At 51.3% G+C, this 70,611-nt stretch overlaps 2 protein-coding genes across 8 annotated transcripts; both read right to left on the bottom strand.

Annotated features, from left to right (window-relative positions):
* Nucleotides 1-16,312: 16,312 nt before the first annotated feature.
* LOC100281916 (uncharacterized) lies at nucleotides 16,313-19,312 on the bottom strand. Of its 2 annotated transcripts, NM_001154835.2 has the most exon segments (6): nucleotides 16,313-16,870; nucleotides 17,236-17,283; nucleotides 17,370-17,474; nucleotides 17,804-18,074; nucleotides 18,076-18,163; nucleotides 19,168-19,312. In NM_001154835.2, coding segments are annotated over 5 exon segments (678 nt in total). In that variant the 5' UTR covers nucleotides 18,087-18,163; nucleotides 19,168-19,312; the 3' UTR covers nucleotides 16,313-16,627.
* A 425-nt stretch (nucleotides 19,313-19,737) lies between these two features.
* Nucleotides 19,738-57,850, bottom strand: LOC103635345 (uncharacterized). 6 transcript variants are annotated; one of them, XM_035963923.1, is made up of 20 exons: nucleotides 57,444-57,850; nucleotides 57,207-57,291; nucleotides 56,310-56,379; nucleotides 55,777-55,874; nucleotides 55,509-55,585; nucleotides 54,027-54,059; nucleotides 53,459-53,517; nucleotides 46,190-46,271; nucleotides 45,411-45,573; nucleotides 32,088-32,145; nucleotides 29,978-30,126; nucleotides 29,698-29,795; nucleotides 29,555-29,624; nucleotides 29,040-29,099; nucleotides 28,295-28,351; nucleotides 21,154-21,222; nucleotides 20,935-21,012; nucleotides 20,458-20,559; nucleotides 20,294-20,365; nucleotides 19,738-20,216 (listed from the first exon to the last, which is right to left on the bottom strand). In XM_035963923.1, the coding sequence occupies exons 8-20, from the start codon at nucleotides 46,249-46,251 to the stop codon at nucleotides 19,932-19,934; spliced, it is 1,323 nt and encodes a 440-aa protein (XP_035819816.1). In that variant the 5' UTR covers nucleotides 46,252-46,271; nucleotides 53,459-53,517; nucleotides 54,027-54,059; nucleotides 55,509-55,585; nucleotides 55,777-55,874; nucleotides 56,310-56,379; nucleotides 57,207-57,291; nucleotides 57,444-57,850; the 3' UTR covers nucleotides 19,738-19,931. The 6 variants fall into 6 exon arrangements, with proteins under 6 accessions (XP_035819816.1, XP_035819797.1, XP_035819807.1 ...); XM_035963904.1 differs by having other exon boundaries at nucleotides 45,411-45,569; XM_035963914.1 differs by having other exon boundaries at nucleotides 45,411-45,569; nucleotides 53,936-54,059; nucleotides 57,444-57,843.
* Nucleotides 57,851-70,611: the final 12,761 nt, after the last annotated feature.

Below are 70,611 nucleotides of genomic sequence, written 5' to 3'. Positions count from 1 at the left end.
ATTTCTTCTAGGCATAGCATTTTTCCTAGCCAAATTTCTATCATGCATAATAGAAGAACTAGAAGCAATCATGGCATGAGAATTAAAAGCATCACAACTTCTATAAACATTCCTAGAATGTCTCCTATCATGATACATGAAAGCATGGTTCTTTTGAGCACTACTAGCCATAGGGGCCTTCCCTTTCTCCTTGGCGGGGATGGAAGCCTTATGGCTTGTTAAGTTCTTGACTCCCCTCTTGAAGCCAAGACCATCCTTAATTGAGGGGTGTCTACCAATCGTATAGGCATCCCTTGCAAATTTTAGTTTGTCAAATTCACTCTTGCTAGTCTTAAGTTGGGCATTAAGACTAGCCACTTCATCATTCAAATTAGAAATTGAAACTAGATGTTCACTACAAGCATCAACATTAAAATCTTTACACCTATTGCAAATTGCAACTTGTTCTACACAAGATGTTGATTTATTAGCTATTTCTAACTTAGCATTCAAATCATCATTTATGCTCCTTAAGCTAGAAATAGAGTCATGGCATGAAGACAATTCACAAGACAACATTTCATTCCTTTTAATTTCTAAAGCCAGGGATTTTTGTGCCTCTACAAACTTATCATGTTCTTCATACAAAAGATCCTCTTGCTTTTCTAATAACCTATTCTTATCATTCAATACATCAATTAATTCATTAATCTTATCAACCTTAGTTCTATCTAGGCCCTTGAATAAACATGAATAGTCTATTTCATCATCGCTAGATTCTTCATCACTTGAGGAAGAGTAAGTACTAGTATTACGAGTGCTTACCTTCTTTTCCCTTGCCATGAGGCAGGTGTGATGCTCGTTGGGGAAGAGGGCCGACTTGTTGAAGGCGGTGGCGGCGAGTCCTTCGTTGTCGGAGTCGGACGACGAACAATCTGAGTCCCACTCCTTTCCAAGGTGTGCCTCGCCTTTAGCCTTCTTGTAAGCCTTTTTCTTTTCCCTCTTGTTCCCTTGTTCCTGGTCACTATCATTATCGGGACAATTAGCGATAAAATGACCAATCTTACCACATTTGAAGCATGAGCGCTTCCCCTTCGTCTTGGTCTTGTTGGGATGCTCCTTGCGACCCCTTAGCGTCGTCTTGAAACGCTTAATGATGAGGGCCATCTCTTCCTCATTGAGTCCCGCCGCCTCAACTTGTGCCACCTTGCTAGGTAGCCCTTCCTTGCTCCTTGTTGCTTTGAGAGCAATGGTTTGAGGCTCGTGGATTGGGCCGTTCAACGCATCGTCAACGTATCTTGCCTCCTTGATCATCATCCGCCCGCTTACAAACTTTCAAAGTATCTCCTCGGGCGTCATCTTGGTGTACCTAGGATTCTCACGAATATTGTTCACAAGATGTGGATCAAGGACTGTAAAAGACCTTAGCATTTGGCGGACGACGTCGTGGTCCGTCCATCGCGTGCTTCCATAGCTCCTTATTTTGTTGACGAGGGTCTTGAGCCGGTTATACGTTTGGGTTGGCTCCTCGCCCCTGATCATTGCGAATCTCCCAAGTTCGCCCTCCACCAACTCCATCTTGGTGAGCATGGTGACGTCGTTCCCCTCATGTGAGATTTTGAGGGTGTCCCAAATCTGCTTGGCGTTATCCAAGCCGCTCACCTTATGGTATTCATCCCTGCACAATGAAGCTAGAAGAACAGTAGTAGCTTGTGCATTTTTGTGAATTTGCTCATTAATGAACATGGGACTATCCGTACTATCAAAGTGCATTCCATTTTCTACTATCTCCCATATACTTGGATGGAGAGAGAACAAGTGGCTACGCATTTTGTGACTCCAAAATCCGTAGTCTTCTCCATCAAAGTGGGGGGTTTACCAAGGGGAATGGAAAGCAAATGAGCATTAGAACTTTGAGGAATACGAGAATAATCAAAGGAAAAGTTTGAATTAACCGTCTTCTTTTTCTCGTAGTCGTTGTCGTCGTCCTTTTGGGAAGATGAAGATTCGTTGCTGTCGTAGTAGACTATCTCCTTGATGCGCCTTGTTTTCTTCTTCCTCCCGTCTTTTCTTCTGTGGCCCGAGCCTGAGTCAGTAGGCTTGTCATCCTTTGGATCATTGACGAAGGACTCCTTCTCCTTATCATTGACCACCATCCCCTTGCCCTTAGGATCCATCTCTTTGGGCGATTAGTCCCTTTCTTGAAGAGAGCGGCTCTGATACCAATTGAGAGCACCTAGAGGGGGGGGTGAATAGGTGATCCTGTAAAAACTTAAAACTCAATCCCACAAAACTTGATTAGGAGTTAACACAGTAAAGCCAAGTGGCTCAAGAAGAGTTCTTGCACAACACGATAACCACAAGAATATCAACACAGAGATGGCACAGTGGTTTATCCCGTGGTTCGGCCAAGTCCAACACTTGCCTACTCCATGTTGTGGCGTCCCAACGAACGAGGGTTGCACTCAACCCTTTTCAAGCGGTACAAAGACCCACTTGAATACCACGGTGTTTTGCTTTCACTTTACTATATCCCGCTTGCGAGGAATCTCCACAACTTGGAGCCTCTCGCCTTACAAAGATGTTCACAAAGAAGAACAGAAGTAAGGATGGGATGAGCAACGCACACAAGACACAAAATCAGAGCATAAACACGCACACAAGTCACAACGCGAGCTCACAACACAACCCAAAGAGTTCTCTACTCAAATAGAGCTCTAGTTGCTATCACAAAGAATCGAATGCGCAGAATTGGAGTCTTGGTGCTTAGGAATGCTTAGAGAATGCTTGGTGTGCTCCTCCATGCGCCTAGGGGTCCCTTTTATAGCCCCAAGGCAGCTAGGAGCCGTTGAGAGCATTCCAGGAAGGCAATTCCTGCCTTCTGTCGCCTGGCGCACCGGACAGTCCGGTGCGGATTTCTTTCCTTCTTTGGCAAAGCCGACCGTTGGAGTTTCAGAGCCGTTGGCGCACCGAACACTGTCCGGTGCACACCGGACAGTCCGGTGCCCCCTTCTGACCGTTGGCTCTGCCACGCGTCGCGCGTAGATTACACGGCCGACCGTTGGCCGGGCCGACTGTTGGCTCACCGGACAGTCCGGTGCACCACCGGACAGTCCGGTGATTTTTAGCCGTACGCCGCCGACGAAACCCGAGAGCAGCCAGTTGACAGACGCCAGCCTGGCGCACCGGACAGTCCGGTGCACCCAGACCGAGCAGCATTTTGGCTGTACACAGCCGACTTCTCCAAAATTGTTTCTCCTGTTTCTAGCACTTAGACACAGTACATTAGTCTCCAAAACAATATACTAAGTCTTAGAAACATACCTTTACTCTTGATTTGCACTTTGTCCATCAATTGGCATAGATTAACACTTAAGCACTTGTGTTGGCACTCAATCACCAAAATACTTAGAATTGGCCCTAGGGCACATTTCCCTTTCAATATTCGACGACATCACGAAGCTGGGGAGCGGGACCCGGTGCAGCCTGTATATCGAGATGAAGTCTCGGAGGTAGGAGAAACTCCTGACGAGTGAGTCTTCAGAGAAAGGAGGAACTCTCGCCGACGTGATCGCCGGTAAGCTCAAGAGCGAGATCGAGAGCAAGCTAAGTAGGATGCGAGGCTACACCGAGAGAACCCTCTCTTCGCTCGAAACCTGAACCCTGACTTCGCTCGCGCAATGAACACACCTTGTGAAGTCGGAGGAGTGTTGGCTCGGATAGCTGATGGCCTCCCCCGGACCCCAAGATGCTAAAGGCTATCGGCGGCTGCTCACTCGGGCGGCTAATCATCTTCTACCCCTCGCTCATCCCCCAAGCGATCTACAGCACACCATCAACAATCGGCGGGACGCGCGGAGCTCCATCAATGCTTCACGTGAACGACGACATGAGAATGAGATACAGCGTCGAGAGGAGTACGATCGGGACCATGGCGTTCCGGCATGAAGTCAACTGGTGGCACAACTCGGGGACGGTCGAGACAGCACATCAGTAACTCCCCTCCCCGGGACCGACACCACAGTCGTCGATAGGAGGACACATGTGGAGTATCTGCGCTTACTCCACGTCTCAGGGCCATTCAATGGCCCCCGAACTTCAAGGTCTCCAACGTCGACAAATATGAGCCTAAGCAGGACCTGGGAGGCTGGTTGGCCGTCTATATGACCACTGCCCAGGCCACTGGGGCAACTGAAGATGTAATGACTGCGTACTTGCCCATCATCCTCGGGCAAGATGCATTGCAATGGCTACGACACCTACCGCAACACTGCATCGATGATTGGAGCGACTTCAGTCGATGCTTTATCGCCAACTTCCAATCCCTCTTCGAAAAGCCAGTGCAGCCGTGGGACCTCAAATCCATCAGGCGCCAGGGGGGATGAAACGCTTCGGTCGTACCTCAAGAGGTTTCATACCATGAGAAATCGTATCCCCGAGGTCACTGAAGCAGCAGTGATTGAGGACTTCTACAGGGGATCTAATGACTCGGCCTTCGTCCGAGCCATACTGCAAAAAGCGTCGACCACCTCCGAGCAGCTGTTCCAGGAAGCGGACCTCTACATCACCGCCGACGAACGGGCTCAGGACCTCATCGGGGGAGCGAAGCCTGCCCCGTCTGCACCGTGGCATGACGTGAACCAGCAACCCGATAAGCGTTGGGAGAAGAGGCCTCGTGAAGAGGTTCACGCTGCTTGACCACTCGTCTCTCGTGCCTGAGGTGCACCCCGTGGAGGCGAGCGGACACTGGACGACATCCTCGATGCCTAGTGCCTATATCACAAGGATATGCGCCACACCTTGCGTAACTGTAGAGACTTCAAACATTCCGTCAGGAATGGCCGACCATTCCAACCTCTACCACCTCCCCCACCGCGAGGGGGGGCCCGACGAGCCTCGACGACCTCAGCAACAGGAAGGGGGAGGAGGTGGAGCATTCCCGCGCGTCGACGGGGAGGTCAACATCATCTTCAGAGGACACAGGTCGCAGGAGAACAAAAGGCAACAGAAGCTCAACGACCGGCAGATACTGGTGGCAACCACCATTGCCCCTACTCCCTATCGATGGTCAGAATACCCGATCACCTTTACCCAGGCGGATCAATGGCTCAACTTCGATCATCCAGGCAAGTACTCGCTCCTCGTTGATCCGATGATCCGAGAGAGCAGGGTAAAGAAAGTATTAGTGGATAGGGGAAGCAGCATCAACATCACTTTCTCCCGGACACTCCTAGGCTTGGGAGTTGCACTCAAAGAGCTCCACGAGTCAGACACCCTTTCTTCAGCATTATGCCGACCGAAGGAGAATACCCGCTCGGACACATCTACATGCCTGTTACCTTTAGAACTCTAGAAAACTACAGAACCGAGTTCCTGAGGTTCGAGGTGGCGAGCTTCGACTGCGGATACAATGCCATCATTGACAGGCCAGGATTGGCAAAATTCATGGCCATTCCACATTATTCTTACATGATATTGAAGATGCCAGGGCCACAAGGGATCATCATCGTGCACGCTGACTTCCAAGGCGCCGCGGAATGTTTCCGAGTAGCTATCCATGCGGCCATCACTACTAAACCACCGACGACTTCCTCCGTGCAGGCAAACACAAAGCCTGAGGGAGACCTCACAGTGCCTGCGAACGATGCTCAAGCTGTGACCTCTATGCGGCCGACTAAGGAGACGAAAAGGATCAACCTTGGGTTCACTGATGAACGCAAGACTGTCATCATCAGCTCCAGCCTGGACGACAAATAGGAAAGCGCTCTCATCCGGTTCCTGCAAGATAACCGAGACGTATTCGCATGGCAGCCTGCGGATAAGCCGGGAGTCCCAAGAGAACTGGCCGAGCACAAACTAAAGGTCTATCCCCAAGCAAGGCCGATTCGACAAAAACTGCATCGTTTCACGCCTGACAAAAGAGAGGCTATTCGCGCCGAGCTAGCTCGCTTAGTCGCAACAGGGTTCATTAGAGAAGTACTGCACCCTGAGTGGCTAGCTAATCCTGTTCTTGTACTCAAAAAGAATAAAGTGGATTGGCGCATGTGCGTCGACTATACAGATCTCAACAAACACTGTCCGAAGGATCCCTTCGGACTCCCTAGAATAGATCAGGTGGTTGATTCGACGGCCGTATGTTCTATGTCGTCCTTCCTGGACTGCTATTCTGGATACCATCAGATCAGCTTAGCAAAAGAAGTTGAGGAAAAGACTGCATTCGTTACCCCATTTGGAGCTTTCTGCTATACCTCCATGTCGTTCGGCCTCAAGAACACAGGAGTGACTTACCAGAGAACTATTCAAACATGCTTAGCCGATCACTAGGGCAAGCGAGTATAAGCTTATGTCGATGACGTGGTAATCAAAACAGAAAACTCACAAAACTTCATCGAAGATTTGCAACTGGTCTTCAACAGCCTGAGGCGATACTGGTGGAAGCTCAACCTAGAGAAATGTGTTTTCGGAGTACCAGCAGGGAAGTTACTCGGATTCATTGTCAGCCACCGTGGAATCGAAGCCAACCCAGAAAAAATCGAGGCCATCATGAGAATGGAAGCGCCGCAGCAATCACAAAAGAAAGTGAAGAGGCTTACTGGATGCATGACAGCCTTGAGCAGGTTCATATCAAGGCTAGGAGAAAAGGACCTACCATTCTACAAATTGCTCAAGAAGGTGAACAAGTTTCAGTGGACCGCAGAAGCACAGGAAGCTCTTGAAGCATTGAAAAAGCTCCTGACCGCGCCACCAGTACTCAAGCCACCACACCGAGCCACACCAAATCAGCCGCAGAAGATCTGTTGTTATACATTTCCTACACGACTCACGTGGTCAGCACCGGGTTAGTAGTCGAGCAGGCAGAGGAAGGGCACACATATCCAGTACAACATCCGATCTACTTCATCAGCGAAGTTCTGGGACCCTCTAAAAAGAAGTATCCCCAAGTTCAAAAACTACTTTACGTTGTACTTCTAATCGCTCGCAAGCTCCGTCACTACTTTGACGACCACAAAGTCATAGTAGTCACCGAGTTTCCAATAGGGGATATCCTTCACAACAAAGAAGCCATCAGAAGAATAGCCAAGTGGGCCTGCGAGCTGGGAGCTCATGACATAGAGTTTTGGCCTCGCACAACAGTAAAGACTCAAGCACTAGTTGACTTCGTATCAGAGTGGACTGAGCAACAAGTTCCTAACAACCCGGAGGCTACTGAAGTATGGCGAATGTATTTCGATGGCTCGCTGAAGCTGCAGGGAGCAGGCGCAGGGATCCTCTTCATTGCCCCTGGAGGTGAACAACTCAAGTACGCGCTTCAGCTATTATTCCTAGCATCAAATAATGCAGCAGAATACGAGGCGATGATCCATGGGTTGAACATCGCCATATCACTGGGTGTTAAGAGGTTGATGGTATACAGATATTCACTAGTGGCCATAAGCCAGATAAATAAAGATTGGGATTGCTCGGCTGATTCTATGGGAAAGTACTGTACATCCGTCCAAAAATTAGAAGACAAGTTTGAAGGGTTGGAATTCCATCATGTGGAAAGAGACCGCAACGCAGCAGCAGACGCGTTGTTGAAGCTAGGATCCAGTCGGGCCCAGGTCCCACCCGGAATCTTCGTCCAGGAAGTATCACACCCAAGTATTCCCTCAGATCAGGCGGAAGAATGCAACACCTTGAGCCAACTAGAATCGGACCCTAATGACTAGAGAGAGCCTATCATCAGGTACATAAAGAATGAACAAGAACCGGATGATAAGGCTGCAGCAGAACGCATTGCGAGACAGTCGGCCCACTACACCCTCATAGGGGCGCACTGTACAGAAGGGGTGCGACAGGAGTCCTCATGAAGTGCATTCCTCAACTACAGGGAAGCAGCTATTGGATGAAATCCACGCCGGACAATGTGGAATACATACAGCATCCAGAACTCTGGTTGGGAAAGTTTTCAGGTCTGGTTTCTATTGGCCAACAACAAAGAGTGATGCCGCCGAGTTAGTCCAAACTTGTGAAGCTTGCCAGTTCTTATCAAAGCAACAACATTTACTGGCACAGCAGCTGCAGACCATACCTGTAACATGGCCATTTATGTGCTGGGGGCTGGACATGCTTGGACTCTTCAAGAAAGCTCAGGGAGGCCATACCCACGTGCTGGTTGCCATTGACAAGTTCACCAAATAGATAGAATACAAGCCTATTGCTTCTTTAACCTCAGCCAAGGCAGTGGAGTTCATACAAGACATAATATTCAGATTTGAGATACCGAATAGCATCATAACCGACCTGGGATCTAACTTCACTAGCTCTGAATTCTTTGATTTCTGTGAACAACAGAGTATCCAGATCAAGTACGCATCAGTAACACACCCAAGAGCCAATGGTCAGGTGGAAAGGGCCAATGGAATGATACAGGAAGCACTCAGGAAGAAAGTGTTCGACAAAAATGAAAAGTTTGTAGGAAAGTGGATCAGAGAGCTGTCGTATGTGGTTTGGAGCTTGAGAACTCAACCCAGTCAAGCTCTGCATGGAAATACCCCGTTCTTCATGGTCTATGGTTCGGAGGCAGTGCTACCCGCCGACCTCAGGTTCGAGGCACCAAGGCTAGTATTCGAAAGCATAGCTGAAGCAGAAGCCACCAGGCTAGAGGATATTGATGTGCTAGAGAAAGAGCGATTCAACACAGTAATTCAGTCAGCCAGATACCAGCAGGCCTTGAGGCGCTATCATGATAAAGCCATACGACACCGATCCTTTGTAGTGGGAGATTTGGTCCTTTGCCGAATTCTAACGGGGGAAGGACGACACAAGTTGTCACCACTTTGGGAAGGGCCATTCATTATGTCAGAGGTCACTCGGCCGGGATCATACCGGCTTACTCAAATGGATGGTACAAAAGTGGGGAATTCATGGAACATAGAGCATCTTAGAAAATTTTACCCTTAGCAAGGCCTCAAAAGCTATAAGAGCAACATTGTATTCTGTAATTGGAGGATCCGTCATCAATAAAGTTTTCATTTTCAAAGGCATTCAAACTACTTACTATCAACTGGCTTTGATTTGATTGGACTTGGAATCAACACGCTTACTCGACTTAGGGTGACCACTATACCCTACTAACGAAGCAATCGACTTAAGTTGGCGACGACTTAAGACGGTGCAACATGCTCGCGCTTACTCGACTTAGGGTGACCACTATAACCTACCAATGGAGCAATCGGCTTAAGTTGGCGACGACTTAAGACGGTGCAACATGCTCGCGCTTACTCGACTTAGGGTGACCACTATACCCTACTAATGGAGCAATCGGCTTAACTTGGCGACGACTTAAGACGGTGCAACATGCTCGTGCTTACTCGACTTAGGGTGACCACTATACCCTACTAACGAAGCAATCGGCTTAAGTCAGCGACGACTTAAGACGGTGCGACATGCTCACGCTTACCCAACTTAGGGTGATCACTACACCCTACCAATGGAGCAATCGGCTTAAGTTGGCGACGACTTAAGATGGTGCAACATGCTCGCGCTTACTCTACTTAGGGTGACCACTATACCCTACTAACAGAGCAATCGGCTTAGGTCGGCGACGACCTAAGACGGTGCTACATGCTCACGCTGACTCGGCTTAGGGGAACCACTATACCCTACTAACGGAGCAATCAACTCAAGTCAGCAATGACTTAAGTCAGCACGATACGATCACATCTACCTATCTTAAGGCGACCACTATGCCTTACCAGCCAAGCGATTGGCCTAAGTTAGAAAAAGTTCCAAAACCAGCATGCCACAATTACTTTCACAATTGTTCAGGATGACTGTTATACCCTAACAACAAAAACAATCAGTACTCCAGGAAAATAGAATGTTATACTTATCAACACCAAGGACACGTTCTAGTGCCCTATCCACAAAATATTCAAACACAACCATCACAAGCACATAGAATTCATAGTACATTCGGTGTTTCGCAGGATGTCACTGCATCGAAACGTCTCTACTGGCAATGTTTTTCACAGGAGCAATCGAGGAAGAAGGTCGACTCGAGGCATCAGGTGTAGCCTTGACGTCGGCGACAATGTCATCAGGAACCACTACGCTGGCCTCCTCATCAAGATCCGCCCCACGCGAATGGCTTTATCCATAGCCTTATCGCACTGAGCCCTCAGAACGGTGCAGCTGTCCTCTGAAGCCTTGATAGCCAGTCGAGCAGTTTCTAGCTCCTGTGCGATGAGTTTCTTCGAAGCACAAAGATCTTTAATGGTCAAATCCTTGGCCGATAACTGCTGTCCAAGCCACTGAACTTCATCCTGAGATACTTGCAGCTCGTGACGATGATGGTCTAGATCCGACATAGTGATGTGGTGGCTCCTTTCCAAAATAGTCAAGGAATTGCTAGCGTCGCGATATAACCTGTCCAGATTATCATGAGAGGCCACAAGTGCTCGTCTTTCCTCCTACGAACAAGAATCAACATTCAGCACCCATTCAACAATAAGCACGGCAGAGTCAACTAAGGGAGTTTACCTCATATGCCATCCTTTTTAGTCAAGATGAGCATTGAGAGAAGATTTCAAAGAGTGTGCATCATCCAGAGAAGCAGAAACTCGGGCCAGGTCGATTTGACCTTGAGAATACTTCTCCTCAAGATCAGAGTACTGCCGGGTTAAGTCGGCTTGACTTCGAAGATATTTTTCCTCAAGCTCAGAGCACCGTCGGGCCATATCTGATAATGCAGCTAAAAGGGGATACATGATTAAAAACATGTTGATCAATAAAAACAATGAAGGAAGAAATGAGGTCACTAACCAGCATTCGACGCCTTCAAGTCAACAATCTGTTTCTGAAGCAGCAATGGGTTCCACTGCATTAGAGACAGAGCTCCTTCCGGGACAGTGGCACCATGTGACCTCAGCTGAGCAGACATTCCGTCAACCAAAGCCTGTGGTCGAAGACAAATGAGTATAGGAAAGATAATTTACCAAGAAGAACAATAAAAGGCAAGTAGTTGACTCACCTGAAGATTGGAGAGGAATGATGGTAAACCCAAGCTAGGGGGAGCGATGTCATGGCTTGACGGAGGAATATCAGCAGGAACAATTTGAAGAACGTTGCCAGGGGTGAGCTCAGCCTCGCCAGCATGTACTAGACTTCTTGCATCTAGCTCACCGACCTCCAAGGCGACTTGTTTGTTCAAAGCGTGGAAGCATGCATCATCGTCGCCCCATCGGATCGAGGTGGAGACGACCCAACATAGACGTCCATGGAGGTGTGGGAAGGAGAGCTCACCTGAACACCCTCGGGGGCTGGGTGGCAGCTTGCGCTACCCACCAAAGCCGGATCACTACCGGCAACACCCTCGGGGCTGGGTTGTAGCTTGTGCTACCCACCAGAGCCGGATCACTACTAGCAACACCCTCGGGGGCTGGGTTTTCTGCAGCAGCCGCCTCTAAGGCTGTAGGCTCCCCTGTCACCTCCATGGGAGTCGGGCAACTCGGACCAACGTCTTGCCATTGAAGACTGCCTTCCAAAGTCGACGATGCACGAGACACTGCTCGGGATACCTCCAATCCTGCGTCTGGAATTTCTAAACAAACAGCCATCACGTCATCAGCAGTTGGCTCCGATAGCATATCCTCAGGGACGACCTCCTCAAGGGCCTGATCAAAATCTGATATTGACAGTCCCTGAAGGCTAACAAGAGATGACAGAGCTGGAGAAGGAATATCACTCCCCCCTCACTACCTCTGTAATGCCGGTTGTTCTTACGGATCAACGGGACTTCTTCTTCTTCTTCTTCGTCATCTTCATCAAATATATAGACAGCAGCCGGTGCATGGTCACACCCATTTGGATCAACCTCAGGAAGGACACACCCATTGGGATCAACCTCAGGAAGGACCTCTGCTGGCACTTCATCACAAGCCAGAGCAGAAGGACCTGCATCCTAGTCCAAGCATGACAGTCGCCGAAGCCGCCTCTTCTTCTTCTTCTTTTCCTCAACAGGTGCACTCGGGCGGCTAACTCGGCGGGGACGCTTTGGGCGAGCACCCTCAGGCTTCCGAGTCTCCACAGTTTTGCCAAGTTCTTGTCCAGCCGTGATAGCCATCAGCTCAGCATGGGTCGAGTCGGAAGATTCACCAGCCAACATACTAAGCACATCATCTAACTCTGCATCGTCTGTGCTAGCTGGCATCTCAAAATGAGTTTGCTTTTCATCATTGGGAATATTCCGAAGAGGGACAATCAGAGCCTCAATGTCCTTGGGGGAGGGTCGCAGTCTAAGACCCAGACCACCATCACTAGCAGGAGAGTTGGACACAAATTCAGAAAATGACTTATAAGGTGGCAGATTCCACGTAGAGTAGGCAACAGGAGCACCAACATTTGACACTCTACCCCTCAGAATCATATTCAGTCGGCTCACCAAATCTTCAGTGGGAATTCTCCTATTTGTGACCCGAGTAGAGTCATTGATACCACTGTACAAATAAGCTGGGTATGCCCTGTCCTTCAAAGGCTGAATATTCTTGAATACGAAATCAGCGACCACAACTTCAGCAGTCAAACCTCTGTCTTTCAACAAGCAGACCTCAACAAGCAACACTTTTGCCTCTGTTACCTCCGAAGGGGTCGGAGATTCTACCCAGCTTGGAGTACAGACATCTGGCTGCCTCCCCGACCGAGGGGGAAGGGATTTGTAGTGATTCTCCACGATGAACCACTCGAGGTGCCACCCCTTGATGCTATCCTTCAGAGGGATGTCGAGGTACTCTGTTTTCCTCCCGCGACACAGTTCTAGACTGGCGCCGCCAACAAGTTGGTGCTGTCCCCCAGCCATTCCAGGCCGACAATGATACAAATACTTCCAAAGGCCGAAATGGGGAAGAATCCCGAGATAGGCCTCACACAGATGAATAAAAATGGAAGCTTGCAAGATAGAATTAGGGTTCAAGTGGGTCAAGTTCAGATCGTAAAAATCAAGGAGACCGTGGAAGAAGGGAGAAACGGGAAGAGCAAGGCCGCGGATAAGAAAAGGAAAATAGATGACAGACTCATGAGTGTCCTCTGTCGGAACAGTAACTCCGCGACAAATCCGCCAAGAACAGAGTTCTTTTGGAGGTAAAACCCCAACATCCACAAGGTGAAGGAGATCAGACTCTGAAATTATAGACATATGGTTACCCGCGAACAACAACTAACTGTTGGGGTCGATTGGCGGGATGATTGCCGCGGCGGAGCTCTGCTTCTTCCGTTTCGGCGCCATCACAATCTCGCCGGCGGAACGAACAGAGCGAAATCTCAGGGAAACAGAAGAGTGGTTCGAGGTGGAAATGTGAAGTTAGCGCTCAGAAATCAAAAGAGCACGTCGACATGAGTTTAAATGGGGTTTTCCCGGGTTGAGCGCCATTTCTAAAAAAGTGCCATGTCATCACTCGGGAAAGCAAAACTTCAGACATAACTCGACTGTTAAAATACCGACAGTGTCAAACATAACTCGGTCGTTACCTCTAAAACACCAACAGTGTCAAGCACGACTCGGTGTTTACCTCTAAAATGCTGATAGTGTCAAGCATAACTCGGCGGTTACCTCTAAAACACAAGTGTATCAGTTATCGTTCGACGATTATTTCTAAGAACGCCAGCAGCGTTAATCGCAAGGACGAACTATCAAGCGATTATAAAGGAGCGGCAAAAAAGCAAAAGTTTGCTCGGAACAACTGAAACTTCTTCATTACATAGTGGAAGGGGTCTTCACAAACTCAAAGACTGACCCATTATGAATCAACCTTTTCCCCTTTTTACTATATTACATTACTACATTACTCACATTACACTATTCTACATTATTTCACCACTACTACTAATTATCTATACTAATATTTAAGCCAGTGGCGCTTTGCCACTGGCCCTACTGCTGCTGTCCTTGCCGTCGTCGCCGCCCCTGCCGCCGCTGTCGCCTCCGCCGCCCTTGCCGCTGCCGTCGCCGTCGTCGTCGCCGCCACCCCCACCGCTGTCGTCACCTTCGTCGTCGCCGTCACCACCGCTCCCTTCCTCGGACGAGCCTAAAGAGTTCTCCTCGTCCGAGGAGACCTCCGACTCATCCGAGCCCTCGAGCCCGGCACGCTCGACAGACCGGATGTACGTCCACACCTCGGCGGCTATCCCCTAGGAGTCGTCTGAGTCGTCGGACGATGCCGGAAGGAAGCGTAGACCGGCGATCCCTCGGACTCGAAGGAAAACTCCTCCTCCGAGTACTTGAAGTCACCGAAGTCCTCCGACGAAGGATTCGGTTCACGCTTCCGTTTGTCGTCGGAGCGACGCGGTGAGCCCTAACCTTTTTTGTCCTTGCCCATGGCTAGATGGAAGAGAAGAAGAGGTTGAGAAAGAAGCAACAGATGATCAGAGGATGTGTGAAAACAACAACGGGGCAAGCAGGCTATTTATAGAGACCGGAGGCAACTGTTCATCTCCTACCACGCTCACCGAACAGTCGCAAGTATTCAATAAGCAATTCAAATCGCCTGAAGGCAAGTTAGGCAACAGACGCCGCTTCGCGTAACACGATACCATTTTGACAAAGGTCAACTGCTTGGGCGATATGATTACGCCCCGCGGTCACGTCAAGTTACTACTCCAGGACAGTGTGCTAAACGCTCTGCGTACCAAGATGTCCCTTGGTCACACCCATTGGGGGAGGGATGGCCAGGAATTTTCAATAGATTTTTTGAACAACTCACATCCATATAGTATACGCAATAAATGTATTAATACAGAAGGAAGATATCAATAGAGATCAAAGGAAAGCCAAATTTAGCTACTGAACTGCAAGTCTAGTCAGCAGAAGCATTGAAGCACAAAGCGAAATGAAGACCAGCCAAGAGCCATCTACCAGACGTCCAATCTGTTGCCGATCAAATAAACTTCAAACCTAACAAGGCATGGGCAGACCATGTTGTTTGAGTTCGCAAAAAGCATGAGATGAAGACAATATGCTGATTTCTAAAGCATGAGAAGAAGATAAAATACTAATTTCTAAAGCATGAGGACGAAGATAAAATGTCGGTTTCTAAAGCATGAGACGAAGATAAAATGCTGTTTTCTAAAGCATAAGACGAAGACAAAATGTTGATCCCTAAAAGCATGAGATGAAGATCTTTGAGTGGATTATTTTCAATAATCCACTCAAAGCTCGGGGGCTACACGTGCACCCAATGAATCCTTAACTCCAAAAGACAGAATGCTGATTTCTAAAGCATAAGCTGATGACAGAGCGCCGATTTCTGAAGCATGAGGCGAAGATCGTTGAATGTACCAAAGGAGGACAACGAAAGATTGTTTTTACTAAGTCACTCAGAGTTCAGAAGCAACGTTCAACAGGTGCGCCTTCGAAACGCCCATCACCAAAATGAAAATCAAAACCACAAGCTGGACCTAGAATCTTTGGGCCGATTATTTCAAAATCAACTCAAAGATTGGGGGCTTGTGGGGGACAGATATCCCCCGGGTCCACTAGAAGGCTAGAAGACATCGCGAAAGGCTTTGGGCCTATTGTTTCGTAAGGCCATCCCTTCGTGGGCCAGGGAAGAACTGCTGGCAGAATGGGCCGACGCAGGGAATGAGCGAACGCGGGCCAAGGCGGCTCGTGGGGTTTGAGCGTTATCCACAACTCTGATCCGATTCTCCCGCGCGACCACCTTGGAAATCGGAACCAAGTGAGAATAAGTCGGCAACGTTGTAGGAAGATAGGTTCGGTCGGTTCACTATTACTTAGGCATATATCGTTATCATACACGCATGTAAGTGCCCCACGGTCGGATATATAAGGCCTAGAGGGCACCCCATAAAAATAGGGCATTCATCAGCCATCCACTTAGTTCTCTAGCATTCTCGTTACTAGAGAATTCCCCCTGTAACCTACCACATAAAGATCCACACCAGAAAGTAGGGTGTTACGTCTCTCAAAGCGGCCCGAACCTGCAGAAAACTGTCTATCGTCTCTCGCGCGTCTCGCACGAACCATTGAGCTACAATCAGCAACACCGTCCTACCCAAAAGCACCTCGTGGGGTAACCCCGGGTGCGCGGTCGGGCTCCAAACACCGACAGGTGCAATGGAGCCGCTCTGCTTCCAATTTGTTGTTGTTTGGATTGATTCTATATAGGATGGAGTGGTTCCAAAAATAGAAAATTATGCTTAAATTTTAAATCATTTGGCTCCCTAAAATCTCCCGGACATAACATAGCCACTCCCGAGGACGAGTCGTTCCATCCCAACTGGCTTTGGAAGCAAACACTATCTTAGTGATTTAAAATATTGAAAAACACAGATCGTTGCACCATGTTTGTAAGTTACTTTATTACATATGATCTGATGATCAGAAAAATGTTTCTGTAAATGTCAAAGAACAGAGTGAAACACATCTCTGAGAACAATAGCACCTGTCATATAAACCACTTTGGATATTTGTACATCTGTACTGCCTGGACATGTTCTTTGAGAAGAGCTGTTTTTTTACACATTTTGAAGCACACATAACTCCATGAATGATTCCTCATTCTTATTCACTCCACATGTAAATTGGGAACCCTTCCAAATAAATTGGGAACAATACACCGCTGGAAGAGATAGATCTACCATCAGGTTACTACTAGAAGTTCAAGGAAGCGAGGACTTCAAGAAGGGAGGCAACAAATTGCATCTGAACTTCCTCATCAATTGCCAGGAAGAGGGGGAAATGAACGAAGAGAGACGTGATGCCATGCTTCTCTGCAAACTTAAGCGAGTGGTAATAGACATAGTTGCACACAAATCGACCAGCGTCATCTGAAGGCATCACATCATATCCCATTTGCTGGAGAGACTTGCTTATTTCCTTCAGTGGCAGTGTGGTCTGCTTGATCATGAAAAGAAACGTAGTTCAGCTGATGCACATGATAAGATAACTAACAGGTAGCAGGAAACAGAGTTGTGCAAACAATCATTGATGTAGAAGCTGGAGAGATCAATGATCCGAAGATGAACATGTACGTACAGTGGATAACGAGAGTGGTGCATTGAAGTGATAGCTCTAGGTTTAACAAAGGGAAATCAATACTTTGCTTGCACTCTTGGAAATGAAAAGAATGCAATCGACGGACAGTAGATTTATTAAAACAGAGACTATGTAGGACACCAAGTAAACAGCATAATGTGAAACGCTAGTTTTCCAAATGAAATGCTCATAATTATTTTTTGGAAACAATTGTTAAAATGTACCTGTCTTGCGTGTAAGATGTTTCCATCGGATGATATGATAGGCGTCCTCTGGAGTGTAAAGAAACCAAGAAGATATAATGACACAAAGAATTAACATGCTTGTACATGAGAGCAACCGTAAAATTATAGCAAACCTGTGGTTTCCATCCTAGCTCATCAGGGCAACGGAAAGTAGCTTCATTGACAGCTCGATTCTCAAGCGCAAACCTATGTGAACCACTGTTGGCGCCAAAATGGAGCTGAAAACGTTGCATAAACATAAATTGATTTGTTTAGATTAAATGAATATGAGCAACTAAAGCGAGTTTTATCATGACAAATTCAGGTGACGAAAACACTAGCACATGTTCCATGCAAAAAAAAAAAAGACTGAAGAACACAGTCGCCTATTCTCAACATTAAAGTATTAACCAGTTTCTCCAAACTATCTGGATTTCATACTTGCTCAGGTAATTCACTTCGTATGCTAACATATATGATCAGGTGAACGAAGTTAACAAAACTGCTTCTCCAAACTAGTTAATTTGGTCTGTACACTGATATATGATGTGGAGAAGCGCTACCCTACCAGAATCACTCGCTCCTGAGCCGGCATCCCACGTCCCCGGCCGGAGACGACGGTGGACTCCAGCAGTTGGTACAGTGGGCCAAGCGCGCCCTGCCCGGCGGCCTCGAGGACGGTGCAGCTCCCGAGCACCAGGCCCTTGGGCAGCCCTCTGGTGTCCATGAACGACGCGAGGTTGCGCACGATCTTCTCGGTGGGGTTGTCGGCGACTCCGTGGAACTTCTTGAACCCAGTGACGTGGACGGTGGTGGTGACGGGAGAAGGCCCCTCGGAAGTCGGAACCCATCTGTATGTATGTATGTGCAGTGTTGCGTTGAGCAGCAGAAGGTGACCTCTGCCTCTGCCTGATGAGAACCTGGAACCCTGGAGAGGGAGAGAGAGAGAGGTTGCTAATATCAGTAATTAAAAGCAGGTACTGCAGTGGGGAAAGCATGGACTGTGGCAACTGCCCAGCCCAGCACGAGCGCACTTTTTTTTTTCTTGGACCAGAGGCTGCTTATCCAGCACGAGTGCATTTACACACGTATAAAGACATTCGGCAAATATTTAATCATGCAAATGGGAGGCCGATCGCAGTCTTCGCAGATATAATGTAGTGTGGTCCTGTGCTGTATGTAATCGAACCAGTTGCGTGTATATATGATCAAACGGTAGGAAGAAGGCAAGCATTTTTTCTATGGATGGATGTGTGATGGGAAGGACGCCACGGAGCGGAGAAGCCATCCTGAAACCGACTGACGACGCAGACGTCTCCCGGCGGCCAGACCCAGAGTAGTATCGAAAATAATTAAGCTGGACAAGCAAGCTCGGTTGCAGAGCTCCGGGCTGCATCAGAGAATGGAAAGCTCGTCGAGGCCAACCAAGCCCGGAGTCAGTAACGTGCTCTATCAATACAGTGTTAAGGGGTGTTTGGTTTGTAGGGACTAATGTTTAGTCCCTTCATTTTATTTCTTTTTAGTCTATAAATTGCTAAATATAGAAACTAAAATAAAGTTTTAGTTTCTATATTTGACAATTTTGGAACTAAAATGAAATAAAATGTAGGGACTAAACATTAGTCCCTAGAAACCAAACACCTTCTTAGGCTATCTCTACAGTTTATCTATTTTCATACTTATATTTAAACTCCACTCTACGAACAGTCTACGTGCAAAATAATGTTTTTCGGTTACAGAGTGTAGTGTTTTTGGGTTAACTGACAAACCATCGTATATGGCGTCGATTAGAAGAACACAAGGGAGGAGTCCCAAATCCAGATTGAAACCAAAATTCCCCAGACGAGACCATTGGGGGAGAGAGCTGTCGACCCAAATTAAACAGACAACTGCTGCTGCTGGAGGAGGAGGAGGAGGAAAGGCGTTGCTCACCTCGGGAGAGGCAGCGGGGGCGGGTCCTGAGCGCGCGGCGCGGGGACGAATTGAAGCCGCTCCTCCTCCTGCCCTGAGCTGCCGGCGGTCTCGCGGGTTGGGGCGGGAGAGAGAAGCGGGCGGGCGGGCGGAACGGAAGAAGAGCGGCTTTTCTGACTCAAGTCCAGTGCTTACTTTACTGATGATAAAATAAGCGCGCGTCCACGTCACAGCCGGGTGGGGTGGCCCACGTGTCAGCGGGGTGGGTGGGGAGCCAGCTTAGCCGAGGAGAGGATATGGCACCACACGAGTACACGACAATCGAGTCATCGACAATCCAGTCATCGAGAGCGCCGTGCCGGAACCGGGACGCCAACCCAAGTCCGCGGCGCCGCGCGCGCCTTCAGTTTGCTTGGTTAGTTCCCGAAACCACATGGCACTCGTGCGGTTCCAGCTTCCCGGAGTGTATGCTCCGGATGCGGCGACATTCCTGCTCTGGCTGAGTGGTGAGATGAATGGTAGGTCCTCTGCTACTTGATGATGGCACGCTGCATGCACAGTGGCATCACCGTCACTAAAACGCACCATCCAAACTACGAATAAAATTCCCTGCAATTTATTTCTCATTTTTTACATTATCATGCACACGGTTCGTTTTCCATACATCCAAACATTCCTCGCCATTTTTTTCGTCGTCAGGAAACTCTAATAAACACCACAAACCTCGGGGCAGTTCATCTTCACCACCATGATTTCCAAAGTCACCCTAGTAGGAATTAAACACCTTATAGTATTGTACACCTGTTTATGCCAACAGACGAGAAGATCCTCCTCGCAGAAGGCCACAAGCGGCCAAGAAGCCCAGGCCTCTCTTCCTCGAATGCGTACTCTGATTCTCTGGTCGGACTATCCATTGTATTTGCACCTCTATCAGCACTTGTTGCCTCACCAGAGCCCCTTGCATCACCCGCATCCTTTCCACCCTCTGATTCTACACCAACTTCAGATATCTCTCCCGGCTTCTTGTCAAAGAGCCCTTTGAACTGCTTCCTCGCCTTCTTTTCAGCTTCCTGATTTACATATATTGCCATTTTGTTGTTAGCTCCAAAGCTTAAACGGTTTGGGTTAATGTTGCTCTCTTGCGTACCTGTTCCTTCTGCTTAAGTTTAAGGAGGGCAGCTGTAGCGTCCGGTTCTGATGACTTGTCAACGGTAATCATCTATAATACGAGAATGCAATCACGTGTAGATTAGACAAGGTGACGCATATTTAAACATGGCACTCGACTGACTCGAGCGTGGTGTTACCAACCTTCTCAAAATCATTCCTCGCATCATCAAATTCCCCGAGTAACATGTAGGACATTCCTTGGCGGTAAAGAGCTTTCGCATGCACAGGATTTGTGTCCAGCACCTGCTCGAGTAAATGAAAATATATTGCTAATTCAGCTTTAGCATCACATAACTTTGTTTTCAAACACCCAAAAAAAAAGCGCCACCGAGCAAACAAAAAGAATCGGTTAACAAGTTCACAAATGCATGTGTTACTGAATTGGTATAGCATGTGAAGGCACATATGCAACTTCTGCTAAATTCCAGTTCCAGGCATGTTATTTCATTCCAAAATAAGATATTTTACAACTAAAAATCCATATGAACATCAGGTATCCATGCCTCAACACCACAATCCTACTTTTGATACACGTATCAAGAAATTTCTTACCACCAAACCTAAACTAGATGGAAATGCATCACTTGAACAGAATCAATATTCCAAGAAAAACCTTACCTTATTGCATGTTTCAATGGATTTTCTGTATTCACCCATCTTCTGGTAGCAAAAAGCTACATTTAGATGTAGGGAATTCTACATATGTAACAGAAGAGAGAGTGAATAAATCGTTCAATACTGCTTACTGGACGAGGATGTGCAAGAAAATGGTCAGGTGACCCATGCATCAAAATGCTATGGTAAGAGAAAAATTGGAACCAAGTGTTAGCATCATACTCTTGAATTAGCAAAGATTTTTCCCTCTTCATCATCATGAGGATGCACGTGGTTATATTCCCTAAGCACCTGCACGCATAGAGGTTAGAAGAGCCCATGTTAGCAAAATATTTAAAATTACAGTTTGCATAACTGGAAGGAATTGCATGCTAGCTTGTGCTGTCCAGTAAACAGAGGGTGGGAGGAATTACCGTGTTAGAAAATATGCTATTAGGGCTAGTTTGGGAACCTCATTTTTCCAAGGGAAATTAGTTCATTTTCCCTTGGAAAAATAGAAATCCCTTGGGGAATTGGAGTTTCCAAACTAGCCCTTAATAAAATGGTAAAGGAAAACCTTCTAGATGCAGTCGTGCTATTTAGGGTTTTAATTCACTATGGTCCACAGCTCAATCATGACAGAGATAAAGAGTGCTAAGAGGAGAGGAAGAGGGAGCGATGGGATGTGTTTGTCATATCAATTTTTTGTTTGTCATCTTTTAGATCCCATGCTTGCCATATTCTTTGACAGTTTTGCTTTGATCAACTACTATATGATATCTGGTAATGAGTGGACTTGCGCATCATTAGAATAGCATGGTAACATACAGGGGTGGATCTCCCACCATGAGTTTAGGATGAGATATTCTGTGATTGATGGCTTCCAATTAATATTTTGATTCAAGGATATTAAAAAAAAAGCGGAGTAAACTCGTAGATCACCTTGTTAGCATGGATGAATTGGAGACAGATAAATGAGTGTGTTTTTACTGGCGCTTCACCAAGTATCCAGGTTGTTCTTAGAAGAATATTTGAAGGGAGCCCCTGGTATACGGCTGGTGAAAAAGGTTTGGCACAGGTTTTGGCAGCTGCCTCTTAAAGGTAGTTTTAGTCAAGTTTTTTTTTTTGTTTTGAAGTTTTAGGTGTATGTTACTTGCACAAGTAATGTGTGATGTTTGTCTTGTAAATATTTTCTGTCTTTCTAAGTTTTGCTTCGCTGCAAACTGTGCATCTAATGGTCTCATGGCCCGTCTATAATCTATCCATCAAGTACTAGTAGTTAGCTTCCACAAACATGCGGTTAGTCTGGTTATAATGCTGGTTTTATATTATCTACGAAAAATTTGGCCCCACTTGATTATTAGTCCTGCTCCACAATGGTAGCATACTACTATCAGGAACTAAGGTGCCTGATAAGGTTGCGTTGGACATCAACGTTGTTTCATCAAACGAGAAATATGCAAGGTTAAGTGTTCTGAAAACAAAATCACGAAAGTGGAACTTTTGTAATAATGCATGCAATTGAAATATCCATGTCATTCATCCACATAATGGACTGCATAGGTTGTTGTAGGGAGTGTGTGTGGGTGTTTTTTATGGATCCTTTCATGTACGAGTGTTACTGGCCTCCATAGGGAGCGCGTTGTTGTGTTTTTGGGTTTCTTAGACCTTTCTCTCTCTCTCTCTTTAATATATATCTAAAACGCAGTCCTCCTGCGTTTTTCGAGAAAAAAAATAGAAGGAAATCCCTTGCTGGCTGTGGGGAAATCCCTGCTGCCGACAAGAGAGAAGCGATTTCTGTTAGAATAGGAACCCATACCCTAATCAGGGGTTGGGAGTGGTATTAAATAGAGAGAGTAACTGGGCCAAGGCCCATTACACAGGGGTATAACGGTCATTACACGGGGAATAGCACAAACCCTAGACGGGTAGTCTAACACCCCCCCGCAGTCACAACTCTATCCTGTACAGATGTTGAGACTGGATCGGAAGTCTAAAAAGACACTCGACGGTAACCCCTTGGTGAAGATGTCGGCGAACTGAAGCGTGGTGGGGACGCTGAGAACGCGGACGTCACCGGCAGCGACACGCTCGCGGACGAAGTGCAGGTCGATCTCCACATGCTTCGTGCGCTGATGCTGCACGGGGTTGGTGGAGAGGTAGACCGCGCTGACGTTGTCGCAGTAGACGAGGGTGGCGCGCTGGAGGGGACTGTGGAGCTCGTGGAGGAGCTGGCGCAGCCAGGAGGCCTCGGCCACGCCATTGGCCACGGCACGGTACTCGGCCTCAGCGCTGGAGCGAGAGACGACGGGCTGCCTCTTGGCGGCCCAAGAGACGAGGTTGGCGCCCAGGAAGACGGCGTAGCCGGAGGTGGACCGGCGCGTGTCGGGACAGCCAGCCCAGTCAGCGTCGGTGTAGACCACGAGCTCCGACGTCGGGGATGGGCGGAGTAGGAGACCGTAGTCGAGGGAGCCGCGGAGGTAGCGTAGAATCCGCTTGAGCGCAGTGAGATGGGGCTCCCGCGGAGTGTGCATATGCAGGCACACCTGCTGGACGGCGTAAGCGATGTCGGGCCTAGAGAACGTGAGGTACTGGAGCGCGCCGGTGAGGCTCCGGTAGGACGTCGCGTCGGCGACCGGAGGCCCGTCGTCCTCAGAGAGCTTCGCCTGAGTGTCGACAGGCGTGGAGCAGGGCTTGCAGTCAGACATGCCAGCTCGCTCCAGGATGTCGATGGCGTACTGGCGCTGGTGGAGGAAGAGACCCTGGGGCCGACGTTCGGCGGTGATGCCGAGGAAGTGGTGGAGGGGCCCCAGGTCCTTCATCGCGAACTCCCGCTGAAGGGCGACGATCGTACGCTGAAGGAGGTCGGTGGTGGATGCCGTGAGCACAATGTCGTCGACGTAGAGCAGGAGGTAGACGGTGTCGTCGCCGCGCCGGTAGATGAATAGGGACGTGTCCGACTTGGCCTCGACGAAGCCGACGGAGGCCAGGTAGGAGGCGAAGCGACTGTACCAAGCCCGTGGCGCCTGCTTGAGGCCGTACAGGGACCGGTTCAGCCGGCAAACCAGGTCCGGACGGTCAGTGTCGACGAAGCCGGTGGGCTGGCTGCAGTAGACAGTCTCCGTCAGAGTGCCATGGAGGAAGGCATTCTTGACATCGAGCTGATGGATCGCCCAGTCGCGGGAGAGGGCGAGGGAGAGGACGGCGCGAACAGTGGCGAACTTGACGACAGGGCTGAAGGTCTCGTCGTAGTCCACTCCGGGGCGCTGGGTGAAGCCCCGAAGGACCCAACGGGCCTTGTAGCGGTCGAGGGAGCCGTCCGAGGTCAGCTTGTGGCGAAATAGCCACTTGCCGGTGACCACGTTGGTGCCTGGTGGACGCGGCACCAGGTCCCAGGTGTGGTTGGCCAAGAGGGCCGCGTACTCCTCCTCCATAGCGCGACGCCAATGTGGGTCGGCGAGGGCAGTGCGAACGGAGGAGGGTACCGGGGAAGCGTCGGGTGGAGTGCTGGTCGTAGCGGCTGCCAGGATGAGCCGGTCAACGGGGCGGAGAACGCCAGCAGCGCGCCGAGTCACCATCGGGTGGACGTGGCCAGGGTCGCGGTGGATGGCGACCGGGTGGTATACGGACGACTCGGAGTGAGCCGCCGGAACGTCGGGAGCGGCTGGTGGGGCCGGCTCACGACGGTGATAGACGACGGCGGGGTCGGCGAATCGGACCGCGCTCGTCGACGGGCCCGAGTCGGGGGGCGCCGCGGTAGTGGCGTGGCCGCGGCGATGGTAGACGAGGGCGGGGTTGGCGAAGCGAGCCGGAGTCGACGGGGCCGCGCGTGGCGCAGGTGGGGTCGACGGGGCCGCGCGTGGCGCAGGCAGGATCGACGGGGCCGTGCGTGGCGCAGGCGGGGTCGACGGGGCCGCGCGTGGCGCAGGCAGGACCGACGGGGCCGCGCGTGGCGCAGGCGTGGTCGACGGGGCCGCGCGTGGCGCAGGCGGGGTCGACGGGGCCGCGCGTGGCGCGGAAGAGGTCGTGGGGGCCGCACGAGGAGCAGGTAACGGCGCAAGACGGGGAGCTGAAGGTGGGGGAGGAATCGGATCGGACTCGAGGAGGGAGTCAAGATCGGTGGGTGGGGTGGAGCCAGCAAGGGGAAACACATCTTCGTCAAAGATGACATGACGAGAGATGATGATGCGGTGGGAGGTGAGGTCCAGACACCGGTATCCCTTGTGGTCAGGGGAGTAGCCAAGGAACAGACAGCGGGTGGAGCGAGGAGAAAGCTTATGTGGAGCGGTAGCAGAAGTGTTAGGGTAGCAGGCACAGCCGAACACGCGAAGGTGGTCATAGGAAGGGGTTGTGCCGTATAGGGCGAAGTGGGGGGTAGGGTGGCGAACCGCCTTCGAGGGAAGACGGTTGAGGAGGTGGGTGGCAGTGTGCAGGGCCTCTGCCCAGTAGCTGGCAGGGAGAGACGCCTGGAAGAGGAGGCAGCGGAGCATATTAGTGGTGGTGCGGATCATGCGTTCGGCTCGGCCGTTCTGAGCAGAAGTGTAGGGGCACGAGAGACGCAACTGGACGCCATGAGTGAGGAAGGAGCGAGAGGCGTGGTTATCAAACTCGCGGCCATTGTCACACTGCAGAGCACGGACCGGGCGGCGAAAGTGAGTGGATACCCAGGTGAAGAAGTGTGTGAGGGTGGTGAAGGTGTCCGACTTCAACCGAAGCGGGAAGGTCCAGAGAAAATGGGAAAAATCGTCCAAAATCACCAAATAATATTTATAGCCAGAAAGACTGAGTACAGGGGAGGTCCAAAGATCACAATGAACCAGGTCAAAAGCCTGCTCAGCCCGAGAAGAAGAGGTAGTAAATAGAAGACGAGTATGTCGGCCTAACTGACAAGCATGACAGAGACCCTCAAAATGTCCCCTACTACATGAAAGATCTAGACTGCTGGTAATCTTGGTCATGACGTCGGATCCAGGATGGCCGAGACGTCGATGCCATGTGGTGGAGGAGGTGGTGGAGACCAGGGCAGGAGGTGGAGACACGCCGGCGGTAGAGGGCTGGAGCGTGTAGAGAGGCCCCGAGCTGTCACAGCGGGCGAGAAGGGTCCTGGTGGCCAGATCCTTCACAGAAAAACCAGAGGGGTCAAACTCAATAGAACAGGAGTTGTCAGTGGTGAATCGACGAACAGAAAGAAGGTTGTGAGTGATGTGGGGAGCTACGAGAACATCGTTGAGGTAAAACGGCCCAGGGAGAACCGAGGCACCTACTGAGGTGACTGGCAGAGTGGAACCGTTTCCAACGACGATCGAGGATGGGTGAGAGGGGAGGGGGGGATGAGAGCGAGAGAGCGTGCCTGCCGTGGGAGTGGTGTGGTACGAGGCGCCGGAGTCGATCACCCAGTCGGAGGGGGGCGGGGTCATCGCCATGGTGCTGAATGCAGCAGCGAGGGAGGCGCTGTCCCAACCACCGGCCGGCGGGGACCAAGGCGGCGAGGTGTGGGTCCCCGGGGGCAGGAGCGCGGGCGGAGCCTGGGGCACGACGGGAGCACCATAGGGAGGTGCGCCGTAGTGAGGTGTAGTCAGGAGGGCTGGCGTCGGAGGACGGGGGGTACTCGGTGCCTGGCCCGGCCACATGGCGATGGTCCCGGTCCAGGGGTTGTAGAATGACGGCCACGCATGGCCGCCACCCCGGCCGGAGGGACCACCACGAGAGGAGCCGCCGCTCCCACGGCCGCCCTTGCGGGAGCGGCGACCCCCGTCGGTCGTGGAAGTCGGACGAGGGGCCGCCGGGACGGCAGGTGGAGGGCGGGTGGGAGCCCCAGTCGAAGGAGGACGGGTGGCCTGACCCCCTGAAGGCGGCTGGGCACTGGTAGGAGCGCTGTAGAGGGCCGAGGCAGGAGTGGGTGCCTCATTCGCCATGGTGAGCTCCTCGAGGAGAAGCTCGTTCCGCACGGCGTGGAAGGTGGGGAAGGGCACGCTCCTCTTGATGAGGGCCTTCAGGTGGCCGTAGCGGGGGCTGAGGCCACACAGGAGGTTCAGCACCAGGGTACGATCGGCAACTGGCTCGCCGAGATCGCGGAGAGAGTCAGCCAGGCCCTTCATCTGGCGGCAGTATTCTCCCACGGAGAGGTCCCCCTAAGAGAACAGGTGGAACTGGGCGTCGAGGTGGAGCGCCCGCGCATCCCGATTCCCGAGGAACTGGTCCTCGAGAGCGAGCCACGCCTGGCGAGCAGTGTCCGCCTGATCGCGGATGATGTCCTGCAGCTCAACGGTGATGGTGCCGTGGAGCCACGAGAGGACAACGCTGTCCATGAGGCACCAGGAGCGAGGTGGCGGAGCGTCGTGGTCGACGAGGACGTGATCGTCGAGGACGAACCGCCGCAGCGTGAGGACCTGGCAACGCCAGCGGGGGTAGTGGGAAGACGCCGGATCCAACACCACGGACACGAGGGCCCGGATGTTGTGAAGACCAGCGGCTTGAGCGTGGAGAGCAGCGATGAGGTCGGCGTCGAGGTCGGAGGCGGGGGGGTCCGCTGGGGGCTCCGCATCTGCGAGAGTCGGACGGCCGAGGAGGCGCTGCGTGGTGGCCATCTGGGTGGTCAGAGCGGCGTCCAGGGCACGCTCACGCTCCAGGGCGAGGGAGGCAGCGTGCGCGCGCTCCCGCGAGGCCGTCACAGCGGCCTGGATCGTGGCGAGGGTGCCGATGAGCGGGGAGTCGGTGGAGGGCGCGACTCGGTGACTCCAGGTTGGTGGAGCGAAGGCGGGGGTGGCGGCCATGCGTGGCCGTCATTCTACAACCCCTGGACCGGGACCATCGCCATGTGGCCGGGCCAGGCACCGAGTACCCCCCGTCCTCCGACGCCAGCCCTCCTGACTACACCTCACTACGGCCATGTTAGAATAGGAACCCATACCCTAATCAGGGGTTGGGAGTGGTATTAAATAGAGAGAGTAACTGGGCCAAGGCCCATTACACAGGGGTATAACGGTCATTACACGGGGAATAGCACAAACCCTAGACGGGTAGTCTAACAATTTCCTTCTAATATCTTGTTTACCTTCAATTGATACAATCCTTCTCCTTATATAGAGAGGGTTACTTGACCTCTAAGCACTAGATCTAATCTTATCTCTAATTCTAATCTTATCCCAAACTAGCCTTATCTTTATCTAACCTACTTGAGGGGCGTGCTACAGTACCGACGTCACTGTAGTGGGCCCTGACAAAAAAGGTACACAATTCAATTCAGTTATGAAACCAGAGCAAAACTAAACTGTAATAAGAAAAGGTGGCTTCACTCAATATATATATGATAACACAACAGTAATTCAATTATATTAAGCGACAATTTCTGGAATACAAATTGTAGATCCAGTGGAAGCCATACCTTATCATATTTCGCCTTTGCAAGTTCGAACTTTCCTTCTTTAAACAGTCTGTTACCCTGAGAAAGGTCTCCAGTTTAGAACTAGTTGTTAATCAACTCAAAATAACAAACCAAACATCAGTGTAAATCCATGGAGATGCCGGTGATCATGGCATGGTGCATCTGGAAGTGCAGAAACAATTGGATCTTTGAGGATACCCCTCCCACCACACATCAGTGTAAAGCTATGTTCAAAAAGGAGTTTCTCCTTGTCACATATAGAATGAAAGATCAGATAGCTGAAGACATTACAACTTGGTTACAAACACTGTAATAACCCCCCCCCCCCCCCCAACCTCTCTCTGTAAAATTATCTTTTCTTTTGGAATAAAAATACTGTACACCTCTTACAGTAAGTTTCGGTCAAAAAAGTCAACTCGAAATAACAAACCAGTCAATGCATATCAAGAACAAGTATTTGACAGCAGATACACAATCAACATGTGTCATGTAACTAAGTACTGGGTGAAACATAGGAAAGAAACCACCAACAAATTCAGACTCAGCTGACAGACAGACTATGCTTCAAGGCTTTCACACATTCACTACTGATATCTTAAACAACAGTGACCATCTCCAGGAACACCGTTGTATTTCTATCAAGCATTCAAAAGGCAGTTAACAGTTTGCTTATATAATTCATATGGACATTTTGAAGTATAATCATTTTGAGCAAAAATGCAATTATGAATTTTAGTCAGTATACCGTGTTCTTTATTTTGTCTGCCTCATCCATGATTTCTTCGAAAGTTAAGCCAGTCCAATCCTGCAGTACAATTGAATCAGTCGTCAGAAGGGAAAAAATCAATAGCTAAAACTATAGAAGAAGCAAAACAGAAAGGGAAAATACAAAGTATAAACATTAGGTGTAAATGCAGATGTTTCCTAAAAAAAGTATAGTTCAGTGCACCAGGCTATGAAATGCTTCCAACGAAAAAGAAACATTAAAGTAAGGGAAAAGGGAAAAACATCTAATCTGTGTTTCTGTTGTCTATTCCAAGTAGCACTAGGCCACTAGTTATAGATTCTTTTGCTATTTAGCACAATAAACAGATACATGTAACACAAGGGGCAAAACCATCACTAATCAAAATGGTATGTGTGCCAAGAACTGCAAAACTCCCGAAGCCAGCAAAACTATTGATCAATGACAAACATTACACAGCAGAAGAATGTGGAGTAACCATTGCTACCATTTGAAAGTGAAATAAGGTCAGTTACCTTGGGCATTTCAAACCCAAGTAGTTCAATTTCCCACTGAACATGAGCTCCTTCAGGAACATTTGCTGGCCTGTTGCAACAAAAATATATAATTCTGAAAGGCCCTTTGCAAAAAAAGGGACTAATATAACGGTTGGTACAACCTTGGGAACTTATCATATGCAAAATCTGGTGGGCAGGTGACAACAGATTTTTCACCAGGAAGCATTAGCCGAACACACATTTCAAATCCCTCTGGAACCTACAAAATGTTTCAGTTTTTTCAGTTTTCTGTTTTTTGTAATGGTCTATTTTAGACCTTTTTCTTCTTCATATATATGATGATGTGTAGTTCTCCTACGCTTTTGGAAAAAAAATAACAGCAAAACTTTCATTCAGTAAAATCATTGCATTAATGTGACAGATTAATGTGCTAATATTTACCAAGCCTTCTCCGGAACAGAATTCCAACGGTTCACCATCATTATCGGCACGTGTATCATAAAACACTGACTTTGGTTCATCAAGGAGAATACCCTTATAATGCACTCTTAATAAGCTGTCATGAAGAGGACAGTCCATTGGAAATTCACCTGATATTTGTAATGAAGACAAAGAAGTGTAATGAGTATAACTATCAAATAGCATAATCAAAATTCAAAACGAAGAACATGCACTACCAATATTAAATTATTTACCTTCCATTTGCAAGTTTTACTAATTGGAGATTTTTAGTAGAATAACATAACAAATAATGAATGAGTTTGACTAATATCACATTGTTAATGCTTCCCTGAATATGATCTCAAGTCATCATTGACGGAGTCACAGGGCACATCTGAATTTTGGTTTTTAGCGCTATTACTTGGATAGATAGACAGCAAAGTCAATAGATATTAGATAGAACAACTTTTTATCAAATTTGCAGGAGAAGTGCATATCATTTCATTAAGAAGAAAAGAGTACATAGAGTACAAGGGGAGAAGAGTCCTCAAACAAACACACACTACAGCACACAAAGAAACTGTCCATTGTTGGGAAACTGGTTGGTGACCAGAAGTTCCTTTGTCCATATTAGCAAAAAAAGTGATTAATATAACATGTTGCAGTGTTTAAAAAAAACACAAAAAAAACTTGTATGTAGTACAGGCTAAACAAACCTGCAAAAAGTTCAACATCAAATTCATCTTTGATATAGTCTCAAAATTAGCACATGGTGGATAATACTGGACGGATTGCTTCTATATTGTTTCTTGACTGAGCTTCATTGATGGCTTACTGTATGTGTAGTACATAGTACATAGATGATATTTTGATAATTTTTTTGAAACATTGCAACATGCTGCATTCGCAAATGGGAATACCACAACCCCTGGAATCTGGATATAAACCTGACAGCTTTATGTAAACAACTTTGTTCTAGTTAAGTAGAAAAGTTGTTGGGGCATGGATCCTTTAGAATTCATTTAGTTCCCTAGCCTTTAAATTATCTACTAGATTTAATCTTTCTGCCAATAAAACTAAAAGAAGTTATCCCCACACCCACACCCACATAAATGATAGGAGAAGTGTTTTTTCTCTCAAACACACACAGGAGAGCCGTGTATCTTTGTATTATAGGGAAGGAGAGTGGTGCATACAAGAACCCTTCTTTTACTTGGACCAAGGCAAGATGAGTAAACCAAATCCAAAACAACCAGAAAAGACTTTCTGAGATTATAACTAATCGACCCTACTATGCAAATCCAGTGGACCTAGAGCCCAAGACGCCAGGAGAAGCGTGAACTTTGGAAAATAAAAATGTTGAGTTCGACAGTAGGTGAATTTTGGAAAGAAAATTTCACAATAGATCATGGTTCTTAAGGCGGTAAGGCGAGATAAGGCGCCGGACCACCGCCTAGACGCCTAGGCGACGCCTAAGGCGAGCAAGGCGACGCCTTATCAACCTGAGAATCAGCAAAACAGCCCCATGGAGGAGGAAGAAAAAGAAAAAAAAGAAAAAGAAAAAAGGAGAAGGAAGGGGTAGGAGGCCCAGCCCACCAGCCAGCCCATATAATCCTTCCTCTGGCAACCCTAGGTTGCCTCTCTCCCCCACGATTCAGCTGCCGCTGCCCCCGATTGAGCCGCCGCCGCCTCAGATTCGCCGTCGCCGCCTCAGATTCGCCGCCGCCGCCGCCGATTTGGATGCTGCCGCCAACGATTTGGCCTCCGCCGCCCTGGATTTGGCCTCCGCCGCTCCCGATTCGACGCTGCCAACCCGAAACAGCGCCGCTCCTTTCCCTTCCCCTCTGCCCTATGCCCTCTTGCTGCTTCTTACCTAGGCGACGGGGACGCCTTGGATCTTTCGGGCGCCTGGACGCCTAGGCGACGCCTAGGCGTCGCCTAGGCGACGCCTTTAAAACAAGGCAATAGATAGCATTGTTTTGTGAATGATAAATTGTATTAGGGAAGTGTGCACATGGAAGGCCATAGGGGACAAGAAAAGAAAGTTCCAATCCCACAAAAACCATACAATATGAATTAAGAATGTGAAACGAAGTGTAATATTACCTACCTTTTCCATCAACTACACGTCGTTTTATTAGACGACCATCACCAAGCATGTCTCTCACCTGTAAATGCATTCATCACACAACCTTTTTATGCAGTTTAGCATGGAAACTTGGAAAGGTCACATCTTTCTTAAGAACAGAATAAAAGGTACATCTAAAAGAAAGATTGTAGTCTCAAGCAGACAATGCAAATGAATCAGAATACTTAAAATCCCCAAATCTCTTTCATCTACATATTTAGCTAAGAGAATCAGCGCAATCTAAAATGGCATTAAAGCTGGCACAGCAAATAATCCAGTGGTCACTAGGTTGCTCTTAAAGCAGCTAGGGAAGAGGTAGGTCTTTGGGCTATAGCTGGCACCAAAGCCTTCCGCTGTGTCCAGGTGTAGGGCTGGATCCTGTGGTCTAGTATGTTTTCTATGGAGGTGTTCCTGTACGCTATTTTTTGGCCACCATAAGGACTAAGGAGGCTATGTTGTACTTGGTCCTCTATGGACCTTATTTCTTCTTAATATATTAATATGCAGCCCACTTGCGTATTCAAGAAAAAATGCATTTTGTTGAATATCTACAGAACAATGGGAGAAGCCAAAAAATTGAGAAGACCTACAAAGAACACCATTCATGACCATTAAAGACTGCATGACAGTTTCTTAGTGGGTATGGTTGGCAGGTAATCACCCTAGACCCTCAACCCCTTGCATATTTGTGATAGAAGCAAGCAGATGGATCCACAACATATAACACTCAATTGGTTCACCTCTCACTTAATTGGTTGTCACTTAATTTACACCTTTCAGCTCACCCCAGGAGTTCGAGATCAGTTCATTTGGTCCCCCTCTGCGTCGGGTATCTACTCTTCCAAGTCAGCCTACGAACATTTCTTTGTGGGATCGGTGGAGTTTGAGCCAGCCAAGCGAATATGGAAGATATGGGCACCGCCCAGGTGTAAATTCTTCTAATGGTTGTGTAAGAATACCCGTCTAGGGTTTGGGGTCTTCCCAGTGTATTGACCATCTCACCCCTCTGTAATGGGCCTGGCCCAGTTTACTCAGCCTATTAATATATCACCCAAACCCCTGTTAGGGTTAGGGATCACATTCCAACATGGTATCAGCCTAGGTTTAGGTTATTTTTTCCAACAGCAGCCTCCCTCCCTGCCCGCCGCGCCGCCTGCAGGAACGGCGCCCCCTCTTCCCCAGCCGCCGGCCTTCCATCGCCAGGTGCACCCGTTCCCGCCCCCAGCGCGCCGCGCCGGCCTGCCTTCTCCCCCGCCGCCGGTCCGCGGTCTCCCGCCGCCGGCATCCCTCCCAGGCGCGCCCGCAGCCGCACCCGCCCCCAGCGCGCCACGCCGGCCTCCCTTCTTCCCCGCCGCCGGTCCGCCCCTGCGATGCCGTGTGGTCGCCCCACGCCGTGTAGCCGCTGAGGGCCGCCGCCCCGCGTCGTGCAGCTGCTGCGGGCCTCCCACCTTCTCGGCGCGTCCTTCGTCGCGCCTCCCGCGCGCGACCAGGCGCTTGGTCTGCGCCGCCGGCCCTGCCGCCAGGGGCGCCCGCGCCGTTCCTCCCTCTGCCGGCCGCTGTCTCTCCTGCAGCGCCGCCGCTCAGCACCTCCTGCCGGCGCGGCCCTCTGCCGTGCCCGCCGCTTCTCCGTCGCGAAGGCCTCGCCGGAACGCCCGTTCCCCCTGTGCGCCCTCCTGCCGTGCCGCAGTGGGTCGGCCTGGCCGGGGCAGCAGCCGTGTCCGTGCAGCCCGTTCGCCCCTTGTGCGCCCTGCCTCTGTGTCCCAGTGGCCATCCGCGCCCTTGGCCTCGCTGCGCCGGTTGGGCTCCGTCCCGGTTCCATGGCGCCGCCCCCGCCACACATGAGCTCTGCCTCGCTCGCCACTTCCTCCCTGCCTCCGCCCGTTTCCGTCGGGATGGCTGTGCGCGTCCTCCTCAACGATGGCCAGCTTGTCTGGGGCACCTTTGTGCACTTCGATCCTACCATGAGCCCTATCCTTTCTGACTGCGTCGAACTCCACCCCCAGGCCGGCCGTCACGTGTCCGGGCCCCTTGTCTTCCCCCGTGCAGTGATCGCCTCCCTGGCCATTGAGCCCTCGTTCCCTCCCTCCCCTCCCAGTAACCACGTCAGAGCTCCTCCTCTGGCTCTATCCGCGCACCCTACAGCCTCCCCACTGTCTCCCTCTCCCACCGATTGGGTGGTCGACTCCGGGGCCTCCTTCCACACTACCCCCACATCTAGTTCGTTATTCCACTCCCATCCACCACACCCCTCACATCCTTCCTCCATCGTCGTTGGCAACGGTTCCACCCTCCCGGTCACCTCAGTAGGTGCATCGGTCCTCCCAGGACCATTCCGCCTTAACGACGTCCTCGTTGCTCCCGGACTGACTCATCCCCTCCTCTCGGTTCGTCGCTTCACTAGTGACAACCAGTGCTCTATGGAGTTCGACCCCTGGGGTCTCACCATACGCCACCTCCCCACATATGCTGTGCTTGCTCGCTGTGACAGCTCCGGCCCCCTCTATTCTCTTCACTTGCCCTCCACTACCCACACCAGAGCAGCCTCATCTCCTGCCCTTACTACTACCGCCACATCACATGCTCTTGCTACTACCACCACCTCCTCCGCCATTTGGCACCGTCGCCTCGGGCACCCTGGACCTGACGTCATGTCCCAGCTTGCCGGCCACTCTGACATATCCTATACTCGGGGCTCTTCTGAGCGCCTCTGTCATGCTTGTCAGCTTGGTCGTCACTCCCGTCTTCCTTTTTCCACTTCCACGTCTAGGGCTGTTCAGGCCTTTGATCTTGTCCACTGTGACCTCTGGACGTCTCCTGTCCTTAGCCTCTCCGGCTACAAATACTACTTGGTCATTCTGGACGACCACTCCCATTTCCTTTGGACTTTCCCCCTTCGGCTGAAGTCCGACACGTTTACCACCCTCACTTCTTCGCCTGGGTATCCACCCAGTTCCGGCGTCCGGTCCGTGCCCTGCAGTGCGACAATGGCCGCGAGTTCGACAACAACGCCTCCCGTTCTTTCTTACTCACGGCGTCCTGTTGCGTCTCTCGTGTCCCTACACCTCTGCTCAGAACGGCCGGGCCGAGCGCATGATTCGCACCACCACCAATATGATCCGTTGCCTTCTATTTCAGGCGTCTCTCCCTGCCACCTACTGGGCAGAGGCCCTTCATACCGCCACGCATCTCCTCAACCGTCTTCCCTCGAAGGCGGTGAGCCACCCTACACCTCACTTCGCCCTGTACGGCACAGCCCCTTCCTACGACCACTTGCGCGTGTTCGGCTGTGCCTGCTACCCTAACATTTCCGCTACCGCCCCTAACAAGCTTTCTCCTCGCTCCACTCGCTGCCTCTTCCTCGGCTACTCTCCTGACCACAAGGGGTATCGGTGCCTGGACCTCACCTCCCACCGCATCATCATCTCTCGTCACGTCGTCTTCGACGAAGATGTGTTTCCCCTTGCAGGCTCCACCCCACCCACCGAACTTGACTCCCTCCTCGAGTCCGACCCGGTTCCCCCCCCACCCCCGGCGCCCCGTCTTGCGCCGTTACCTGCTCTTCGTGCAGCCATGACGCCACAGCTCGTGCCCATCTCCGCGCCCCGTGAGTCGCCGTCGACCCCGCCTGCGCCACGCGCGGCCACGTCGATCATGCCTGCGTCATGCGCCCCGTCGACCACGCCTGCGCCACGCGCGGCCCCGTCGACCATGCCTGCGCCACGCGCGGCCCCGTCGATCCTGCCTGCGCCACGCGCGGCCCCGTCGACCCCGGCTCGCTTCGCCAACCCCGCACTCGTCTACCATCGCCGTGGCCACGCCACTACCTCGGCGCCTCCCGACTCGGGCCCGTCGACGAGCGCGGCTCGTTTCGCCGACCCCGCCGTCGTCTATCACCGCCGCGAGCCGGCCACACCCGCCGCTCTCGACGTCCCGGCGGTTCGCTCCGAGTCGTCCGTTTACCACCCGGTCGCCATCCACCGCGACCCCGGGCACGTCCACCCGATGGTGACTCGGCGCGCCGCCGGCGTTCTCCGCCCCGTCGACCGGCTGATCCTGGCGGCTGCTACGTCTAGCACTCCACCCGACGCTTCCCCGGTGCCCTCCTCCGTTCGCACTGCCCTCGCCGACCCACATTGGCGTCGTGCTATGGAGGAGGAGTACGCGGCCCTCTTGGCCAACCACACCTGGGACCTGGTGCCGCGTCCACCAGGCACCAACGTGGTCACCGGCAAGTGGCTATTTCGCCACAAGCTGACCTCGGACGGCTCCCTCGACCGCTACAAGGCCCGTTGGGTCCTTCGGGGCTTCACCCAGCGCCCCGGAGTGGACTACGACGAGACCTTCAGCCCTGTCGTCAAGTTCGCCACTGTTCGCGCCGTCCTCTCCCTCGCCCTCTCCCGCGACTGGGCGATCCATCAGCTCGACGTCAAGAATGCCTTCCTCCATGGCACTCTGACGGAGACTGTCTACTGCAGCCAGCCCACCGGTTTCGTCGACGCTGCCCGTCCGGATCTGGTTTGCCGGCTGAATCGGTCCCTGTACGGCCTCAAGCAGGCACCACGGGCTTGGTACAGTCGCTTCGCCTCCTACCTGGCCTCCATCGGCTTCGTCGAGGCCAAGTCGGACACGTCCCTGTTCATCTACCGGCGCGGCGACGACACCGTCTACCTCCTGCTCTACGTCGACGACATTGTGCTCACGGCATCCACCGCCGACCTTCTACACCGCACGATCGTCGCCCTTCAGCGGGAGTTCGCGATGAAGGACCTGGGGCCCCTACACCACTTCCTCGGCATCACCGCCGAACGTCGGCCTCAGGGTCTCTTCCTCCACCAGCGCCAGTACGCCATCGACATCCTGGAGCGGGCTGGCATGTCTGACTGCAAGCCCTGCTCCACGCCTGTCGACACTCAGGCGAAGCTCTCTGAGGACGACGGGCCTCCGGTCACCGACGCGACGTCATACCGGAGCCTCACCGGCGCGCTCCAGTACCTCACGTTCTCCAGGCCAGACATTGCTTACGCCGTCCAGCAGGTGTGCCTACATATGCACACTCCGCGGGAGCCCCATCTCACTGCGCTCAAGCGGATTCTGCGCTACCTCCGCGGCTCCCTCGACTACGGCCTCCTACTCCGCCCCTCCCCGACGTCGGAGCTCGTGGTCTACACCGACGCTGACTGGGCTGGCTGTCCCGACACGCGCCGGTCCACCTCCGGCTACGCCGTGTTCCTGGGCGCCAACCTCGTCTCTTGGGCCGCCAAGAGGCAGCCCGTCGTCTCTCGCTCCAGCGCTGAGGCCGAGTACCGTGCCGTGGCCAACGGTGTGGCAGAGGCCTCCTGGCTGCGCCAGCTCCTCCACGAGCTCCACAGTCCCCTTCAGCGCGCCACTCTCGTCTACTGCGACAACGTCAGTGCGGTCTACCTCTCCACCAACCCCGTGCAGCATCAGCGCACGAAGCACGTAGAGATCGACCTGCACTTCGTCCGCGAGCGTGTCGCTGCCGGTGACGTTCGGGTTCTCAGCGTCCCCACCACGCTGCAATTCGCCGACATCTTCACCAAGGGACTACCGTCGAGTGTATTCTTAGACTTTCGATCCAGTCTCAACATCTGTACAGGGTAGAGTTGTGACTGCGGGGGGGTGTAAGAATACCCGTCTAGGGTTTGGGGTCTTCCCAGTGTATTGACCATCTCACCCCTCTGTAATGGGCCTGGCCCAGTTTACTCAGCCTATTAATATATCACCCAAACCCCTGTTAGGGTTAGGGATCACATTCCAACAGGTTGGCCTCGCTTGACCGTTGCTGGACTGCAGACCGCCTTGCACACAGGGGCATGGATCATCCAGCGTGCTGCCCTCTTTGTGATCAGGAGGGCGAAAATGTTCAAGATCTCTTGGTTGGATGTGTCTTTGCGAGGCAAGTCTGGTTCAAGGTGCTTTCTTTGTTGGGATTGCAGCAGCTCACACCTAGCAGCTCACACCTGAGCCCGAATCTCTAGTTTTCCAAGAATGGTGGAGTTTGACTGTTCCTAAAGTTCCAAAGGAGTTTAGAGGTCTAAATTCGGTGATTGCATTAGTTGCCTAGTGGTTGTGGAAGCATCACAATGCCTGTGTCTTCGAGGGGGCTCGTCTTGCGACCACAACATCCTCACGTGCATGAAGGAGGATGTGGGGCTGTGGTGCTTAGCTGGGGCATCAGGGCTTAGAAGGATTTGGCCTTAAACTGTTGATGGGTCGGGTTATGTTTGATGTCATGTAATTGTGGATTATAACCTTTCGCCTCTTAAGGGGGTTTGTACTGACCTATTAGGGGTCTTTTTTTCATTTTTTAGGGGGAAAAGGTTGTAAGGGAAACCCCTACAGCGCGCTTTTATTAAAACTTTAAAAAAAGAGATTACAGGCGAAAACAAAGAAAACAGAGAAGAAGCTATCGAGAATTTAGCCAAAACAACACTCTAGATTTAAGAGGGGTTAAATCTCAGCATTTGCAACTTCAACATATCGTTGAAGCAGTGTTGCCAAGAAGAAAAAGGAGCCTCGTTCCTGAAGATGAAGTCATTCCTCTGCTTCCACATGCCCCATACCACCAGGGCCAGATTTTCCATGAAAAAGCTATGACCAAAGGTGTCCTTGGCAGCTTCTATCATCGAGAAGTCAAGATCATAATTTCAATGAAAACCCACATAATTCCAGCATTCTGTACTGAAAAGACAGCAAAACAGCAGATGATAAGTCGTCTCCTCACAATGCAGGTCACACAGAGTGCAGTCAAAGTTACTATCAGGTGCCAGGAAACCCTTTCTTCTGAGGATGTTCTTTGAGTTAATTCTATCTCTGAAGACCGATGAGATCTCATTGTTATCTCATCTTAAGTCGGAAGGAGCAATATGACGCTTCCTCTCCCGCCCCTTGATCTTCCCCCTCCTCCCGACGCCTCGTTCCCTCCCTCCACTAGCCTCTCGCCGGCACTTATTCCAAGTCCGGCGACCACTCCCCTACCTTCCGCAACGTCGGAGGCTTCACTCATTGGCATTCAGCTTGGTGGAAGACCGAAAGCGCAGCGTTGGCGAGAAGACGACGAGGTCGGTTCCTCGTCTGTCGCGTCTCTGGTCCAGGACGGCGCGGTTAGGAAATCCTATAGGAGGCCCTGATTTTATCAAAGCCTTTCCAAGGACGATGATGGATGGGTGAGGGTGGTTCGTCGTCGGGCTCGTGGTTTGGTCCTCCATCACTCGAAATCCTTGAAGCCCCCTCTCAGACCAGTCCCAGTTGATTTGCGCGAGAGATGCTTCAATTGCTTCTCATCTGAGCACCGTGCGGCGGAGTGTCGTAATCGTGTGCGGTGCTTCCTCTGCCGGCTGTCGGGGCACCGTGTGTACGTGTGCCCGCGCCGGCATGCAGCCCCATCCCTCCCAAGGCGCAACTTGGTGTGGCGGCATGTGTCTAAGGAGACATCGGAGGCGGCAAATTCGTGACTGGTCATGGCTGGCGGTTCGGTGGCTGGGAATGGTCCTGCCGCTGGTGATGGCACGAAGAAACGCACTCGTCGTGGACAGAGGAAGCGGAAGGCTGCGTCGGGAAGCCGGTTGGGCGACGCGCCTATCGGTGGCTCCACACTGCTGGCGCCTGTGGTGGCTCCTCCTACCTTCGACCTGGCCAGGCCGGTGTGTTTTATCGGGCGTTGTGGGAGGATTGATCGGGCTGAGGTGGAGCTCCGTCGTACACTGATCGTCGGTGTTATCGGACAGGAAGGCTCTGGCTGCGCCGCGGAGGTCCGTGATGCGATCGCCTCGAGGTTTTGCCTTGAGGCGGATACGCTCCGCCTACGTCATGTTGCGCCAAATTCCTTCCTCGTCTTCTTCCCCTCCGTGAGCTTGGTTGATCGCGTGGTCGACAGGGGGCAGTCGCTTCATGTCCCTCCCCTCAGGCTACATGTTAGAAGGTGGTCTCATCAAGCTTTTGCATCTGGAAGTGGCCAGTCGCTTGTGCCCCTTGACATTGAACTCTGTGGAATCCATGCTCGTCTCTGGGGGATTGAGACTGCGGAGGCTCTGGTTGGTGCTTACTGTTTGATTCATGGTCTGCTATCATATTCAGTCAGTGGAGATGATTTATCTGTCCTCAGATTGAGGGTCTGGTGCCGTTCGCCAGAACATCTGCCGGCGGTTTTGGACCTCCATGCTGAGGAGTCGGCAGTCATTGGTGAGGATGGGAATTGGCTTCCTCGCACATTGGTGTTCCCTGTTTCGGAGTTGGTTCTTCGTTCGGGCAGAGTTCCAGGTTTGGGGTTAGATAATCCTTCGCCATCTCCATTGGACTTTGCCGACAAAGACAGGGATCATGATCAACATGAACGACGACCAAGGCAGCTGGATCACCCAACATCCTCCACTCGGGCTTCGGTGCATTTGCGGTTGGACCCACGCATTCAGTCGGAGCCGTCGCATGATGGACAGGTGGATGTCATTCCTCTCCAGTTTGTTCATGTTGTAGAATTGGTGGCACCCATGTCTCCATATCTTGTGGAGGTTGGACCAATTGATGCCTCGGCTATCCCAGTAACTTCGATTGAGGAGCTGGAGGCGCCTGGACACCCACCCGACTTGGCCTTGGGTCTAACAGTGGATTTGGGTGAGAACTTCCAGTGTGACGTCTCGTTGCCAGGTGATTTATTTCCTTCTAAGCTAAGTTCTGGAGATCTTGTAGCAGTGGTTCAGGAGGCTGTTTTGGAGGATGTTATCTCAACAGGGCAGAATGGTTCCGGAAACTGCATGGTCAGGGATTCTTCTTCTCAATTGGAGGCTGGTGTTATTTCTAATGTCTGCTCTGTCAAGCCGAGGAAACACTGATCGTGTCAGTCCTCGGGGGCGGACAGATGGAAGGCTAAGCTGCCTGTTTTCAAAGTCTATTCCAGGAGACGGATGACCCCAGTTCAGCTTGTCCAGGACGACCTTCTGTTGCGATCGGTTGTTGAATTGGATCCACCTTTGCAAGAGTCCAAGATTGGGGTTTCAAGACCAACTGATGGCCTGTTACCCCCCCCCCTCGGTGTACCAAAAGAAGGAAAAAGACAATGCCAAGTAATTTTCGACCAAGGCGAAGTAGGAGAGTGGCCAAATTCCCTCTGGAGTTGAGTTCCAGTTCGGCTGCTCATGCGTGCCGACATCCGGGATTTTGTGATGATAATAAGAATATATCCTTCAAGGATGCCAGCAATTATGCAAAATTATTTGATACTGGGCTTTCTAATGAGCATATCGCTGCTTTGGCGCTTTGTTTGGTTGGGAGGTGCCTCAAGATGGGCATGTTTAGATGTTGGTCTGTGAGGCAGTGATGGTAGTCTTCGTTTGTTTTTATGGAGTATAGTTGTTTTCTAATATGGAATGTGAGGGGTCTCAATGATCGTGCCAAGAGGGATTCGGTTAAAACTCTGGTTCTTGATATCAAACCTTCCATTGTCTCCAGGAGATCAAATTATGTTCCATCTCTGATTTTGATATTCTGTCTATTCTTAGGGCTGGATTTAGTAATTTTGTTTATAGCTCATCTCAGGGGACTAGAGGAGGGGTGTTAATTGCTTGGTGTGATGGGTCTTTTGTCTCTGTGGATTCTGTTGTGAAGAACTTCTCTGTCTCAGTCCAGTTTCAGGAGGAGTCTGGTTCTTGCTGGTGGTTCACATGTGTTTATGGACCTCATCAGGACAACCTTAAACAAGCTTTTCTCCATGAATTAAGATTGGTCAGGGAGGAGTGTGCGGGGCCATGGATCTTGTGTGGTGATTTTAACCTGATTTACAGAGAGGAGGATAAGAATATTTCCAACATAAACAGGACAATGTTGGGTAATTTCAGAGGTCTTGTTAATTCCTTGGAGCTAAAGGAGATTCCTTTGATTGGTAGAAGGTTTACTTGATCGAATCAGAGGGATGAGCCTACCCTTGTGAAATTGGATCATGTTTTCTGCACTACAGGTTGGGAAGATTCTTTTCCTGATTGTTCTCTTCACAGTAACGCTACCTCAGTTTCATATCACTGTCCCAGTGTCCCCTAACTCTTAAAGTCAGAGAGGTGTGCTTGGGTAAGCGACGGTTTCATTTCGAGAGTTTTGGGCCTAAGATCCCTGGGTTTTTGGATGTGGTGGCTGCATCGTGGAATCAGCCATTACAGGATTCTTGCCCTATGGAGAAGATATCATTGAAGTTAAAAAGATTAGCTAAGTGTTTGCAATCCTGGGGGCATAAAGAAGTGGGCAATGTGAATGTCCAGTTGGGTCGTGCTCGTGAGGTACTGCATTAGATTGGAGATGGCGCAAGATAGCAGAATTTTGTCCAGGGAGGAAATTTGGTTATTGAGACAGCTAAAACAACATTGCTTGGTCCTGGCTTCTTTGCAAAGGACAGTTGCATGTCTAAGGTCACGTATTCAATTTTTAAAAGAAGGTCATGCCAATACTCAATTCTTCCACCGACAGGCTTGTTACCGTAAGAAGCGGAATTTTATTTCAAAGCTAGAGGAAGATGGAAGGGTGATTACAAATCATGATGACATACAGGAAGTCCTGGATGGTTTCTTTTCCAACCTATTGGGTGCTGATTTTCAGAGGCGTTTTACTATTGAACTATCAAGCTGTCATAGGGATGTTGTGGATCTTAGTGCGCTAGATAGTCCTTTCTTGGAGAAGGAGGTAAGGGATACTGTTGCAGGCCTCCCTTCTGATAAAGCTCCTGGGCCTGATGGGTTTACGGGGAGGTTTTACAAGACATGTTGGAACATTATTAAAGATGATCTGTTGGCTGCTCTGAATTCTTAGCATCAAGTAAATGCTCAAAAATTGGGTTGCTGAATTTGGCCTATCTTATCCTTCTCCCAAAGAGGTTGGATGCTATGTCGGCGAGTGATTATAGGCCTATTAGCCTAATCCATAGTTTTGCTAAGTTGGTCACCAAGCTTCTTGCCAACAGGTTGGGTCCTCATCTTCATGAGATGGCTGCAGCCAATCAGAGCACTTTTGTGAGAGGGAGATCAATTCATGACAACTTTATGTTGGCCCAACAGTCAATTAAGTCTCTTCACAAGAGAAAGGTCGCTAGTTTGTTCTTAAAATTGGATATCTCCAGGGCTTTCGATTCAGTGTCTTGGGCTTTTATTATTGAAATTCTTTCTCATCTTGGTTTTGGACCTATTTGGCGTAATTTGATTTCCTCTCTGTTTTTCACGTCTTCTAAGCAAGTGCTTCTAAATGGTTCTCCTGGTAATCGTATTGCACATCGGAGAGGTCTTCGTCAGGGAGACCATCTATCTCCTATGTTGTTTGTGCATGTCATGGATGTTTTTTCTCGAACACGCAGGAGAGTTGTGTATCATTATATTAAAAGTAGAAAGAAACAAGGTCCAAAATAGACCGGAGTACAAGTGACGCCTTACGGCGGTCTAAACGTAACATACATAAACTGATTCATGTATAAAGCTCTAATCCACAACTGAGAGGGAGATAGCAAGGGAGGACAACCCCTTGGCCCCAGCAATCTCCCACAGACGGCGCTCGTCCCCAACTTGAATTAAGAAATTAGCAATATTAGGGGAAAGGCCATCAAAGATGCATTTGTTTCTATGATTCCATAAGACCCAAGCACCTAGCATAGTAAGGGAGTTTAGGCCATCTCTGAAAGGACCCTGAATAGCTTCATTTGCTTCATGCCACCACTCCATGAAATTTATATTCGATGGTTGCGGTGCCAAAACATGCAGCCTGAATTGCCTAAGCAGGAGGAACCAACATTCTCTAGAGAAGACACAAGTCACAAGTAGATGGTCTATTGTCTCCCTTTCCTGATCACAAAGAGGACATCTTTCCGGATGATCCAGACCTCGCTTTTCAAGTCTATCTGTCGTCCAACATTTCTTATGAGCCACCAACCACAAGAAGAAACGACATTTGGGCGGAGCAAAATTTCTAAATCCTCTCATAAGGCTCGAACTCCACTGAACAAGGAAGAGCACCTCATAAGCAGCTTTAGCCGAATATTTGCCATTAGCAGCCAGCCGAAAAATATGCGTGTCCTCTTTATCAAGGCAAAGATCAACTTGGGCCACCATATCCCAAAGGCGCAGAAAGTCTGCAAGAGCTCCAACAGATAAACTCCCATTAATATCATTAATCCATAAATTATCTCTGATCACCTCCTGAACTGTCCTTTTGTTAATCAGCTTCTTATGAATGGTCTCTAAAAGGCGAGGAGCAATATCCACTACTCGTTGCCCTCCCAGCCATCGAGAAGAGGGTAGAGGCCCCATTTCCGATCTCAGAATACATGGCCATTTTTAAAAACTCTCGGATTTTCCTTGGGATATGAAGGGGCAGGGATGACCAGGGCCGACATGGCTCAGTTTTTTGCAGCCAAACCAACGCATTTTTAGAGCAGCAGGTGAGCTGGGTTGGGCTCTAAAAAATCCATGACCAGCAGGTCACCTAATCAGGTCGTTGGACCTAATCGCCTGCAGGTGACCGACAAGGCCGATTAATCGCAATAAATCGCGATTAATCGGATGATTTGAAAACCATGGGCTTTAGGGACCTTGTTCTAAAACATAGTTCAAAGAATAAACGCATGGTGCTGGTGCCATGCCAGTCATAACACACCGCAAAATTATTTTCAATGCAGTATTCTGGTAGACAACATATAACCATCTGGTGAAATAAAATAAAGTACAACCATAGACTTCATTATTATCCAATATAGTATGTTTTTCTTTGAAGAAACAGCCAAAGATAACCAAGGGATGTCATTAAAACACAGCAGTCTGTAATTCTATATCAAAAGCATAAGAGATGAATGAATATGAGGGTGTGTTTGGTTTGGCTTTTGCCCCCTAAAAGCCAAACCAAAAAAACCGATCCAGGAAGCAGATTTTTCTTCAAAAGTCGGCTTTCTCACAGTGTAAACTTGAAAGCACCCCTGAACCTGCTTTTAGCGGCTTTCGGATAGAACTCGGGGTGGTAATGGATCATGGCCCTAATACTTGCTTCACAAACCAACAAGGCCCTTAATTTTGTTAGTTCAAAATTATATTGTTTTATGATCCGGCCCTAACTTGATCCGATCCTTAAATTTGCTAGGCTAAATTAAATGGCCCGTTACCACCCCTGGATAGAACTGTGCAAATATATATAGAAGAACTTTTAGCGGCTTCCACTTAATGGTTTTTACCTTTTTTATAGTTCACAGCCCACAACAGTTTTTTTTCACAGCCCAACCAAACAGACCGAAGATGGCTAAAAAATGGGGAAAATTAGTTATGATTTTACCTGGATAAACTGAACCAATTCAATGTAAAAATGAACTTCTTCAAGGCCTTCAAGCTCTGGCATTAGTGAGGACTTCGTCAAATAAGTATTGCTAACAAAAACAATTGCCTTTTCCTTGCGAGCCATTGTTCCAATGCCCATTTCAAGCCCTTTAGGTACCTGACTAGAACAGTAACAAGGATATTGCAGCAAACAGTGATTTGGGGGGGGGCGGGGGGCAGGAATCAAGCATAGAATTATATTACAACCAAGAACATAGCACTATAGATTATTCCACTGAATTTAATGCTAGATGGCACAAAGTTCATGTATATGAAAGGAAAACCTGCAAGCCCAACAGACATCATCCAATGTGCTATAAGCAAGCTAGTAAATTTCCGTATTACTGTAAAGTACTCCAAAATGGATAATATAATATTATACTCACCCTGTTCCAAAATGTAGGTTGTTTTAGTTTTTCCCTAAGCCAAAATTTTCTTTTAGCTTCCATAATCCTCCAAGAAATATATCTTGATAGTACATTTGTTTAGTATTTAGATGTCAATATGTAGTTATTTTTATAAACCTGGTCAAAATTAAAAGAGTTCAAGATAGGACAAAACAGAAACGATCTATATACATCGAAAATTCGAAACGGAGGAAGTAACTCATATGATGAGCACAATATGTTCTCAAGATGTTCAGTGTTTTACACAAGTTTAGATTGAAACATTATGTATCTTTGTACTGCTACGAAGCAGATATCCTATGGTTCTATTCATACAACAAGAATCACTGACCTCAGATTTACCAATAGTAAAGAAATATGCCTCTTCTTTACTTGGAATAATTTCTTTTCCATCTGCTGTTCTTACAGTTATCCTGGACATGTTAGTTCAGATAATATTCAGGCAGCTGAAGAAATATTGTAATCATAGATTATATGTATGAAGTCATTAGTCTTGCATAACTATTTAAACAGAAATGGCAATTGCAGCATAGAATGAAGATAAGAATGCAGTAAAGTACAGGAAGACTAACATCTATATTGGTTTATTCGCGAACAAGCCCTGGTCTAACTGGTTAGGTGGTGTAGCAAACTCTTAGGTTTTGTGTTCAATTCATGGTAGAAGAGAATTTTCAGACCTGCGTTAAAAAATCCCCTCACTATGTCTCACCTGCTTTCGGTCTACGGAAACTTTGTGCGCCACTCTCTGGCCTGGGGAGTGTTGCGAGTGGGCTTAGCCAACCCGTTAGTGATGGGGCCCCCTAGGGTTCGAGGGTTTTCTCAACCGGAAGTTGTGGTTCTGGACTTCTAATATAATTGTCGTTGGGGGAGGCTTAACCCCCTTCAGTCGAGTTTTTTTAGGCCCTGTTTGGCACAACTTATTTCACATCTTCTTTACAGATTTAAGCATAAGCTATACCAAACAGAGCACTTTTGCAGCAACTTATCAGTTCAGTTGTTTTTCAGAGTGAACTAAAAGCAGAAGCTGCTTTTCACCAGCTTATCGGATAAGTTGCTTTTCCAACAAGAAGCAGTTGTGCCAAACATGGTCCTATACTGGTTTATTCAAATATTTTAATTTCCAGTAATGCTCATACTAGCAAACTGTTGAAGTCCACCAGTATATTACTAATTTACTATATTAGTCACAGTGTAAAGCCCTAAAATTGGTATAAAAAAATTAATAAATGCATATATTGATATAATAATGTTTTAGGGATTTTTGAAACCTTTGAATATTATTGGAATTCACATGCTTTTGAATGTCCAATTGAATAAAATTAAGCTAGCCAAATAACAAAATAAATAGATATAAGATTATGCACCTCATGATGGAGTTCTTGTATTTTTACCTGTGTACTCAAAACTTTGAGACAAGTTTAAGTTTGAAAAGTAGAATTTATAACACCCAAAATTTTATATTGAGATTTAGAAGAGATTCAAAAAATCTAAAATCTATTTTAAAAACTCAAGTAAGAAATAATAGAATGACATATATTTTGTTTGTTTGAGCATATTATTCTTTCACGAGTTATCAATGGAGCCGTATTTGTCTAAATGAATAAAAGGACTAAAATATATAGGTATATAACTCTACGTTGTATGTTGAGATTCTCTTTGATTGTGCATTTTAATTAAACTTGGAATTCAAACTTTATTAGAATTCGATTTGAAATTCGAAATTTGAAAATAAAAGAAAAGAGCTAAACCCCGCCTGGGCTGGCTTCTCCACTGCTTGGCCCACGTGACATAAACCCAACCGCATAGCCACACTAGTTTTGCCTCAATTATTTATTCATCTTGCCGCAACATAAGTCATCCTGACATAAGCAATGATGTCATCTAGCTAGCTCTCCCACGAATCGCTGGTATGGATCCGACTAGCATTTGTGCACTGAGCCGTGTCGCTGCAAAACGGGCCCCCTGGCCAGTGCCTCAGTGAACCTATTCGTGCCTGGTTTCGTTGATAGGTGGAATCAACCGCACGCCGTGATAGCTGCTGGCCTAAAATCGCGGGCGAACGAAACAGAACTCCGCTGGTTACACTAACTCGGCGCGGGTGCTTCACCAAACCGCCGCGGAACTCGCGACTCGCTCTAGCTCGGACTTTGGGCGCCACCTGAGCATATAACCAGACCTTTCTTCCCCCCACACAAGCCAGCGAACCTAACAGAAAAAGAAGAAAGCGGGCCACCGCGAGCTTGCTCGGGTCAGGTCACCTGAGTCCTGCGTCGTGTGGGGAGGAACCATCATTGGCGTCGTGGAAGATCTGAAGACCCACTGCGGCCGACTCTCCAACCCGCGCTCCAGGACTGCCGGAATTCTTCGCCGACGCACCACTACTGCTCACCACCGCGGCCGGGTGCTGCTGCATCTACAGCTTCGGTGAGAAGTTCCCCATGGTGATTGTCTTAATCCCTAATTCGTGTAGAGCACTTCGGACGTGAGTTTGGCGCTCGGTTGTGCGGGTAGATTAGCCTCTGCAATGGCGCGCCGCCGCGCCCCGCTCTGCTCCAGTGGTTGTTGCGCCGTCGGAAGGAAGATGAAGTCGCGGCCGCTGGATCCATAGCAGACGGCTGGGATCGCTCCTGGCATACGAGTTCGGCCGTGGGAGTGATGATGCGCGTGAGTCATCGGATCAACCACCAGTGGATGAGATTAGATCCTTACGTACCCCTTCGCGCGTTGTATTGTGACCATTGGATTCGATCTGAACGGCTCTGGTTGCCCGCACATTATAACAGTCATGATCTTTTTCTAAAAGAACCCTCGCCCTTTTGACTTATCAACCCGCCATCCCTTTCCATGTTAAGTAATTCGGTATAGGCCCCTGGTTTTTATAAAGTGCACCCTGCGCTTTCCGAAAATTGTGTCCGCAGCCCAGGTGTTGAATAAAAGGGATAAAATAATTCAGGAAATGATTTTTGGTTTAAAAATAAATCAAGAAACTTGTTTAATTCGTATTAAATCCATTTTAACTCCAAATTAATTCATTTCAGTTGCATTAGACTTGTAATAATATTGTTTATCATCCAGTAACTTTATTTTGTTATGAAACCTAAGCTGAAATTTTGTATTTAATTTCTTTTGTACACCACTATTAAATCTTTAGAAATTTGTAACTCAATAACCGTAACCCCTTTTTGATCCATTCTAGTTGCATTAGTCTTACAATAATATTTATTATCATCTGGCAACTTTGTTTTGTCATGAAATATAGGTTAAAATGTTGCACTTAGGCTATTCTATATTTAACCACGTGGATCTTCGGAAAACCATAACTTCATAACCGTAACCCCGAATTTAGCAGTTCTCGATCCCACGATCTCATAACGACGCGTAGATTATTAATACGCAATTTATTCTTATGTACGGTGTGATGTTAATTTTGCATATACCATGTTTGTCTGTATTGCTACGACTAGCAGTGAGGTCACGAGTCACCTGAAGATCATCCTGGTACCTGGAATCTCAAGTCCCAGGCAAGTTGTGCCCTTGATCACTTCTTTTTACCCAGCCATGTTCTGATTAATCATAATGATCTGCATAGGTTAATTTTGATGGGACCTAATAGGTTACCCTAGTTTGTCTATCTTTATACCTTGTTTACCACTGAACTTTTGGATAGTACTTGCTAGTGCTTTATGTGGTTTTGGGTATGAAGATACATTATTCATGATCACATTTTTATTATCTGTTTATTATTACTGTTCATGATAAGATCATTATGGTAATTGGAACATGGAGAACCACCCGGGAAAACAGTGCTACCACAAGGGTTTAATGGGACGCCCTTGGCCGATTAATTAGAAAAGCTAGTGGAAGACTACCTTACCCGAAAGGGGCAAGGGCAGTAGGGGAGTGGTCAGTGTAGGGAGGCCCTCGGGAGGATTTTGCTGCGATGGCGGTGCTGCAAGGGATTCCTGCATTGGAGCTTCCTATAAACTGTAGCGGGTTTTCTGAAGCTAGTGGAACTTTGTAAAGGCCTCGTAGTGTTACCCTGCCTCGCCTCCTCGGTAGAGGTGTATGGGAAGTCGCGATCCCTTGGCAGATGGGTAACATGACTTGTGGGTAAAGATGCGCAACCTCTGCAGAGTGTAAAACTGGTATACTAGTCGTGCTCACGGTCATGAGCAGCTCGGACCCTCACATGATTAAATTATGGAACTTAAACTCAATTTGTCATATGCATTGCATCGCAGGTGAGGTTGTTACTTCTGTTCTACTATTTAATTGGGTTGGTATTTACTTATACTTAGTAATTGCTAATAAAATTTTGACCAACTTTAAAAGCAATGCTCAGCTCTAACCATCCTCTTTGGTAAGCCTTACACTTCACATGAACTCCCACCTTTGGCGAGTTCATTCACATTATTCCCCACAACTTGTTGAGCGATGAACGTATGTGAGCTCACTCTTGCTGTCTCACACCCCCCCACAGGTCAAGAACAGGTAACGCAGGATGAGGCCCATGGAGGATGCTGTGACGAGTTCGTGAGAGGTCTAGGTCGTCGTCTCCCAGTCAACTTTGGGTTGCTGGACCGTTGTCTCCTTATAATGTAATATTTATTTATTTTGTATAGAACTCCTGTTATGTAGTAAAGATGTGACATTCGATCATGTGCCACTATGCATCATATGTGTGAGACTTGGTCCCAGCACACCTGGTGTTTATGTTCGCCCCGGGTCTTGGTGTCCCCGAAACCCGGGTGTGACACACAGGTACGGATGCAGCATGTGTATGTGTACCTATTTGTCGTTCTAGGACTTCATTAGTTTAGTTCATTTGCATCCTCTTCTTTTTGCTTTGAGGATCCATATTAGTTCAATTGGATGAGTTTTGAATTGACCCAATTCATTCAAAGAAAGAAAAACTTGAATCCTAGTTACATGACCTTAAAAGCATTTTATGCAGGCTGCTGAAACAACAAATGTAACTCAACATTAATCGCCCTAGTTAACTTTCCATTCAAATTAATCATTAGATGTTTGTATCATCAAATGTACTAATCTATGTCAATCTGCCAGTAATAGACAATATGGGCAATCATGTTGACTGTTTCTAAGCACAGAGATTAAATGGCTAACACAACTCAATCAGCCAACACATTGGTGATTAGTGGTAGACTGTGTTGTATGCATGGTTTTTAAAGCGGTAAGGCGGTCCAAGGCGTTGGACCACCGCCTGGACACCTAGGCGGCGCCTAGGCGAGGTAGGTGGGCAAGGCGCCTAGGCGTTAGACCACCGCCCGGACACCTAGGCGACGCCTTAAGAACAGAGGTTGTATGTGTTCCGGTCCAAGGCCCAGCCCATATAGAGCCTGCTAGGATTAAGAGGGTATATATTATAACCCTACACTATTGAATGTATCGGGATACTCCTTTATAACATGGTATCTAGTCATCTATCCTAACCTCCTCCCCCTCTCTCCTCCTGGCCGCCGCTGCCCCCATGGCAGGCGCACCCCTCCCCCTCAGGTACCCCTCTTCCTTCCACCATCGGTGTGCTCCCTCCTCCACCGTCGGCTTTGTCTGGCTGTCGGGCGTAGCCACGCCGTGGTCTGCCCCTGCCCTCCACTCCACTGCCAACGCTGGTGGGGGTGCTAAGACTGGCTAGGCCGCTGCCCGCCCCCACCCTCTCCTTTAAGGTCGGCGCTCGCAGGGCACCAGACCTGGGAGTGCCGCCACTCGCTCTTTCTCCTAGTGGTCTGGGTCCTGGTGGCCTCATTCCTGCTAGCCTGGTTGCCCCAGCCGCCGCCTTCTCTGGCCTTGGACTGGACGACCCTAGCATACCCTCCCATCTAGCCTCTCGGTCATGGATCCACCGATGTCCATCTCTACGGTTCCGCGACGGTTGAACCTCTTCCACATGACGCAATTGCTGCCCATTCTACACTTGTTCTCGCCCTTGCGGCTACCAAGGCTATTGTAGCAGCCACTCAAGAGCGCATGCGCGTCACGACCCTCATTTGGCAACAGAAATGTATCGTTGTGGATGCTCTCGCTCGTCAGCTTGTAGAGGCTGAGGGCCATCTTGGCAGCCCTTCCCGTCTTGATCCATCCCCAACTTCCCCAGTGGTTGAGACTCCCTCGGCATCCGAGGCTCCCATCATCATCAACCTACATGACCAGGCGGCGAGTCTCCCGCCACGTCGTCTTCGACAAAACAAATTTCCCCTTCTCTTCACCTCCCTCCAGCTCCACCACCGAGCTGGACTTCCTCCTTGAGACTAACCCCATGGCTCCCTCTAGACAACCACCTCTTCCAATTTCCCCTGCAGGTTCGCCTCCACCAGTTTCGCATGTGGCCCCCGTGCCCTCCACCACGCCACATGTGGCTCCGGTGTCGCCGGCCGCCCGAATGCACCCCATGTTGTGCCCCAACCCCTAGTGCCACTGGGTACGACCCCGTTGTCCCCTCCTGTGCCACCCGCGGCTCCATCGTCCCCCTTGCGCCACATACAACCCCCTTCTTTTATGTTAAAAAAAAACTCGACCGAGGAGGGAAAGACCGTCCTCCCAGTATTATGTTAAGAAGAGATCGAAACGATGGTCACGATCGAGAAAATCCTCGAACCCTGGCCCCCCATCACTAACGGGCCGGCGTCAATCGTCCACTCTGCAACGGCCCAACCAAAGGGTGGCGCATAGGACCTCGTAACCCGAGAGTGGATGGGACACAACGCCCCTCTAGTATTTTGATAACATTGTGCTCACTGCTTCTACTTTAGCCCTCTTGCATCTGATGATTACAACCCTTCAACACAAGTATGTGATGAAGGATCTAGGCCCACTTCATCATTTTTTGGGTATTGCTGTCGAGCATCACTCAACTGGCTTGTTTCTTCAGTAGCGTGAGTACACATCACATTTCTTGCAATGTGTTGGCATGCTGTACTGCAAACCGTGTGTGCTCCGGTAGACACCCAAGCCAAGGTCTCCGGTGATGGCCCTTTGGTCAGTGATTCGACTGCCTACTGAGCAGTGTTTAAAAGGCGGCGCCTAGGGGTCCAGGCGCCAAAAAAGTGCAAGGTGTCGCCTAGTTTCAGACGACCTCAAAATTTGCTAACATCTTTTTTCTCGAAAAGTGCAGGAGAACTGCGCCCCATCATATTAAGAAGGAGATAAAGGTCTAAGAAGACCAGGTACAACAAGATAAAATTTGCTAACATCTTGATCAAGAGACTTCCCTCGGTGTTCTTGGAGTTTCAGTCCAGTCTCAACGTCCACCGTGGCTAGAGTTTTGATTGTGTGTGGGAGGGGGGTAGACTGTGTTGTATGTGTTGTGGGCCTCAGGCCCAGCCTATATAGAGCTTGCCAGTGTTCTTAAGGCGTCCAGGCGCCCGGCAAAACTGGTCGCCTTGCTCGCCATACCCGCCTAGGAGTCGCCTAGGCGCTAAGGCGGTTGGCTGGTGCACTTGCTCGCCTAGGCGCCTTAAGAACACTGGAGCTTGCTAGGGTTAAGAGTGTATATATTGTAACCCTACACAATTGAATGTATCGAAATACTCCTAACAATTAGATGAATATTTTTTTACAAATTTGAATTGTAAGTATTTACCGTGCTGTTATTTCATATGGCTCTCTAGGTGTTTCCCATCCCTTGCCTTCTTCAACTATCTGCCGCATTCAAAGGAAAAAGTTTGTCACATAGCTGAAGCATCCAGCCTCACATACTAGACCACTTATTGAACAAACAAACAAAAAAGAAATTTACAATGCCAGTTCAAAACAGAACCAGTAGTGTTTAAAGAAACATAGACTATGCAGGATTCCTTTAGCAGTACTCCATTTCAAATTGCAAACCATTCTGGCTTTTCTAGGTACATAGCTTTTGCTATGCTCCTAGATATATGATATGTGTAGATATATAGTAATGTATCTAGGAGTGACAATAGGCTCTAAATTTTAGACTCTAAGATTTAAGGATCGGATCGAATTAGGATCGGACCCTATTTGGATTGCGGTCCATTACCACCCCTAAATGTATCAAGAAAATCCACAATAACTTACAGTTTGGGATGGAAAGAGTACTAACTTTATGAAACATAAGAAATAACTAACAGGTGCTCCACGAAAATGGAGGGGGGAAAGCATTTTTGCTGCAATGATATAGGAAAGTTGTTCACCTTCTTTACCACCCCCAAATCCTCTGCCACAACCTGACAAAGAAAATAAGCAGAGTAATTTACCAAAAGTAGCAAATATAAATTTGACTGATAGTTCTTTAAACTTCATGTTGTACATCAGCTATGGAATCAAGAAATCATCAAGATGGTGGCAGGAGAGAAGATGTGTTTCTTAGTTATGACAACAACCTTGGCCTTAAGGGAATCAATTACCAGAGTTGCACTAAAAATGCATGTTTTCATGGTAAAGTAAACCTCAACAACATGCATATTGGATGTCATATTATCAAGGGAAATTAGAAAACCAAATCATTACTATTGATAAACAGTTATGGTTTCTTATGTGATCAATATAGTTGTGTGTACTACTTAATGGGACATTAAAAAAGCGTACCCAGTGCCGTAGGCTTCCCGCACTGTGTGGGGTCTGGGGAAGGGTATCTTTAAGCGCCAAGCCTTACCCGCATAATATGCAGAGGCTGGGGCTCGAACCCGGGACCTTCTGGTTACAGACGGTAGGCTCTACCGCTGCACCAGGCCCGCCCTTCTTAATGGGACATTGATAGAAAAAAACTACTCCCTCCATCCCATAAAACAGGGCGCATAATTTTTTGGATTTTATCCTAAAAAACAAGGTGTAGTAGTATTTGTATCCCATTGTAGACGCATGTACCCTTCTCCCTAGACGTATATGACGCATGATTCCTTGCACCCATGTGCATGCCAGTTTCCTTGTGTGGTTGTGTGATTAATTTCCTATCTTGCTTATGCATGTTTCCTTTTGTGCTCAAGTGAATACGTCATGCACGATTCCTTCCCACCCATGCATGCTTCGTTTCCAGGTATGCCTACTTGGATGTGCTTTTTTATGGGCAAAAATGATGTCAGTATCCTAACCTGCATGCAGCAACGCGCGGAACCAAATTTGTTTATGTCCAAACATTGTACCCGCCTGGACATTAGGAGGGATAAACAAATCCTTTCTCTGTCCTTTGCATGTGCAAGAAACAATTACATGCATGCCCAGCAGCCGAGTACGACGGGATCCAAAATTTTCTCCTTGCATGCACCCAATCAAGCATATTGCCCGCTAAGCAATTAAGGCCATAGCATGTATGGTACGTACTACAACCAGGGGCAGGGGAGGAAACAAAGGTAGCTTTTACAACTGCACTAATATTCGTGAAAAAATATATGCGCCTGCTTTCTGGGTTGGGGGGAGTATATACTAAATTAGTAAGACATAAAACACAAAATGATACAGCACACAAACAACCACATTGGATATCCTACTACCTTGTCCACTGTCTTGTATTGACACTTTGACAGTATTACTTTTTGTATATAGCATAATGTTTTTGTAATCAATCCATGCTATAGATAAAATTGTTAAAATAGACATGTAAACTGTTTGCCAGTTCTCTGAAAGTAATGAAATATATATCTGAAGTCATACTCAAGTCACCATTTAATGAGATTAACCTTGGCTTTAAAGAAATCCAACATTTCAATCTCAAATTGAAGTTCATCATCTTTCGGGAAGCCATCTGGAGCTGCAACTGGACAATCAACCTCAGCGTAGTGAATTTTAGGCTGCATTTTGAACTGGAAAAGAAAATGTAAGACAAAGAAAAAGAGACAAAAATGACTAAATAAGTAAATAATATGCACATGTATTATTGTTGACATTTGCATTTTCGAATTCCTGCATTCTACATGAAACTGAGTAGTGTCTTCGTATTAGAAATACCATAGCAATTTCACCCTTCAGCATTGTTGGGAAGCCTTCAGCAAAGCCTAGGATCATCTTGCTCTTCCCTAAAACAAATCTGAGTGGGATTCCTTTACCTGTAAATTATAACAAGAATCAATAATTGAATTGAGTAGTAATATAGATGGGAGAACCATTTGGGGTGCAAAATTCACGTGACAGTTTGTTGTGAGAAACAAATATTACATAAAACTATAAAAGATTCAGATAAAAAGGCATTACAAAAAAGACATAGTAATCTATTACATTGTTCCAGAGGATGTAAGGAAGCACAGCACAGAACAAGTGTTTTCCAAATCGCACACATATGTGCCAACAAAACATGCAAAACACGATGCTTGCAACATAAAATTAGACTGTGAGTTGTGAAATGCAACCAGGGAACCACATCTCAGAACAGAGGGGGAAACCATAGTATAATAATTAATATGAAAACAGGATATGGAAGCAACAATATTTGAAGATACTGCAGTATATATAGTGGTCAAATGTGCTCAGAAATATTGCAACACCTCCGTGCTCCCTTCTTGTAGAATTGACAATAATACCATCCATCGTCCGAGTAGTGCAATGAAGTATAACCTGCACAAATATTACAACGAGAATTATTTAATTTGACCACCTAAAATTCCTTATGCCTACAGTAACAAAAACAGGACTATGTGAAAGCCATTATAAGGGTCTGCAAAAAGTGCAGTCATCAACAATGAAAACTGCCTAGTCCTGAAAAAAAAACTATGCTATGTAGGCTGTACAAACAATCCAACAGATGAGTTTCATTTAAGACTGTGTCCAGCATTTCACTTATGTAGTCACCCAAAACACTTTTTGCACTGTAGACTACACTATTTACAGATTGGAGTTTGAATATGGGTATGAGGATGATTAAGCTGCTGGAGATAGCCTAGTCATTAGGATAACTTCTGTCAATGGGCATTTACAGGACATAGTAGAAAATGACAGCTTGTGGTGGATCTCGGCATTACACCAAAAACTTGCACAAGCAATAGGGTCATTCTGTGCATGGTTTTTAAAGCGGTAAGGCGGTCCAAGGCGTTGGAGCACCGCCTGGACGCCTAGGCGGCGCCTAGGCGACGCCTAGGCGAGGTAGGCGGGCAAGGCGCCTAGGCGTTACACCACCGCCCGGACGCCTAGGCGACGCCTTAAGAACAGAGATTCTGTGTAAGAATCAATAGTCAATTGCACAAATTGTTGGGTGATTTACTCAATTACTCCATCAAGTATAACTAAAGTTCCAAACATCTTTGGTCATCAACATTACACCATGCTCGGCTGCAGAGAGAATCACACGTTACAGTTTGTAGGTACTACACGTTCCTGTGTGTATGCATTTCCACAATTTCATCGTGTGATATACGAAGGGGGAGAAGGCAGGCAGTCGTTGCAACCTGATCGCCCTCTGCAGGGGTGGCATCACCACTCCCAGACCGTATGATGCCCTTCATCAAGCTCCCAGGTGTAAGCTTCTTCCTCCTGCAGTGCCAACAGAAACATGGCATGATGAGTTGATCACAAGCAAGGAGAAGCAGTCCAACGAACGAATGGAATGCCTGAACTGCGAAATTCCACAAACGAACTTCGACCCTGTATGCTTCGGAATCCCGAGGGGGCGAACTGGGACTGACCTCTTCTCGGCCTCCTCCTCGGCGGGCGACTTCTTCTTCGCGGGCGGCGGGAGTTCGCCGCCGTTGTCGCCAACTTCGTGAGCCATGGCAGAAGCTAGCGACCGGGCAGGTGCTCACCGGCCGCCGCGTCGGAACAGGGGAGGGAGAGGTAGGGCAAGGGAACACTTCGCTAATCAAGGCCGATGTGGCGCTGTCCGTGCGCGTCTGCGCGAGCGCAACTGCGCATTGGCCGGGAGGCGGAGCAGTTTCGGTAGCAGCAGCCAGCAACGCCTGGGAGTTGGAAGGAGCGGGTGGATGGGAATGGGATGGTGGACTCGCCGGTGGCCGGCGGAGAGTCCAACGAAGCATCGCTCGCTGTCGCTGCTTTACCTTCCTTTGACTTGGGTCTCGTGCTTCAATGGGCCCTGACTCCAGTGGGCTGCGGGCTGCCCTGTCCCCAAGCCGTTACCCTCAGATGGGCCGTTGCACGTCTCGCTCAGGCTTATATCTAGAGGGCAATGGGTACCCGCGACCCGATACCCGATGAGTATTTATTTTATTAGAGTATGTATGAGGGCTAAATATTCTACCCGTGGGTCTGTTATTGGACAAAAATCTTCACCCAATGGGTAAACGGGTATTAGAACGTTCCGCCTTCACCCATACCCATTAACCCGTGGGTATAAAATACCCAATATAAACTTAGCCCAAGCGTGAACTTGGACTTTAGTCATCCATCATTTTTACTATTTAACAACCTTTTATGCCATAATGTAATTGTCGGTGTTTCGAGACAGGGGGGTCCCTAAGCCGACGAGTGAGTGTGCTGCGTGCCCCAGCCCAGATGGGTCGAGCGCGTGGGCGAGCGCGAAGGGGGGAGAGGCGAGGTGGCCGGAGTCGAGTGTGAGAGAGGTGGAAGTCCCGCGACCTTCGTGTTCGTCCCGCGCCCAGGTCAGGTGCGCTTGCAGTAGGGGGGTTACAAGCGTCCACGCGGGTGAGGGAAGCGAGCGGCCCCAAGAGAGCGCCTGTCCCGTCCTCGGTCCCGCGCGGCCAACCTCCTCTGAGAAGGCCCTGGTCCTCCCTTTTATAGTCGTAAGGAGAGGATCCAGGTGTACAATGGGGGGTGTAGCAGAGTGCTACGTGTCTAGCGGAGGGAGAGCTAGCGCCCTAGGTACATGCCAATGTGGCAGCCGGAGAGATCTGGGCACCCTGCTGGCGTGATGTCGTGGCTGTCGGAGGTGCGGCGGAGCCTGGCGGAGGGACAGCTGTTGGAGCGGTCGAGTCCCTGCTGACGTCGTCCTGCTTCCGTAAGAGAGCTGGGGGCCGCCGTCGTCATAGAGCTTGTGGAGCGCCATCATTGCCCCTTCGGCGGAGCTGGCCGGATGAGACGCCGGTCTTGTTCTCCGTGACCCGAGTCGATTCGGGGTAGGATGATGATGGCGCTTCCTGTTGACGTGGCGGTCTGTGCCCTAGGCAGGGCGACGTGGGGGTTCCTCCGAAGCCGAGGTTGAGTCTGCCTTCCGTTGCCGTGGCCGAGCCCGAGCCAAGGGGTCGGGCGAGGCGGAAGTCGTTCGGCCGAGACCAGGGCGGAGTCCGAGCCCTGGGGTCGGGCGAAGCGGAGTTTCGTCGTCTTCCGGGTGTTAGCCCGAGTCCGAGCCCTGGGGTCGGGCGGAGCGGAGTTCGCCGTCTTCCGGGTCTTAGCCCGAGTCCGAGCCCTGGGGTCGGGTGGAGCGGAGTTCGTCGTCTTCCGGGTCTTAGCCCGAGTCCGAGCCCTGAGGTCGGGCGGAGCAGAGTTCGCCGTCTTCCGGGTCTTAGCCCGAGTCCGAGCCCTGGGGTCGGGCGGAGCGGAGTTCGCCGTCTTCCGGGTCTTAGCCCGAGTCCGAGCCCTGGGGTCGGGCGGAGCGGAGTTCGCCGTCTTCCGGGTCTTAGCCCGAGTCCGAGCCCTGGGGTCGGGCGGAGCGGAGTTCGCCGTGGCGCCTTTGGCAAGGCCTGACTGCCTGTCAGACTCACTCTGTCGAGTGGCACTACAGTCGGAGTGGCGCAGGCGGCGCTGTCCTTCTGTCAGACTGGCCAGTGGAGCGGTGGAGTGACGGCGGTCACTTCGGCTCTGCCGGGGGCGCGTGTCAGGATAGAGGTGTCAGGCCACCTTTGCGTAAAATGCCCCTGCAATTTGGTCAGTCGGTGTGGCGATTTAGTCAAGGTTGCTTCTGAGCGAAGCCAAGGCCTCGGGCGAGCCGGTGATGTGTCCGCCATAAAAAGGGGGCCTCGGGCGAGACGGAAGTCTCTCGAGGTCGGCTGCCCTTGGCCGAGGCTAGGCTCGGGTGAAGCGTGATCGAGTCACTCGTGTGGACTGATCCCTGACTTAATCGTACCCATCAGGCCTTTGCAGCTTTATGCTGATGGGGGTTACCAGCTGAGAATTAGGCGTCTTGAGGGTACCCCTAATTATGGTCCCCGACAGTAGCCCCCGAGCCTCGAAGGGAGTGTTAGCACTCGCTTGGAGGCTTTTGTCGCACTTTTTTGCAAGGGGACCAGCCTTTCTCGGTTGCGTTTCGTTCCGGCGAGTGCGCGCGAGCGCACCCGCCGGGTGTAGCCCCCGAGGCCTCGGAGGAGTGGTTACACTCCTTCGAGGTCTTAATACTTCGCTTAACGCTTCGGCTGGTCTGGTCGTTCCCTCATGTGAACTGGCCGTAGCCCGGGTGCACGGTCGGGGCCCAAGCTCTCGGGCTGGTATGTTGACGCTGTCAACGATTTGGCCGGAGCCGGTTTTTGCGAGAGCAGCCCCCGAGCCTCTGCACAGGGCGAGAGGACGATCAGGGACAGACTCGACTTTTTACATACGCCCCTACGTCGCCTTTCCGCAAGGAGGAGGGGGGGAGTGCGCCATGTTACCCTCGATGGGCACCGAACATGGTGTCTCCGGTGAGCTGCAAGCGGGTAATCCGAGTGGACGTCCGTGCCCCGTTCGTTGGGGGTCGGCTAGGGGCCCAGAGGCACGCCCAAAAGTACCTGCGGGTGATTTGCCGGACCCGGTCCCCTGGCGACGGGGTCCGAGGGCTCGATGCCTCCCTCCGATGGGATTCCGTTACAAGATTGTTCCCGCTGGTCTCGGAAATGTCCTAGGGTACCTCGGGAGCGCAGCCCGAGCCTCGGTTATGTATCGAACGTACCCCTGGTCATCCCTCGCTCGGTGTCTGAGGCGACTGTGAACCCTTCGGGGGCCAGCCTTCGAACCCCTGATCAGTAATGGGCGCGGAGCCCGAGTAGCCTGAGGCGGCCATGGAACCCTTCGGGGGGCTGGCCTTCGAACCCCTGACCAGTAGTGGGTGTCGGGCCCACGCGATCTGAGGCGACTGTTGAACCCTTCGGAGGGCCAGCCTTCGAACCCCTGATCAGTAATGGGGGGCTCGGAGCCCGGTTCCTTCGCGGAGAAGGATCCCTTTCGGGGTATCCCCCTTTCCCGGTCCCTGTTGCAAGAGATAGAGAAAGAGGAAAACGGAAAAGGATACGAAATCGGACGACGTGGCGTACCTTTTCTGACGCGGTTATTACGGCGAAGGTGAAGCGTCGCGCGCTCCTCCTGCCAGAGGCGCCGCGTGTCCTGCCGCGGAGTTAATGCGACGGGGCGAGTGGTTGGCGGGGCGGCCGTTGCGCGCGTGCGATCCGTTCGAGGAACGGGTCACGGGTGCACCGTCTCCACGCCTTGAGAGGAGGCTCTCTTGCTGTCCCAGGATGGGACGTGAGCCTGGCTGACGACGTGACCGCTGCGCCCGCCCGCCTGCCACCGCCATTACTGCCGGCCCACTTTCGGTCGCTTTGACCGACGTGCCAGTCTGGCGCTGTTGGGTCGCCTCGAGTCGTGGCATAGGCTTCGCAACCGAAGAGGCGCGATGGTGGCACAAGTGGCGGTGCGGTTGCTTGCATGCAGCAACTGGCGCGCCAGTCGCTTGACGCGTGGGCCTGGGCTTTCAAGCTGGCGTGTCAGAAGTCGGAGAAGCGCGTCCATCTGGCGCGGTTGCATGCCGCCTGCATGGCTGCCCGCCCCTTCTGCTCGTTGGTCTGGGCGAAAATGGGGGGTCGCTTGTAACCGCTGGACGGTCGTGCGCACCACGCGCGGCGGTTTGGCTTCTTCTGCCCTGAGCCGGCTTGCATGACATGCGGGACCCAGCCCCCGAGTCGCAGGGGAGGGCCTTGGAGCGTGTTGGAGAAGACTCAGCCCGCGGCGCCTGGGGGCGCACGTAGGGAGAGTTGCCTTTAAAAGGAGGGAGACTCCTTTCGGAAGGCAACCATGTCTTCTTCCTCCCTTAAGCGTCGTGTCTTCCCATCTTCCAAGCCCCCGGATGGGGGGTATCCGCCGCCTTTCCGCCTCTCGTTGGAGGAACGCAACTCCATGGGAGTTGGTACCTCTCAGCCATCGTTCGGCTTCAAGGATTTTCATCACGCAGCCTGGCCACACCCCGCCACCGGCGGTCACCCAAGATGGTGACCTCTAGTTCGACGGTGGGGAAAGCGGGCCAGGCCGCGGCCTCTACTCCTCCCTCGGCCTCAAGGATTTTCGTCATCCAGGCCAAGATGGAAGATGAGGCGAGTCGGGGGGCCGCCCCCGCGTGGGTCGGCTGCCCCTTTCTTCCCCCTGCGCCCGGGGGTGAAGGGCGTCCTTGAGCCCCACGGAGACTTCCTCCAGCCATGCCAGGATATGTAGGGCGCTAGGGGCCCTGGGTCTCCGTCTCCCTGCCTGAATGGCTGGTTCTCGTCCTCAGCGGGGGGAGCCCTTCTACCGTGACACCTACCCCAAAGCTGCTGCCTAAGCCGCTTCGCTGTCTAGGGCAGGGGTGGTTGCCGTCGCGGTTGGAACGGGCGGCAGCGAGCCGCTCATCGTTCTTCAGTTACTCCGTAGGCCTTCCCCCTCGGAGGGGGGTTGTTCGTACCTGCGGAGGTGGGAACCAGAGTTCCGTTGGTAGTGGCATCTCGAATGCCAGTGTTTCTTGTTCATTGCGGCTGTCGGGGCCTGAACATGTATGTAATTTCGGCACGGAGCCGTGTTTTTTCCTCATTTTCGAGCACTAAGTCTCGCCTGTTGATTATCTGAACCGCTTTACCAAGCATGAGTCGCCCCGTGTCAAGGTGACGGGTGAGGTATCCGTATCCCGGAGGCGTAGGAATCCCTCGGCCCGTTCGGCCTTGTTGTCTGGGGCTCTTCAAGCTTAGTTAAAGAGACCCCTCGGCCGCCCTTCGGTGGACCGAGGCCAGGGGTAGCGATATCAGTATGAACAGAGGCGGAGTTGGCTCGAGAATGGGAACCTGGTTGGCCGGAGCCTAGCCGTGTTGTCCGTCAGCGGAGCCGACGCCAAAGTCGATCAGTCAAGGCCTCGGGTCGGGCTGGCGCCCTTGGAAGCCGGTTGACCGAGGCCCCAGGGGTAACCGGTTGAGCCGCCTGCTCGGGCCGGATTCCCGGAGGAGTCCCTGGACCGCGTCGCCGCCCAAGGCTGGGTCGGGCTTTGCTGAAGACGTCGTCGATGCCGAGGGTGCTACGGCTCCCTTCAGCGTGAAGACCCGAGCCTGCAGGATCAGATCATCTTGTAGCGTGTGCTTTCTGCGGCCGCCGAGGCCAGAAGAACACACCCTCGCTGCGCTTGCGAAGCCGCCGTCTTTTTTCCTCTTGTTTCGAGCATCTGGACTCTGTCGGTAACAGGGATGTTTGTGTGAGTGAGAGTTGCTTTTCGCGGAAGGGACGAGTGAGGTATCCGTATCCCAGAGGCGTGGGAATCCCTCGGCTCGGTCGGCCTTGCCGCTTACGCGTACTTTCACCCGTCCATGAGGCCCTGTCCCCGACTTAGTCGAGAAAGCTTGAAGGACTGCTTCAGCAGGAGAGCTTCCGAACGTGATGACTTGTTCGGTCCACGGAGTCGCTTTATCCGAGCGCAAGTTACTTATCGCAGAAGGTGATGAGTGAGGTATCCGTATCCCGGAGGCGTAGGAGTCCCTCGGCTCGGTCAGCCTTGGCTGCTTACGTGTACCTCGCCGTTTCCAGGATCCGCTTTCCGAAGTAGTCAAGAAGCACGAAAGAAATCCTGCTAAAAAGAGATCCTTCTTCGAGGAAAAATTCGACGCAGAGGGGGTCTCCCCCCTTTTAGCCCCCGAGGGAGGGTCGGGCTTTGCCGAGGCTAGGCCGACCCTTCCTTGACGACTAAACTTTGCGTAGGTGCGAGGTATATGAACAACTTGAAAACATCTTAAGGGTAGAAGCGACGTAGCTGTTTGATGTTCCAAGCGTTGTCGTAGATCTCGCCTTGATTGTTGGCCAGCTTGTATGTTCCGGGCTTCAGAACTTTGGCGATGACGAATGGCCCTTCCCAGGGGAGCGTGAGCTTGTGCCTCCCTCGGGCATCCTGCCGCAGCCGAAGCACCAGGTCGCCCACCTGGAGTTCTCGGGACCGGACCCCTCGGGCGTGGTAGCGTCGCAGGGACTGTTGGTACCGCGCCGAGTGTAGTAAGGCCCTGTCCCGAGCTTCCTCCAGCTGGTCCAGCGATTCCTCTCGGCTAGCTTGGTTGCTTTGTTCGATGTAGGCCCTCGCCCTCGGGGAGCCGTATTCCAGGTCAGTGGGCAAGATAGCTTCAGCCCCGTAGACCAGGAAAAACGGCGTGAAGCCCGTGGCACGACTCGGCGTCGTCCTTAGGCTCCAGACCACCGAGGGGAGTTCCTTCATCCATCGCTTGCCGAACTTGTTGAGGTCGTTGTAGATCCGAGGCTTGAGCCCTTGTAGAATCATGCCGTTGGCACGCTCTACTTGCCCATTCGACATGGGATGAGCCACGGCGGCCCAGCCCACCCGGATATGGTGATCCTCGCAAAAATCCAAGAATTTTTTGCCGGTGAACTGGGTGCCGTTGTCGGTGATGATGGAGTTCGGGACCCCGAAGCGATGGATGATGTTGGTGAAGAATGCCACCGCCTGCTCGGACCTGATGCTGTTCAGAGGTCGGACCTCGATCCACTTGGAGAATTTGTCGATGGCGACCAGCAGGTGCGTGTAGCCCCCGGGCGCCTTCTGCAAGGGACCGACGAGGTCCAGACCCCATACAGCGAAGGGCCAGGTGATGGGTATTGTCTGCAGAGCCTGAGCGGGCAGGTGCGTCCGCTTCGCATAGAATTGGCACCCTTCGCAGGTGCGGACAATTCTAGTGGCGTCAGCCACCGCCGTTGGCCAGTAGAAGCCTTGCCGGAAAGCATTTCCGACAAGGGCTCGGGGCGCTGCGTGGTGGCCGCAAGCCCCCGAGTGTACTTCTTGCAGCAGTTCCCGACCTTCGGCGATGGAGATGCATCGCTGGAGGATGCCCGAGGGGCTGCGATGGTAGAGCTCCTCTTCGTCGCCCAGCAAGACGAATGACTTGGCGCGTCGCGCCACCCGCCGAGCCTCGACCTGGTCGAGGGGTAGCTCTCCTCGACGGAGATATTGCAGGTACGGGGCCTGCCAATCTTGATCTAGCGTGGCCCCGCTCTGCCTTTCCTCGACGTTCAGTGCCTCGCCCTCGGGGGCCGAGGGTACCTCGGGCTGGGCCGAGGGTGCCTCGGGCTGAGCCGAGGGCACCTCGGGCTGAGCCGAGGGTGCCTCGGGCGCGTCGTCGAGCTTGACGGAGGGTTGATGTAGATCCCGGGAGAAGACGTCCGGGGGGACTGTCGTTCGCCCCGAGGCTATCTTAGCCAGCTCGTCTGCGGTTTCGTTGTAGCGCCGAGCGATGTGGTTGAGCTCGAGCCCGAAGAACTTGTCTTCCAGGCACCGAACCTCGTCGCAGTAGGCCTCCATCTTCGGGTCGCGGCAGTGGGAGTTCTTCATGACTTGGTCGATGACGAGCTGCGAATCACCGCGGGCGTCGAGGCGTCTGACCCCTAGCTCGATGGCGATCCGCAATCCGTTGACCAGAGCTTCGTACTCGGCCACATTGTTGGACGCCGGGAAATGGAGGCGCAGCACGTAGCGCAAGTGCTTTCCGAGGGGCGAGATGAAGAGCAGGCCCGCGCCGGCCCCCGTCTTCATCAGCGACCCGTCGAAAAACATGGTCCAGAGCTCCGGTTGGATCGGAGTCGTTGGCAGCTGGGTGTCGACCCATTCGGCCACGAAATCCGCCAACACCTGGGACTTGATGGCCTTCCGAGGGGCGAACGAGATCGTTTCGCCCATGATTTCCACCGCCCACTTTGCGATCCTGCCCGAGGCCTCTCGGCACTGGATGATCTCCCCCAGGGGGAAGGATGACACCACAGTTACCGGATGAGACTCGAAGTAGTGTCTCAGCTTCCGCCTTGTCAGGATCACAGCATACAGCAGCTTTTGAACTTGTGGGTAGCGGATCTTAGTCTCGGACAGCACTTCGCTGATGAAGTAGACCGGCCTCTGAACGGGCAATGTATGCCCTTCCTCTTGCCTTTCGACCACAATCGCGGCGCTAACCACCTGAGTGGTCGCGGCGACGTAGACCAAGAGGGCTTCTCCGTCCGCCGGGGGCACCAAGACAGGCGCCTTTGTAAGGAGCGCCTTCAGGTTGCCGAGGGCTTCCTCGGCCTCAGGGGTCCAAGCGAAACACTCGGCCTTCCTTAAGAGGCGGTACAGAGGCAGACCTCTTTCGCCGAGGCGTGAGATGAAGCGGCTCAGGGCCGCGAGGCATCCCATGACCCTCTGTACCCCCTTTAAGTCCTTGATGGGTCCCATGCTGGTGATGGCCGCAATCTTCTCCGGGTTGGCTTCGATGCCTCGCTCGGAGACGATGAACCCTAGGAGCATGCCTCGTGGCACCCCGAAGACACACTTCTCAGGATTAAGCTTGACTCCTTTCGCCTTGAAACACCGGAATGTCACTTCAAGGTCGGAGAGGAGGACGGAAGCCTTCCGTGTCTTGACTACGATGTCATCGACGTAGGCCTCGACTGTGCGACCGATGTGTTCGCCGAACACATGGTTCATGCACCGCTGGTACGTCGCGCCCGCATTCCTCAAACCGAACGGCATGGTGACATAGCAGTACATGCCGAACGGCGTGATGAAAGAAGTCGCGAGCTGGTCGGACTCTTTCATCCGGATCTGGTGATACCCTGAGTAGGCATCGAGGAAGGGCAGGGTTTCGCACCCAGCGGTGGAATCCACGATTTGGTCGATGCGAGGCAGAGGGTAGGGAACCTTCGGACATGCTTTGTTGAGACCAGTGTAGTCTACACACATCCGCCATTTCCCCCCTTTCTTCCTCACAAGCACAGGGTTGGCAAGCCATTCGGGATGGAATACCTCTTTGATGAACCCCGCTTCCATTAGCTTGTGGATCTCTTCGCCAATCACTCTGCGCTTCTCCTCGTCGAATCGGCACAGAGGCTGCCTGACGGGTCGGGCTCCGGCCCGAATATCCAGCGAGTGCTCGGCGACATCCCTCGGTATGTCGGGCATGTCCGAGGGACTCCACGCAAAGACGTCGGCGTTTGCGCGGAGAAAGTCGACGAGCACTGCTTCCTATTTGGGGTCGAGCCCGGAACCGATCCGGACCCGCTTGGTGGTGTCGCCACTGGGGTCGAGGGGGACGGCCTTGACCGTCTCCGCTGGCTCGAAGTTGCCGGCATGGCGCTTCACGTCTGGCACCTCCTTGGAGAGGTTCTCCAGGTCGGCGATGAGGGCCTCGGACTCGGCGAGGGCCTCGGCGTATTCCACGCACTCCACGTCGCATTCGAACGCGTGTTTGTACGTGGGGCCGACGGTGATGACCCCGTTGGGGCCCGGCATCTTGAGCTTCAGGTAGGTGTAGTTGGGGACGGCCATGAACTTCGCGTAGCATGGCCTCCCTAGCACGGCGTGGTAGGTTCCTCGGAACCCGACCATTTCGAACGTCAGGGTCTCCCTTCGGAAGTTGGAGGGTGTCCCGAAGCAGACGGGGAGGTCGAGTCGCCCGAGGGGCTGGACGCGCTTCCCAGGGATGATCCCGTGGAAGGGCGCAGCGCCTGCTCGGACGGAGGACAGATCGACGCGCAGGAGCTTGAGGGTCTCGGCGTAAATGATGTTGAGGCAGCTGCCCCCATCCATCAGGACCTTGGTGAGCCTGACATCGCCGACAACGGGGTCGACGACGAGCGGGTATTTTCCCGGGCTCGACACATGGTCGGGGTGGTCGGCCTGGTCAAAAGTGATGGGCTCGTCGGACCAGTCTAGGTAGACTGGCGCCGCCACCTTCACCGAGCAGACCTCCCGGCGCTCTTGCTTGCGGTGCCGAGCCGAGGTATTCGCCGCATGCCCTCCATAGATCATGAAGCAGTCGCGGACCTCGGGGAACTCTCCTGCTGGGTGATCTTCGTTCTTGTCGTCGTCGCGGGCCCTGCCACCCTCGGCGGGTGGCCCGGCCCTGTGGAAGTGACGCCGAAGCATAACGCACTCCTCGAGGGTGTGCTTGACGGGCCCCTGATGGTAGGGGCACGGCTCCTTGAGCATCTTGTCGAAGAGGTTTGCACCTCCAGGGGGCTTCCGAGGGTTCTTATACTCGGCGGCGGCGACAAGGTCCGCGTCAGCGGCGTCGCGTTTCGATTGCGACTTCTTCTTGCCTTTCTTCTTGGTGCCGCGCGGAGCAGACGCCTCGGGAGCTTCTTCCGATGGGCGGCCCTGGGGCTGCTTGTCCTTTCGGAAGATAGCCTCGACCGCCTCCTGGCCAGAGGCGAACTTGGTGGCGATGTCCATCAGCTCGCTCGCCCTGGTGGGGGTTTTGCGACCCAGCTTGCTCACCAGGTCGCGACAAGTGGTGCCGGCGAGGAACGCGCCGATGACATCCGAGTCGGTGATGTTGGGCAGCTCGGTGCGCTGCTTCGAGAATCGCCGGATGTAGTCCCGGAGCGACTCCCCGGCTGTTGCCGGTAGCTTTGAAGGTCCCAGGAATTCCCGGGGCGCACGTATGTGCCCTGGAAATTGCCAGCGAAGGCTTGGACCAAGTCGTCCCAATTGGAGATCTGCCCCGGAGGCAGGTGCTCCAACCAGGCGCGAGTAGTGTCGGAGAGGAACAGGGGGAGGTTACGGATGATGAGGTTGTCGTCGTCCGTTCCACCCAGTTGGCAGGCAAGGCGGTAGTCCGCGAGCCACAGTTCCGGTCTCGTTTCCCCCGAGTACTTCGTGATAGTAGTCGGGGGTCGGAACCGGGTTGGGAATGGCGCCCGTCGGATGGCCCGACTGAAGGCCTGCGGACCGGGTGGTTCGGGCGAGGGACTCCGATCCTCCCCGCTGTCGTAGCGCCCCCCACGCCTAGGGTGGTAGCCTCGGCGCACCCTTTCGTCGAGGTGAGCCCAACGGTCGCGTCGACGGTGCTCGTTGCCGAGGTGGCCCGGGGCCGCAGGCGCGGTGTTGCGCGTGCGCCCGGTGTAGACCGAGGCTTCCCGCATGAATCGGGAAGTCGCGGCATGAGGTTCCGAGGGACATCCTTGCCTTCGGGATGCAGTGCTCTCGGCCCGCCGGGCCGCAGCGCCTTCCAGGAGATTCTTGAGTTCTCCCTGGATTCGCCGACCCTCGGTAGTTGACGGCTCCGGCATCGCGCGGATGAGCATTGCTGCGGTTGCCAGGTTCTGACCAACCCCGCTGGATGCGGGCGGCGGCCTGATCCTGACATCGTTGGCGACGCGGTGCTGGAGACCTTGGGGCAGATGACGTATTTCTCCGGCCAGGGGTTGGCCCACCCATGCATGTCCGACGTCCCGACGGATCGGCTCAAGCGCTCCTGTTCCCTCGTTGAGCCTGGCCTGCGCCTCTCGGACTTGCTCGAGTTGTGGGTCGTAACCCCCCGCCGGAGCGGGGACCACAGCTAGCTCCCGTGGGATGTCGGCGCGAGGCACCGGCCTAGGGAGATCACCGTCCTCCGGCATGCCAAGATGGTTGCCTTCGGAGGGATCCCCTAGCTCGATGTGGAAACATTCGTGGCTTGGGCCGCAGCTCTCGTCGCCAAGGCTGCGGCTTCCATCGGAACAGTCGGATAGGCAGTAGTCACATGCGGTCATGAAGTCCCGCACGGCACTGGGGTTGCCAAGTCCAGAGAAATCCCAACCGATGCTGGGATCGTCATCTTCCTCGGACCCAGAGGGCCCGTAGGTCGAGACGTCCGTCAGTCGGTCCCAAGGCGACCGCATACGGAACCTCAGTGGGGTTGCACTCGCCTCAATGAGAGCGCCCGCCAAAACGAGGTCGTTTGGCGGGTTGAGGCCGAGTCGAAATGACGCAAGATGGGAGTTAGTCGGTACCTTTTGGTCGACGAGGAGCGACGTAGTCACATCGGGGACTGGTTGCACCGTCATCTCTGGTTCGAGGGCGACGTCCTGCAGGCTTTCCGCGAGCGCGCCGGCGTCGTCTTCTTGCTCGGGGTCAGCGTGCCGCGGGGGGACGGCGCTTGCCTCCGTCTTGAACGCGAGGTCGACGTCCGGCGTGCCTTCTGTCGGGGCGTTGGGGGCGTCGATTCGCTCGACGGCCGACGAAGCGTGGCCTCCCGCCTGGCCTTGACGGCCCCGCCTCCTCCTCCGTTGGCGGGGGAGAGAACGGAGCGAGCCCGAATGTTGCTCTTCCACCACGCGGGGAAGACGTCGTCGATTCCGCCGCCGGCGGGCGGGTTGTCGGCCGCCATTGTCGTAGTCGCGCGGCGGTGGAAGAAGTATCATGTCGTAGCTGCCGTCGAAGGACATGAACTCAAGAGTCCCGAAACGGAGCACCGTCCCGGGCCGGAGAGGTTGCTGGAGACTGCCCATCTGGAGCTTGACGGGGAGCTGTTCGTCAGCACGCAGCAGGCCCCTACCTGGCGCGCCAACTGTCGGCATTTCGAGACAGGGGGGTCCCTAAGCCGACGAGTGAGTGTGCTGCGTGCCCCAGCCCAGATGGGTCGAGCGCGTGGGCGAGCGCGAAGGGGGGAGAGGCGAGGTGGCCGGAGTCGAGTGTGAGAGAGGTGGAAGTCCCGCGGCCTTCGTGTTCGTCCCGCGCCCAGGTCAGGTGCGCTTGCAGTAGGGGGGTTACAAGCGTCCACGCGGGTGAGGGAAGCGAGCGGCCCCAAGAGAGCGCCTGTCCCGTCCTCGGTCCCGCGCGGCCAACCTCCTCTGAGAAGGCCCTGGTCCTCCCTTTTATAGTCGTAAGGAGAGGATCCAGGTGTACAATGGGGGGTGTAGCAGAGTGCTACGTGTCTAGCGGAGGGAGAGCTA

This window comes from Zea mays, chromosome 1 (genome assembly GCF_902167145.1).
Source record: "Zea mays cultivar B73 chromosome 1, Zm-B73-REFERENCE-NAM-5.0, whole genome shotgun sequence".
NCBI lineage: Eukaryota > Viridiplantae > Streptophyta > Magnoliopsida > Poales > Poaceae > Zea > Zea mays.
The sequence above is the reverse complement of the archived record's forward strand: the minus strand, read 5'-3'. Positions and strand labels throughout refer to the sequence as shown.

Excerpts from the sequence above, each read along its gene's own strand:
- LOC100281916 (XM_035966931.1), bottom strand. The coding sequence starts at position 17,962 with ATGGACACCAGAGGGCTGCCCAAGGGCCTGGTGCTCGGGAGCTGCACC. Across the intron at positions 17,475-17,803 it reads CTCAGGAGCGAGTGATTCTG|CTCCATTTTGGCGCCAACAG; the intron begins GTAGGGTAGCGC and ends CAACGTTTTCAG. Across the intron at positions 16,871-17,235 it reads ACATCTTACACGCAAGACAG|ACCACACTGCCACTGAAGGA; the intron begins GTACATTTTAAC and ends ATGATCAAGCAG.
- LOC103635345 (XM_035963904.1), bottom strand. The coding sequence starts at position 55,532 with ATGTTGGATTTCTTTAAAGCCAAG. Across the intron at positions 29,796-29,977 it reads TCTGTTCCGGAGAAGGCTTG|GTTCCAGAGGGATTTGAAAT; the intron begins GTAAATATTAGC and ends AACATTTTGTAG. Across the intron at positions 21,223-28,294 it reads CAAAGGCGAAATATGATAAG|GTGCTTAGGGAATATAACCA; the intron begins GTATGGCTTCCA and ends CTATGCGTGCAG.